The 71,333-nt window shown below is 47.0% G+C and overlaps 1 protein-coding gene, 1 long non-coding RNA gene and 1 other non-coding gene across 5 annotated transcripts in view; 2 read left to right on the forward strand and 1 right to left on the reverse strand.

Annotated features, from left to right (window-relative positions):
* ZNF281 (zinc finger protein 281) overlaps positions 1-1,101 on the forward strand; it is a 23,870-nt gene extending 22,769 nt beyond the window's left edge. The window contains exon 2 of the mRNA XM_089906295.1: positions 1-1,101. This exon is cut by the window's left edge and continues 21,887 nt beyond it. The gene's annotated coding sequence lies outside the window, so the exon portion shown is untranslated.
* A 17,996-nt stretch (positions 1,102-19,097) lies between these two features.
* LOC111168352 (uncharacterized) lies at positions 19,098-58,209 on the forward strand. Of its 3 annotated transcripts, XR_002643024.3 has the most exons (5): positions 19,098-19,526; positions 19,825-19,977; positions 21,170-21,238; positions 50,659-50,861; positions 54,874-58,209. It is a non-coding gene; the product is annotated as an uncharacterized LOC111168352 (long non-coding RNA). The 3 variants fall into 3 exon arrangements; XR_002643021.2 differs by lacking the exons at positions 19,098-19,526; positions 19,825-19,977 and having other exon boundaries at positions 19,990-21,238; positions 54,874-58,208; XR_002643022.3 differs by lacking the exons at positions 19,098-19,526; positions 19,825-19,977; positions 21,170-21,238 and adding an exon at positions 21,245-21,385 and having other exon boundaries at positions 54,874-58,208.
* On the reverse strand, positions 48,782-48,854 carry TRNAK-UUU (transfer RNA lysine (anticodon UUU)). The gene has a single exon. It is a non-coding gene; the product is annotated as a tRNA-Lys (tRNA).
* Positions 58,210-71,333: the final 13,124 nt, after the last annotated feature.

Consider the following 71,333-nt stretch of genomic DNA (forward strand, 5'->3'; position numbering starts at 1 on the left):
CCCTGGCAGTCCAGTGGTTAGAACTCGGCACTTTCACTGCTGTGGCCCAGGTTCAGTCCCTGGCATGGCACGACCAAAACAAATAAGGGAATTTATAAAAATGGAAAGATGCTCAATATTGATTCAGTGTAAAAAAAAAAGCTGTAAGATGTAGGATGCCTCCTATTTTCTTTTTATAAGAATAAATGCATGGGGAAAAGTCTAGAATGGTTAACAATGTGTTATGTCTGGGTGATGGGATTGTGGGTGGTTTATTCCCTAAGTCTTTGCTTATCTGTGTATTCTAATTTGTCTACACTGGTACACATACGTGTAAAAATTAAAGCTCTGCAAAAGACAAAAACGAGGTGGCCTAAATTTCATAAAGTGTCAGTGTTATCCAAAACAAAAAGCACACTTGACACAGAGTTATAGAGTATATTGATACATGGTTGCTTTAGTTGGAATATTATTATGTGTTTTAAAATAAGCTAATGCAAAGTGTCTTTAAACTTACTCTCATCATTTAATTGAAATACTATTTGCTCCATCTTGAATTAATGTGAAATATAAATTCACCTTCATGATTTTCGGTAGATCTTTGTTAAAATGCTAATATGACAACTTCTGGCCCTACTCTGACTTGCGTTGTCAGTTGGCCGAGATGCTGCCTTTCCCGTGCAGAGAAGACACCTTAATCCAGTGTCCTTAAGATGTGTTCAGAGTTTTTCTAAAGTCTAGAATGGTTCTAGGATGGTTCTGTGTTTGGCAAATAAATCCTATACCTTTTTGAAGCAAAATGAATTATAAAGAGAGACTGAACCGGGTTTTCTCTCTCTCTCTCTTTCTTTTTTACAATTTCTTTTAAACTTTTAATTTTATATTGGAGTATGGTTGATTAACCATGTTGTGAGGACTTCCCTGGCAGTGCAGTGGTTAAGAATCCTCCTGCCAGTTCAGGGGACACGGGTTCAAGCCCTGGCCCAGAAGATCCCACATGCCGCGGAGCAACTAAGCCCGTGTGCCACAACTACTGAGCCTGTGCTCTAGAGCCCAAGAGCCACAACTACTGAGCCCACGTGCCACAACTACTGAAGCCCAAGCGCCTACAGCCGGTGCTCCGCAACAAGAGAAGCCACCGCAATGAGAAGCCCACGCACCGCAATGAAGAGTAGCCCCCGCTCGCCACAACTAGAGAAAGCCCGCGTGCAGCAACGAAGACCCAATGCAGCCAAAAATAAATAAATAAATAAATAAAAATTTAAAAAAAAAGCAACAATGTTGTGATAGTTTGAGGTGTACAGCAAAGTAATTGAGTTATACATATACATGTTTCTATTCTTTTTCAAATTCTTTTCCCATTTAGGTTGCTACATGATATTGAGCGGGTTTCTCTTTAACCACATAAATATTAAGGACTGTGACGGAAACTCATTCTAGTTGTTTATAACCTGTGTCTTTAACAGAGGTGATCTGTTACATTCTTTAACTCTCCCGGCTGTGCTCTTGTCCTCCGTGGTGAGGAGTTTCGCTCTAGTTTTTGTCACCACCGGAGCTGCGGCATCCCATTTCTTTTCCCCTCGCGCAGCTATTAGCATCGGTTAGTTACCAGGAGCCACGTGGGTAGCGCGAATGTGGAGACTGCAGCGTGGCTGGAGACAGGGGGCCCCGAACCTGGTGATGAGTGACTGGGCAGGGTTGTCCATGGAGTTGAGAAAAGTGTGGAGTCTGCTTACGTCCTGAAGAATGCTTCGGTAGGAACAGTTCTAGGAGATCTCAGTGCACTATTGTAAAGATGGCTTGTGCTGAACTCCACTACCGACCAACTTCTAGTAACTAGAAGTCACAAACAAATTGTAAGGCAATTGAATAAAGCTTTTTGTTTGTTGTGTAGCCTCTTCTTTGTTGGGCTTTCTTTTCCGCTCTCCCTTAGTTCTGATTCCCTGATGACCCTGCAGAGCTGCACATGGTAAGGTTTGCAGAAGGGGCCCTGCTGTTTCCCCCGGGATGTGTGGTTTGGTCTTTTTTATATATATGTATATTTATTGTTTGGTTGCGCCGGGTCTTAGTTGCGGCAGGCGGGCTCCTTGGTTGTGGCATGCGTACTCTTAGTTGCGACATGTGTGTGGGATCTAGATCCCTGGCCAGGGCTCGAACCTGGGCCCCCTGCATTGGGAGCACGGAGTCTTATCCACTGCGCCACCAGGGAAGCCCCTGGTTTGGTCTTTTCATTCTGTGATTCCTTCCCTCCATCTCCTTGAAAGAGGGCTACTTCTGATTGGCGCCATGGCTGTTTCTCACTTTTTTCTTCCTATTAAATTTGTATAATATCCTCATATAGAGATTGGTCCTTTAGGGAACAGAAAAATACAAGACGTTTAGCAGAGTGTGGCCATGTGTCAGGGTACTGGGCTGTGCGGGACACACCTTATCAAGTTGAGTGTGGCTAGAATGGCTGGACCTCAGAGAGGGGTTAGGATCTGAACCCGACCTTCCCTGAGAGGCTCACCTCTTCTGTTACCTTCCTTCCGTGATATGGATTCTGACCAAGAGATCTGTCAAATAACAGGTAGGTCAGTAAGTTCAGATTCCCTGAGTGGAAAAGAAAGAATTTTGCCCAACTTACACGTATGTAGTGAGTTCAGGCTTTGTTCAGTGTTCTTAGCATTGATGCAGCAGAGCCGGTGGACAAGTGGTGCGTAGTGCCTGCCTAGCACTGTTCGAGATCCTGGGGGTACAGCGATGAACAGAACAGGTAATGTCCCGGCCATCAGGGTGGATAGCCAGCATCTTTTAGCTGTTTTCTGAACAGAACGTGTATTTATTTGTTCATTCATTTATTTATTTATGGCCTCACTGCATGGCTTAGGGGATCTTTGTACCCCACCCAGGGATTGAGCCCGGGCCCTGGCAGTGAAAGCGCTGAGTCTTAACCACTGGACCACCAGGGAATTCCCTTCTAGAATGTGTATTTAGATAGTTTTATGCATAATTACTCCAAAATGGTGCTAAGGAAACCTAAGATGTTTTGGGTACACATCTCTTAAGCTGTCTCCGGAGACCGTGACTTCCCATAAACTCCTGGGCTGGATGGACCATTTCCTGGTATGACTTCTTTCCTGTTTCTCCACTGCTTTTCTTGACATAAACAAAAACCATAGTATTTTCATATTCATTCTGCGTTTCGCGGAACACCCAGATTACTCATGCTTCTTTCTGAGAACAGAATGAAATCTGGGTTGAAATGTATGTAAGCAAGATGTGAGATGTTCATAGTCTTTGACTTGGTAATCCCGGTCCAAGAATTTTGTTTAGAATCTAGTCAGATGTATCGGTGGTGTTATTTTTGATGGTCTCCCCTACACAAGAGCTATGTCCCACAGAAGGAGCATTAAAATATATATATATGGAACTTTATCAGGTGGAATATTTACCACTGAAAATTATAAATGTGAAGTGTCTGGCAACGTGGAAATAAATAAAGCAAAAAGGACAAAACCCCAAATAGCATGTATACTATGAATGCAATGTAAGATTATGTTCGCGTATGGATCAGGAATGATGTATTTGGTTGGGGGAATGGCAGTATTATGCCATCCATACTTTTTTTCTTCTTTTATACTGATTTTCCATTAATGTTGCCGTGCAAAAGTAAAACAGAGCCACATGAGTTCATACACCTATGCTATACCTGATTTAGGAATGATTATTGTTTTAGGCAAAAATCTTATCCATTATATCAAACCCAGTATATGGAGAAGGTGATGAAAGCAAAAGAAACAGCTGAAAGTGAATGTTCAATCTTCTTAATTTTTAGCTAGACTTTGAACTACCATGGTGATACCATGAAACGTCAGTGGGTGCCGTGTCTGAATGTACCGCGAGGTTGATCTGGTGTGCGTTCATCTAGGTTGTTGGGTCCCACGTTCGACGAGTTGTGTGGACCGTATCAATACAGCCTTTTATCCCCAAGATGACTCAAAGTAGACTCAGACCATGAGCCTAAGACACCCAAGGAACCTGACCATATTGTAAAATCAGTCAATAATTCAGGGAACACAAAGTGAATGCACTGCAATTAGTGACGCTAGAATTGAATGAGCAGTAAAGTTAGAGACAGGTCTAGATCCAACTTCATACCTCTGATCAGAAAAGGTCCCATTAAGTAACGTCTTTTCCTGAGAATCCAGATGTAATGAGAAACTAGAGTATCCTAAAGTTATTAGGTTAGGGCAAAATGAAGAAATTTGGGGTCTCTACAGATTCACGGTTGAGTTAGTGAATTGAGTATTTTTACTATACCGGTGATAATTAAGAAACGTGACAGGACATTTATAGTTGCTTGTTAAGTTGAATAGACTTGCAGGTGATGCTATAGCTGGAATCCTGCAGGTGTTAATATGTCAGTTAAAAAAATTTACTCTTAGGAACGTAGGCCATACCTTAAATTTGAGAGCAGTTTGAACCTTGAACTGTTAAGATCTTTCTTAGACTCTATCTGCAATGGGGAGGCTTGGATCGTTCATCCATGGAGAATAAAGTCAATTACTCAGAAAGCCTTTTACCAAATCTTACTTAAAAACAGAATTCTGTATTGTCCTATAGCAGCCTAGCGTAAGCAGTCTGAGGACATGTTTACAGGGCTCTTCCTGTGGTCACTGATAAGGTATTTACCTCGCCCTTGGATCTAGTATTCTTTTAGTCCTTCATTCATTCTTAAGAATTTGAATATCTACCAGGTACCAGGCACTGTGTCAGGTTCTGGAAGACACTGATAAGCTAGGACAGTGCAGGTTCTGCTCTCCTGGGAGTAGCATTCTAGTGGGAGCAACAGATGGAGAAGAGAAAACAAGATAACTGGATTTTGATAAGTGCTGCGCAGAAGGACCCGGGACCCCGAGCCAGGGTGGGGTGTGGATGGGGGTGCTTTAGACGGGACTCTAGAAAGTGAAGATGCATCTTGGGCAGTGGGTGTCTCATCCTAACAGTCCCAGCCTCTGAGCCCGTTAGTATGCAAAACTGAAATGGTGAATTAGTGGTGGAGGAGATTAAGGTGGGGTGGGGTTGAGGTGAGGTGCTCCAAACCTGCTAGGCAATTTCACCAAGAATCTCGTGGAACTCGAACATGACTGAGTCTACTGAGACAGCCTTTTTGGCCCCAATTTGGTTCAAATGTAGCCTCTGTACCTAAATTTTAGCACCCAATTTTTAAATACAGTATATATGTAGCCAACATCCATTTTTGGATAGAGCCTCTCCTCTGACTTGTGAAGGGAAGTACGTGTGCCTCTATAACTTCACGTTACAAACTGTGTTTCTATTTTGATGAGCTCTGTTTCTTTATTTGTGCATTTATGCATTTTTTATTCAACACATATTTATTTGAGAACCTACTAGGTCCTGGAGATACTGAAGTGAACAAATAAATAGCCTCTCGTTATGACACTTGATTCCTTTTCTTTTTCTTTCTGACTTTATACTAATATTCTGTGAATGTCACTGCTTCATGTCATATTCGGAAGGCAATCTTTATGTGACGTAAATAGATGTAGTTTACAGTATGCTCTGCCGCTCTTAACCCTTAAACATATTTAGGGAATCCCCTGGTGGTCCAGTGGTTAGGACTCCGAGCTTCCACTGCAGGGGGCCTGGGTTTGATCTCTGGTCAGGGAGCTAAGATCCCACATGCGTGGCGTGGCTAAAAAAACAAACAAACATTATTTGTATTGTCGGTGATTGTGTTCTTTGGGATGTGGGTAATTTAACTTTTATTAAGGTGATTTTGGTATGCTAGATACTCAACTCTTTTGGCCATCAGAGCGTTCTTCTTTGTTTGGGAGCATATAACCAGTTGTCCCTGACGGATTATGCGGTCCTGACATATCTGGAGGGAAGATCCAACTCCAAACACTGCGAGATAAATCATTTCCACATTCCTGCTTAAGTGGCCATTTTAGTGTGAGAAGCACATTTTCTGTTGAGCACCAGAGCCAGTGTCTCCTTGACCCAAGGTCACAGCAGTTTTTGAGCAACAGAGGCACAACGGTTTAGGAAAAGCTCCGCAGATAAGAACAAATCCTGTAGAGTTTAAAATTTTCCCTTTGAAGAACTATGGACAAAAGCATTCATTTGAAATACTGTTAGTCACATATATCAGTAATGACAACGGGGACTGTTTTCATTTCTTCTTGTTTACAGACGCACCAAGATGACTGTGTCTGAGTTTACTAAGCATTAGCTGAGCGAAAGCTCTGCTTCCCTAGGCAGATTCCTGAGTTCTTAGGAACATTTTGATCTCAAAACAATGAAACAAAACTGTAGAATTCAGTAGATTTTCCCCCATACACTTAATGCTTTTTATAACAGATACACTCTGTGTCTCCTTTCACGTGTAAACATCAAGGACCAGTATCTGTATGAACGGCTGTGTAGGCGGGGGTCCTCCCCTGCCCTGTCTGTGGGGATGATTAACCCCTTTTGGAAGCAGCCCCCAGCGCCAGGGGCAGCCCCCCGTCCCCTCCGTCTACCCGAGGAGAGCTGTAGATGTGTCCAGGAGGGCGCTGCTCCTCTCAGGGGGTGGACCCACAGCTTTTCACAAGCCATGTCCTCTCTGGAAGCAGGAGGGGCCTGGGATACAGATTCTCCGACCAAGGGCGTGAGTCAGGGGTCTTCCAGAGGCGGAGCCACGTGCCTGTATGATCTCACTGTGTCTGACAGTAATGCCGACCCTGGCATCGTCCCCATATCGTGACACTCTTCTTAATTCCTCTTAACGGCTGTGTAATATTTCACTAGGAAGGTGTACCGTACGTAATTAACATATTTCCTATCATCGGGCATTTAGGTTGCTTCAGATTTCGTCGTGTACATCTTTTTTTCTTTTGCGTCATCTCTGAAGATCAGTTTCCAGCAATAAGATTACTGTGTCAAGGGGAATTGACATCTTTATGACTCTTGAGCCACACTGTTAGATTGCTTTACAAAAGGTTTGACCTTTTTCTTTGCGCAACTTTAAATGTGAATCATCAGCCGTGAGCCAGTGCTTAGACTCTGGGGCAGTTAATTATTATTCCCACATCAGGCAGAGAGAGATGTGGGCACGTCCGAATTTCTTCTAATTGCTTTCATTACACAGAGCTGACTTGTTGAGAAAAATGTTCTGGCTGCAGGACATTCCAAACAACAGAGCCATCACTTTTGGAAAGTTTGGATCAATCCCAATTTTGTAATCGGTTCCCAGAGTCGTTCATATTTCTCTTGGCAGGGATCACCTGTCGCTGTGGTCAAAGGCAGCTGAGTGGTTGAAGTCCCGGGGTGAGTGGGTCAAGGTGCCTATTTTAGCATTAGGTTGGCAGCCTGGGGCCAGGTGTCTGGGTATTTTGAGGGAAGTAGTTTTGAAAAGTAATTTTCAATTCATAACTGCGAATAGCATCAAAGAGTCATATGCAGCCCTTCCGTGGAACTTCTCTCTCTCTCTTTGTCTCTCTCTCTCTCTCCCTCCCTCCCCCCCATACCAGTTGGAATGTAATCATTAGGTTTCAGTGAAAACACATGGATTGCACGGAAGTCAAGATGCCTGCATGCATCACAGCGCCTGTGTTTTGCAGCAAACTGCTTGACCTGGGTTTCCGCCTCTGACAAGCAAGCATGTTGGAAACATGTGGAAACATCCAGAGTCCTTAAGAAGTTTTAGGATTTCTGTCCAGTGGGTGACACCAGTCGTGTCTGCATTTCTGTAGCCAAAGATGTAATTTCCCCATTCACTGGTGCTGCCGTCAGGCAACAGCAGAGAAGAACAGGACGTGAGACGGAAACCTGTGTTTACAGTTTTCCATTTCCATTTCCGAGGCTTCACGGCCCATAGCATTAGGACTAATAGCGAAAACTGTTTTAACTCCCTGTGGCTTGAATATACTTAGGTCATCCCTGCTCCACATTAATATGTTAAACATAAAACCCAGGGAGAAAGAAAAAAAAAGAGCGTTCACTCCTGTCCAGCGGGTTGACGGGAAGTTGACCCAGTCTGTGGGACTGGTCCGGAATTTACTGGCCATGACTTTGTTTGCTGACTGCAAACATTTTTAGCATAAAAAATAGCAATCTCAACAGCAACATCTTCAGACGTGAAGACCGATCATATTTTATTTAGCAGAGCATTTTGAAAAGCTAAAGACAATTTGATAAGAGAGGCTTGGGCCATTTAGGGGAGGGATAAAGGGTGAAAGTGGGTTCGCTCAGGATTCACTTCCTGTTAGCAATACTGAATTATTTTTCATTTGGTCTGTTATGAAAGTAATTATGCTCATTTCCTCCTTCCAAGAAGGCATAGAGTAAGAAGAGAGGTTTAAGCATGAGGCTGTGTGGTCACTGGAACACGTTTGTCTCTGTAGCCGCCCACAGAAGGATTTTCTGTTGATTATGGAAACGCCACCTGGAGAGGCAAGGTGAGGCTCGCGTCCGCTGAACCTGAGCAGCCTACCTCACCTCTCTGGTTCTGCTTGTTGTGTGGATTAGAACCAATGCAGTTAAAGCACCCAGCTGCCCTCTCGCCAGTGAGGATACTATATTTAGAGAGGAACCCAGTTCTCAGCTCTCCCCAGGGAATAGCTGCAGGAGGGTGGCCTAAAGGACGGAGACAGTTGGAAGTAGTTTTTAGCATCGTAAAGCCATCCACGTTCTTTCCTCAAATTCAGCTTTTTTTTTTTTTTTTTTTGAGTGTCAGGCACTGTTTCAGGTAATAGGAATACTGCTGTGAACAAAACAGACAGAGGCCCTGCCCTGCTGGGGGAGAGAGACAATAAACAAGTAAACAAACATGATTTATTTATCAGATGGAGATAAGATCTCTAAAGAAAAGGCCTGGAGACAGGGAGTGGAAGAGCGCAGGGTGGGTTTGGGGCAGGGCCTTCAGGTCAAATAAGGTTGGATCAGATCCTCTCACGGTAAGACACCGGGGCCTGTCCTGCAGGAAGTGCGGGGGCTCTGAACTGGCGACGAGAATATTGGGGGAAGACGTCCCAGAGAGAGAAGAGAAGAGCGTGAGCAAAGGCCCTGAGGCAGCTGCAGCAGGAGCAGTGTCCTTGGTACCGTCACCTGCAGAGGCCAGTGTTGTTTGTGGCTGGAGCAGACCAGGAGGAGAATGGGTGGGGATTGACCAGGGAGGGTGTGGGGTGGCCAGGCCTCAGAGAGCCCCTAGGTTAAGATAAGGACATTCTTTGGCTTTTATTTTGAGTCAGAAGGGAAGCCATAGAGACTTTGAGCAGAGGCGTGGCGCGTTGCCTGATTTCAAGGGGGCTTTTATGGTGTGATGTAGAGTCAGGGAAGGGGGACCAGGTGGAAGGGGGAGATCACATAGAGCTGTGTTCTCCAATATGGTAGCCACAGGTGACTATTTTAATGAAAGTTAATTAAGTTTGTTTTTAATTAAAAATTTAGGGACTTCTCTGGTGGTCCTTTGGTGAAGACTCCATGCTCCCACTGCAGGGGGGCCGGGGTTCGATCCTGGGTCGGGGAACTAAGATCCTGCATGCCGCACAGAGGGACCAAAAAAAAAAAAAAAAAATTAATATCCTCAGGAATTCCCCAGTGGTCCAGTGGTTAGGACTCAGCGAGGGCGTGGGTTCAGTCCCTGATGGGGAACTGATATCCTGCAAGCCGTGCAGCTCGGGCACCCCCCCCCACCCCCCAAAGTTATATCCTCAATTGTAACACCCACGTTTCCGGGGCTCACTTCCCACACGTAGCATCGCTGGTGGCTACTGCGTTGACAGTGGGCTATAGATCATTTCCATGACCACAGAAGGTTCTATTGGGCAGTGCTGAGAGAGTCTTACAGGCCTTGGTAGGGACTTTGGGTTTGCTCTGGGTAAATGGAAAGGTTTACCCACTGGAAGGTGTCAGGCAGAGGATCAACACGCTCCAAGTTACGATCACCGGGGCCGCCGTGTTGAGAAGAGACTGTAACAGGGCAGTGGTGAAAGCTGGGGGCTGTTAATCGTCTGGATGAGACACGATTGAGTCTTGGATGAGATGGTCCTGCTGGTGATGATGAGAAATGGCTGGTTCGAATATATTTTGAAGGCAGAGCCAATAGGCTTTTAGGATGGAATTGATGTGTGATTTGAGATGAAGTGCCATGGGTGATGGTGCGGAGAGAAAGCGAAGCCCGGGCGGAGGGGTTCCCAGGCATCTTGAACCAGGAGGTAAGGCAGGGCCGTGGCTGGAAGGAGGCCTGCGAGCCCTCCCCACTAGAAGAGGTGAGGGGCAAGACAGGTGTGTTGGAAGTTTAAGGACGGTGGTGATTGAGCTGAAGGGAGAAGCAGAATACAGGTGCTGGGCAGTGCTGGGGCCCATTTGAACTTGGTGGCCATGAACCCCCCTTCCTTTGGAGGTTCTCCAGCAGAGTTTGAACTGCTCACCTGCAGGTAAAGGGAAAGGAGATGCCCACCTTCCTCCAGGGCTGATGGCTTCCTGGATGGATTTGCATGAAATACAAAGGGGCAGGGAGTTCACGGGGTTGGCGAGAAGGATGTGATAACAGATTGCGGAATCTAAACTGAAGAAGGAGGAAAGTGAAAGAAGCAGGGGGCTGGTGAATGGGGAGAAAGTAGGCTGGGGGCTCCATCATTCCTGAGAACAGGTGGCGCTGGAGGTCAGGCAGATTGGAAGGAGAGATGCTTATCAAAGAGCTGGATGTCCAACTCAGTGGTGGTGATGGGTCGGGCCTTTGAAATCTAGGCAGATACATCTTCATCCCAGGCTGACTTGCCAAGTCCTGGAATCCATATACTAGACTCTCCCAAAGTCCTAGGATCCTACCCAAGCAGGTTTGGTAACCAAAATCCAAAGAGCATGGGATCGGGAGTCCAGAGACCTACCCCAATTTTCCCAGCCCGGCGCAAACTGGCTGCATAACTAAGGGCCTTGAGGAAATGAACTTGCGTGTCCCTCTCGTCTCTAATCTGTGACTCTGTGGCCTCATCATGATTGTAGTCTTTTCCCAAACACTGACCTTCAACGTGGACCCTGAGGCATTTGCCTGTTAAAATGTGCAATTTTGCAAATATTTATCTGCCAATACCTCTCAGAAGAGTAAACTCTTGGAAAGCTGCCTTCCGGATCACGTGACCATGCGGTCATCTGAGGGGGTGTGACGGGAATGGTATACCAGCAGCATCTGGGTTAAATGTCCTTCAGGTCCTGGGATGGCTGGGTCTTTACCTGATTTCTCTAACTGCTTCCACCTAACACGGATTTTTCTTTTCACCTTGTTCCCGCTCTATAGGAGCGCTCCTTCAGCAGAACGGACAGAGGCTGTTCCTCTCAGATTCAGATGCGATACTGTGACCTGTGAGTTCCTATAGGAGCATCTGAACATCTCATTGATATTTATTGAGGGGGGATTCCAGGAAGGCAGAGCTGGGCCCTGCCGCCTCCCCCTCCCCCCTCTGCCCCTCCATCACGCTTCCTTCTCTGAGGCAGATTTAGCTAAAATAACCGCTTTGTTTGCACGTTTCCTCCTTTGAGTTTTCTAGGGTCATTAGAATGATCTAACTGCCTTACCTGTTATTTGAATGGGGTGAGCCTCTGGAGGGCCAGGAAACAAAAGAAGGGCGTTGAAATGCAAATAGACCGCTCTGGGTTCCAGTCCCTGGCTGCAAAATAAAGCCAAGGCTGACATCAACGTCCCCACAGAGGTCTGTGGAAAAGGCTCTAGAAAAATCTCACAAGATGTATTTCTTTTCGCGCGCTGGAGTCCCAAGGTAGGTAAGAAAAACAAAAACAAAATCAAAACAAACAAAGGATTTCATACTTGGAATTTGCTCAGTGCCAGTTGAATAGCTAATTGTTTCTTGTTTTCATGCCCTCCCCCCCTTTTTTTCTGCCTGAATAGATAATCCTTACAAAACATCTATTCATTCTACAAGTGAAAATTTCAGGAATACTCGATACTGACCTTGGCGAGACTAATGGACCGAGGTTGAGTGATGGATCTGTGTGTGTTGTGGCTGATGTGCATTTTGGTGCTTTGTACGCCAGTTTGAGAATATTTTGGCAAAAGGAAAGGAAGATTTGTGGTGTTTTAACTAATGAATACGATGAAGGCTTGATAATCCCTTAAGTCCTTTTATACGCAGCCCCTAACTGTTGGCTTTATAAGGTCAGTCCCAGCTGACCAGCCTCCAGGCTGTGAGGAGCTCATCACGTCCAAGATAGCACCAACTCCGGCAAAGGCACGACATGGAGAGTTCTAACAGTACCCCTGATTTGAATGTGACCCAGTCTGAACAGAGTACTCTTAAAAAAAAACTCACCAGCAATGTTACATGAATTAAGGAGATTGTTAGGTTGTATCGGTGAAGTTTAGTTACGCCTTATTAAAAAGCAAAGGTTGAACGGTGGAATCCCTTCCGTTCAGGTGTTCTTAAATGATTAAGGACTCCAACCTGCAGGCCAGCTCTTATTTCTGACTGCTGACTGCTTTTCAAGGAGAAAGTTTTGGAAACTAACATTCCAGTCCCCGAGGCCTCCAAGAAGCCTAGTCCCGTGAAGGCGAAGATTCTATGGGGTTAGCGGAAGCCAGTGGATTTAGGAACTGGGAATGCCAGGCTCCAGGCTCCTGTGTTCCAATATTGACTCTGCCCGTGAGTCATCCTGACCACTGTCTTGTGTGTCCCTCTTTACAGAAGAGCTGAGACTATTGACTTTTTCAGGGGTTGCAAAACACATTACAAAAGGGTAGAAAGTCACTATGCAAACGTGTAAATATAAAACATTGGAGGGGGCACCCTTGAATGAAGATAAATGCATTCTGGGGGCTTCCCTGGTGGCACAGTGGTTGAGGATCTGCCTGCTAATGCAGGGGACACGGGTTCGAGCCCTGGTCTGGGAGGATCCCACATGCCGCGGAGCAACTAGGCCCGTGAGCCACAACTACTGAGCCTGCGCGTCTGGAGCCTGTGCTCCGCAACAAGAGAGGCCGCCATAGTGAGAGGCCCGCGCATCGCGATGAAGAGTGGCCCCTGCTTGCCACAACTAGAGAAAGCCCTCGCACAGAAACGGAGACCCAACACAGCAAAAATAAATTAATTAACTAATAAACTCCTACCCTCAACATAAAAAAAAAAAAGATAAATGCATTCTTTGGATAAGTGGAAGTTTATCTTTATGAAAGACTAAGGAGTTTGGTTTCAAAAAGAGTTTTATGTTTGAAATTTTTTATTTAAACAGTGTGAGTTTGGGTCCTTATTTGCTCTAGTAATTGTGTTGTTTACTGAAAGGAAACTGTTGCCAAGTTGCCTTACTAGAATAGTTAATTGATTAGCAGAGATCAGACCCCCAGGCGTTTTAGAAAAGTACATTAAAATTTAGGAACCTGACTTTCCAAGAGGGAGACTAACATTGGTTGAGTACAGGGCAAGGTCCTTGGGTTTCTCTAGGGACCTTACAGAATTGTCTGTGTGTGTGTGTGTGTGTGTGTGTGTGTGTGTGTGTGTGTGTGTGAGAGAGAGAGTGTGTGTTAAGGAAAGCGATGCAGGCAACCATTTTATTTCTCACTTTCCCTGGACAACTGTTAGTACAGCTTGGGTTTTTGAATTCTGACTTTTTGTTGGACATCACCTGGATATCTCATTAATAGAGCAAACCTTTCTAATATGGAGCTTAATGTTTTTTAGTTCTTTTAATGGTGCAGCCAGCCTCTCATCACTAAAAAAAAAAAAAAAAGTATAATATTTAACCCCCCTTCTTTCAGCCTTCTTTCTACTCTACTGATCCAGCTACTCCTGAAATCCTTTTAGTTTTTCCATCTGTGTCCAGCATCTCTCTTCTTATTCCCAGTAAAAACTGTACTATATTCCCATCATCCATAACTAACAACTGTTATCTTTTTTGTTACATTTGTTTCGGTTCTTTAAATGAATGAAGTGTTGGAGATAAGGTCAAGTTCCCTTTAAATACTAATCCCATTCCCTCCTCTGTCCTCACCTCACGGAGCCCATGTTCAGTTTGATATGTGCTTTTAAAATATCTTATATATATTTACATGTACTCACAATTAGTACGTTGCGTTGTTTCATGAGTGTATATATATATTTATATACATGGGTCCATACCTACCTATTGTTCTGTGATTTGCTTACTTTCACTGCACATTGTTTTTGAGATCTATCTATCTATCTCTATATATACACATATATTGTACATACACACTTGTTTTTAATTGCCATCTGGTATTTTGTGATATGCATAATATCACATTTTATTAATTATTTCATTAGCGGATATGCAGATTGTTAAAATTTTTTCACTAATATAAATAATGGTTGGGACTTCGCTGGTGGTCCAGTGGTTAGGACTCCGAGTTTCCAATGCAAGGGGCACGGGTTTGATTCCCGGTCGGGGAACTAAGATCCCGCATGCTGCGTGGCACTGCCAAAAAAAAAAAAAAAAAAGTAATAATAATAATGCTTGTATTACTTTTCCCTAAGTCAGATATAGGGAATAGTTTCCTTAGGTTTGATGTCTACATCTAGAATTGCTACCTTGTGAATATGCCCAATTTCACTTTTAAGAGATAGTACCAAATTGATGTGCAGCTCTTTCCCCAATGTTCTCCAATGCTGGTCGAATTATTTTTATTTATTAAAACAAAGTTTTTTTCTTGTAATGAGAACTTTCAAGATCTAATCTCTTAGCAACTTTCAAACATGCAGGACAGTACTGTCAATGCTGTGCTGTACGTGGCATCCCTGGCAGACTTCTTAATTGTTGCTGATTTTAGGGGGGGGGACGTGGTTTTCTCTTGGGTTTTCTAGCTTCACTTCCATCCACTCTATTCCAAGGTGCTCCTGGTCAAACTCTGTCGGGGGCCCTGCACTCCTTCCAGGTCCAAGGGCAGCCAGGCCCCTGGGCAGCTGCTCCAGAGCGAGCCGCTCACCACGTTCCCAGTCTCAGCTTTTCCTTTTCTACCTCTGCAACTTGATCATGCGCTTCTGCGTTTCTTTATTGATTCAATAAATACTTATTGAGTCCGTTGCTTCCTGCCAGGTGCTGGGGGTATAAGGGCGAACAAGAAAGACAATATTTAGGCTGTGATGGAGCAGAGGGTGGGGAGGGGCAGAAAAGAAACCAGTAAAAATACGAACAAGATAACTTTTCATAGTTTTAAGTGCGTGAAGAAAGCAAAATGGAAGAAGGTCAGTGTGATTTTGTATGGTGTGTGTGTTGGGGGCGTGCTGTCGGGGGTCGCGGCCATACCAACCCAGGTGGGAGCCTTAGAAGGGCAGGTACTCAGGGAGGCGCTGTTCCTCCTAAGATGTGGCGTGAGCCTCACTCACGGGCCCAGGTGCACGGAAGCCCAGGGCTGCCCTCGGGGCTGGGTGCCTGGACAGGCTAGGAGGGTGGCAGCTGCCCGGGAGAGGCAGCGCCCTTTCACGCGGTGATCCAACCCTCTGCATAGCCATCCCTGAGTGTGCTGGCCCAGAGGATCTTTCTGGATGTCCACAGCCCAGGATGGTGCCTCTCACGGCACTTTGCAAACTGCTTTGGGATCTTGGTGTCCGTTCTTCCCAAGAGCTAATGTGTGCTTTCATTTTGCTGTTTTGTGTCTACCTAGAATGAGTAGGTAGAGGGGGAAGAGGTACAATGAAGAGGAAGCCTGTCCTTTCTGATTTTCTGATGGAGTCACTTTGTGTTTTTTCTTTTCCTTTTTGGCCGCATCATGCGGCATGTGGGATTTCTGTTCCCTGACCAGGGATGGAAACTGCGCCCCCTGCAGTGGAAGTGCAGAGTCTTAACCACTGGACCACCAGGGCAGTCCCTGCAGTCACTTTGGAATGAACTGAGTTTCAGTGAAACCAACTTTCCTTTGGTGGGTCCAAGCTGACGTTCAAATAAAGTGATAAATAAAAGAAATTTAATTTTCCTTAATAATTGGTAAGACCAGTTGTAGGTCTCGACGGGACTTTTCCCACCCCCCCCCAGGGTTGCTCTCAGAATGACAATTAGTGATTTATACTTAACAGTAATCAACAATCTTGTTTTCAATGCTGTGTCCACTCTGAGGTTTAGCCTGTTATGAAGAAGTGATGGTGTGTTAACTGTAGTGGGGACCTTTCTCCAGCATCACCAGCTATGAAGATAACGTTGTGTAGAGAGAATGAAATACATTTTCCTACGAGTTAAGTCCCTCTATCTTCAGGACTATCTTTGAGTTGTGTGTTAGATTTCTCTTACAGATGAAAAAACTGAGCTTCACAGAGGTCGTTACTTGTCCCCAGGTTACAGAATTAGTGAACAAGTAAGCCTGCCTTTAAATTTGGGGCTTCTGACCCAAATGGCTCTGTAAAGCGGCCATGCTTTAAATACTAACATAGCAAACACCAACCGCTACTATTCCTAGACACAGCCTTTGTGCTCTTGACCACTGAGATACACTGCGGGTCGCTTCTTCCTTCTCGAACTCTCCTTTTCTCTGACCGTTTGTCAGACAGGGAGAGACAATTTATGCGGAAGGTGAGAGCATGGGCTCTGTCTGGAGCTCGACTGCCTGGTCCAGGGTCTTCCGTACCAGCTCACTGGCTGTGTGGGCAGGTTACTCATCACGTCTGTGGTTGGGTTTCCTTATTTTTAAGGTGGGGATAATAACAGTACCGACGTCCTTGGGTTCTTATGAGGATTAAAGGGGATAATACACAAAAGGCCTAGAAGGAGCCTTGAATCTGGGGAGCTCTCAGGCGATGTTTGCGTATCTCAGGTCTCAGCTCACACATCCAGGCTTCTCCTGGTGCAGGAGCCTCCCCCGGGCACCGGACACCCCTGCCCTCCGCCTGCACCCCACCTTCCTGCCACTTGGAGGTCCCCCCACCCCTGCACCTGGGGCTTGTCTGCTCCTTTGGGCCTTGGGCTCCAGGGCAGCACCTGGCTTGCAGCTGGCCCTCAGTGCGTGCTTGTTGAGTGGCTCTCTGTTTGCTGTGTTGGTTTCCCGTCCATAGGCCCTAGGAAATCCTGGTCCCTGAAACTCCACTCCCAAAGCTCCAGATATGATCCCGAATGACTCGTGAGTCTCCTCTGCTAGCCCTGACCCCTCTTTCCCCCTGTCTTTCCAGCTAACCATTAATAAAGCAAAATCCTGTAGGCCTCCCCAGCTCAGCCTGTTCTAAACCAAGCACCGCCCCCCCCACCCCGCCCCGCCCCGCCCCGTCTTCTGTTTCAGGACATCCCCAGCCTGGCTGACCACGTGGGTCTTCACCCACCCGTGGAGAAGCCTGGGAGAAAACCTGGACTCTTCCCCTCTCTGTCAGCCACGCAGGTGTGCCCGGGATGCAGGCTGGAGGTCTGGAGCCAGCTTTTGGCCGGCCTCCTGACTCCTGAGCTCACGCCCTGACCTCAGACATTCTTCTCCAGCCTCAGGGTCACGACCCCCAGTTTGGCCCCAGTAGCCGCAACAAACTTCCACCTGATGTCTCAGACCCTGTGCCTCTCACGCGGCCCCTTCTCCTCCACCCTGTGACAAGTCTTCAGTATCTTACTGACATACAACTTTAGTCCTATGACTCCGCTCTTAGAAACCATGGTTGGTTCCCTTTGCATCTTTTAGTCCAAACTCCGCACGTCGCGTGAAGCCCCTCCTCAGTCTTTTCCTTCTCTCCCCTCTCCTGCCCGGCTGCACCTCTGCCCCCAGGTCTCCTGCTAGACCAGGTGAAGAGGCGGGCATAGCACAGGCCACGCAGGGCCTATACAGCACCCTCCCTCCCCTTTGCCTACTGACATCTTTTCGTCCTTCAACATTCAGCTCACAGGCCACATCCTCTGCGAAGCCTTTCAAAGAGGGCTCCCAGCAGCCCGTCTCACCAAGGCGCCGGGGGCCCATCATCTGGGGGAACCCGTTTCTCAATCAGAAGGGCAGTTCCCACAGCCCCCGGAGACAGAAGGTTGGACCAGGCCCAGGAGAACCACAGGACATCGTTCCCTTTTGCCCCTCTCCGCCCCGTGAAGGGGCCGGGAAGGCCCTTCCCAGGCAGGGAGTTGTCGGCCTTCTCCCGGTCTGCCCAGGCTGGCCCGATGCCCAACGCAACCAGTGTTTGCCAAATGTATAAGGATGACACCAGACCAGAGAGCCTAAGATTTGAATGGATCCAACTCTCAGGTGTAAATTCCTCCAAACAACCAACCAACCAACAGACCAGTAGAAGCCCTTGGTTGAAATCTTGGCTTTATCACTAGAACAATTTGCTTCTCTTAGCCTCCACTTCCTCGTCTGTAAAATGGGGATAAAACCTCCAGGCGTGGCTGAGAAGATTATAGGAGCTAATGGAAGGATATTAGCCAGCGTGGGGCCTGGCTAAGGAGTCTTTGTTTCGGACAAAGATAATGTGTAGCTCATCACTCTAAACAGGACCTGGGAGACAAGATCATGTCCTAAAATAACTTTTTAAAGTGAGAATTTCATTGGGAATTTTAAAAGTTAAGACAATTAAGAATGTCACTAATATTTACAACAGCTTTCCCCTAAGAAGATGCATTCAACTACATCTTAAAGTACTCTTTGACTTTTCACCATACAATTAGCAGTTGGGCTGGGGGTGGCGGGTGTGATCCACCGCTTGCTTTGCTGCACTTTTGTGTTTTATCAGCTCTGTTTGATCGCAGACCCAGGCGGGCATAGGGGTCACTTGGGCGAGTGTTTTAGAGATTCCTGGGCCCTACCCCACACCTACTGAATCACAACAGGGAGCCGGAAGGGGACCGTAAATCTATATTTATAAAAACCTCCTTTGTGGTTTTGGTCATCTGCAAGGTTTGGGAACCGCTAACACATACGCCACTAGAAAAGCCCAGGGTTCAACGTTCTCGGCTCTATAGTCTGTGTAATTAAAAAAAAAAACAAAACTAGTTCATTTGCCTTTTCGTAAACAAGATTCGATCTCTCCAGGCCTGTTTTATCTTAACTGTTTATCCTGCTGGTGGAAAAAACTGGCTCCACTTCAACAATAGGAGAAGGAAAGGTGCAAACCTCACCGTCTTCCCAACATTTTTAGCACCAGGGGGCTATCCCCCCCCCCCCCCCCCCCCCCCCGCGTCCTACTGGGGCAATTTAAATGCTAATGCAGTTAAGTCCAACAATCGTTTTAGCAATCAGATTAGAATTGTTTTTTATGAAAATCTTATTTCTCTTTTCTCTGTTCTATATTTATTTTATTCTATTCTATTTTTTTTGCTAGAGAGGCGTATGTTTCGATTCTTTGACATTTCAAACCTTAAATAAAAAACAAAAGATCCCACCCTGATATCTTCTCAGCAGTATTTGCAAGAGGACAGGAAGGGATCCACCCTGTAAACCTGAGGACTGCAGTTTGAATGTGCTGAGTCACCTGGTCTTTGCTGAGTCAAATGTTTTGCACCCAGGAAAAGTACTGCAGACAAACTGTGAGCTGGTATGTGGCTAATTTAAATGCCAGTAAGAAAACTGGAAAGGGCTAATGCATCGATACAGAGTAACTTAGTATTAACTTTAAAACTTGTCTTTGGAGATTTCTAACAGCCTGGTAAGTGCTCTTTCTGGTTGGTAATGTGTTGGTGAAATTCTTTAAATACTTCTTCCCGTTCTTAGAAAGGGAAAACAAATATAAATGGTATAGCAGTTGTCTTGTGTGGTTTAGAGAACAGGAGAAAATTCGTCTTGGCCATTATTCTGAAGTTTTGCATAATTAAGCTTCTTGAATTAGTTTGAAATAAGTAATAACAAACAAACAAAATATAGTAGTGAACCAGATATTATTGATAGTTGATGTCTAACTGTAGTTGAGCTTTTCGGAAGTCTGTTTTCCTATTTTGATCATGTAGTTGGAGAGCCCGTGAGCAGGTATGACTACAAATGTACTAACAGCGGAAGTGGCAGGAAGCTGCATTTTCCTTCGAACCAGAAGGAAAGTTTATAGAGCTCCTGATGGAAACGTGGACTACAGATGGAGATAAAAGTCGGAATAATTTGTATTTGTAAGTGCTATTTTATTTTCACACTCTAAAGGTGGTTCCTTTAAAGTTAGTATCTGGGACTAAAGAGAGTGCAAACATTCCAGGAAGTCAGAAATGTCTGTTCACCGGTATTAGCCAACACCCTAAAGTCATTTCACAAGGTGGAAATTTACTATGGGGCCAGTTTACGTGGTCATCCTCCAGCGTGTTTGCGTCATGAGTGGGGAGCGGCCGCTGGTCTCTGCGTGGCTGAGCCCTGGTGACCAGTGTCCCTGAACCCATCTGTGAAGTGACACAGGCACCGCCCTGTGTGCCTGCTTCTTACGCCGGCCACGGTGCCAGGTGCCTCCACTGCCTTCTCCATCCCGGCCTCAGTCACCTACAGAGGTGCAACTTGTACATTTTTTTCCTGTTTTTTTTTTTTTTTTTTTTTTTGGCTGCACCCTGTGGCGTGTGGGATCTCAGTTCCCCAACCAGGGATCGAACCCTTGCACCCTGCATTGGGAGCGTGGAGTCTTAACCACTGGACCACCAGGGAAGTCCCGAGCAGCTTGTACTTTTAACACCTTCAAGCCGAGTGTATGAAAACTCAGAGACTAAATCTACCACGTCGCCGTGGTAGAGTGAGAGTTTGCACCCAGGCAGGACCCTAAGCCCTGAGGTCCCCGTGGAGAGCGCCTCTAGCTCGTAAACGTGACTACTCACCGGCCAGTAACGTTAAAATATGGGAAGAACGTCCTCAGTGGGTTGGAATCCTCGCTTTCTCTCAGTGAGCAATTTAGGGGGAAACGGCAGAAGAGCTGCAAATAACCACCCAGGAGGCCGGAGGGGCTCAGAGAAAGATTCTAACGTAGTGAGTTTTCTGCTCAGAGCTAGTGTGTAATTCACAGGGCTGAAGACGTGAACTGGATTGAAAATCTGCTGCGTTTTTTTCCCAGCTTAGGTTGATGGCCATAATACAATGACTTGGCATTAAGAGAACAAACAGACAAAAACCCTAGGCTACCTGCCTTTCATTTGACTCCGTCTGGAACCGGAGGCAAGCAGATACTGCCACGGGCAGGGCAAGGACGCGGAGTGCCAGCGGTCAGCCGGGCCTGACCCGGTGCAGACGGGCGTCAGGCAGACACGGCTCTGAGTCTCAGTGGTTAGGAGCCTGGTGAGCTGGGACAGTTGATTTGACGCCTGTGAAATTTGGATGGTTTCTTCACAGGTCCTAGCGTGGGCTGGAGGAGACACGCAGCAAGGTGGATGTTCTCCTCTCACATCCTCAGAGGCCCAGGTATGACCAGTCCTGAGACAGAGCATCCCGGGAGAGCCTTGGAGGAGAGGGATGCTCTGAGGCAGGTGCCTGTATCTCAGTCCGTGGTCAGCTCAGGGCGGAGCTCCTTGAGAAGATGAGATGTGAGCAAAGAGCTGAAGTCGTGGAGTGAGTTACCCGTGCGGGGGTCTCAGTGGGAGAGGTTTCCAGGCAGAGGAAACAGCTGAGGCAAAACAGGAAATTGCCTACTGGCAAGATTTAAGAAGAACAAGGGACGCAGTGTGGCTGGAACAGAGTGAGAGAGGCGGAAAGTAGTAGAGGGTGAGGTCAGAGAGGCCAGGCGGTCAGCCTGTTCAGCACCCTCTCCAGGACTGTTACTACGAGGGCAGTACGGAGTCTCTGCTGGGCTTTGAGCTGAGGAGGTGATGAGGTTTTCAAAAGATCACTCTGATGGCTTGTGCTGAGAATCAAGCCTGAAGCAGGGAGGCCCGTTAGGAGAGGAGCCGGGGCAGTAATCCTGGCAGGAGAGGGGGAGGGATCTGACCGGGGCTCGTGACAGCAGAGGGGGTGAGAAGTGATCAGGTCCTGGGTATGTTTTGAAGGTAGAGCCAGCGGGATTTCTCAGCGGCTAGACATGGGATGTTTCAGGCATGAGCATCTGTGGGGCTGGAGTGTGCCAACACGTGGAATGGGGAAGGAGATGTAGATGCAGGTCTGGGGGGAGACCAGGACTTCGTCTGTGTCCACGTTGAGATGCCCCCTGGGCATCCAGGTGGGAAGGGAGGGGTCTGTCTGGTGACACACATTTGGAAATTATCAACATATAAATGTTTAAAGCCTGGAGACTTGACAGAGACTGCTAAGGGGGTGTGGATAGAGAAGAGAAGGGGTCAAAGGGCTGGGCTTTGGGGCATGCCAACCCTGAGGGTCCTGGAAGAACAGTGGGGTCAGCAGAGGAGACTTGAGACGGGGCTCCCAGAGAGCTCGTGGGCAAGAGGAGGCGGGGAGACTGGACGTGAGGCTGGAGGACAGGCGTCCCCAACTTGCAGTGGATGTGGACGCTCAATGTAAGACTTTGGTTGTTTCTTTCAAGGTGATGGCGGCTGGGTGTACTGAGACCTTGCTCTCATTTGCCATGTGTGGGGCACTTTGCTAAGCACATGACATACCTTTAATCACTTAATCTTTATACATGCCCTGTAAGAAAGGGAGTGTCCTTATCTTCTGTAGTTGAGGGAACTGGCTCCGAGGGGTCAGAGATGTCACTCAAGGTTATCTTCCAGTAACTGCCCAGGTGGTCCTATTCCAGGGTCCCTCCTTTTAACCACTAGCCTGTCTTCTCCTGGGTCTGGCCCTTCTCAGCCAGGGGTCAGAGGGTCAGAAGCTGAGGCTTGCGTCCTTTGCCTGGAGACACCTAGCTTCACTCTGTCCCCCAGGGGAGGTGCTTTACAGGCAGAGGAAAGGGTGTCTAGGTGGACGGTGGCTTGATGGGATTTGCTTTGATGTACCGGTGCTGGCGGCAGCAGCGTGGGGAGAGGGGATGAGGATGCTTGGGAGCTGGGGAGGGAGATAGATTTGGGGCAGGTCAGCTCAGCTCTTGAGGGACCTGAGGGCTGACAGAGCCGTGCAGCAGTCGGTGAAGGAAATGGGGTCGGCGGTCCGGGCGAGGGAAGCAATTCCAGATGTTCATCACCCACGTATATACACTTTTCTGAAATGGATCCCCTGAGAACAAGTCCGTCTCCCACTTTGTAGGAAAAGGGCACATCTCTTTGCCTGGCGTGTTCTGGGGAGTGTGTAAAAACACCCCTGGGCTCCAGACAAAGGGGTGACGCATGAGGGCCTGGAGATGCTTCCTTGCAAGTCAGGTGGTTTGGGCTGCTTGCTTTTACCACGTTGTGGGGACTGAAATGTGATTTTTTTTTTTTTTGGCTGCACCGCGCAGCCTGTGGGATCTTATTTCCCAGGGATCGAACCCGTGGCCCCTGCAGTGGAAGCACAGAGTCTTACCACTGGACTGCCAGGGAATTCCCTAAATGTGATTTTTGAGTAGAGATGACAAAGTGATTCTGGGGCTGTGACTTACACAGATTTCAAAGATATGACTAACACTGATCTGAGTAGAATACTTCATTATTTCACTTATTATTATTATTTTGGCCGCACCATGTGGCTTGCGGGATCTTAGTTTCCCAACCAGGGACTGAACCGGAGCCCCGGCAGTGAAAACGCAGCGTCCTAACCACTGGACCGCCAGGGAATTCCTGCTTCACTTACTTATTTGAAAAGAGTTTCTCAGGGATCGTGTCTATAAAAAGAAAAGCAGTGATGCCAGGTTATGCCAAAATGTTTCATTGTAATAATGAGGCATCCACAGACCCATGAGCTAATCATTGGAAAATAAACCCAGCTCCTCTCATTAAGAGATGTATTTCCAATAAGATCTTACCTTTTATGTTTAATAATTGTCAAAGTTTGCAATATACTTATGATGATTTGATTAATTGGAATTTACTGCTACTCAATCCAGAAGAATTTTTTGTGTGTACTTAATGAATTACGGTCACAGAAACTTTTTATTTATTTATTTTTAAAATATTTATTTATTTATTTTTGGCTGCGTTGGGTCTTGGTTGCTGCGTGCAGGCTTTCTCTAGTTGCGGCGAGCGGGGGCTACTCTTCGTTGTGGTGCATGGGTTTCTCATTGCGGTGGCTTCTCTTGTTGCGGGGCACGGGCTCTAGGCGCGCGGGCTTCAGTAGTTGTGGCGCGTGGGCTCAGTAGTTGTGGCGCGTGGGCTCAGTAGTTGTGGCGCTCGTAAATTTTAGTTTTGAATTGTGTACACAGTTTGTGGATGAGATCCATGAAAAGGCTATCGATAAAAGATGTTGAAGCATAAAAATAAATTTGGTTTAAAATCTGTGAGTAACACAAAACCTTGTAGAAGAATGTCTGTAGCAGCATTATTCATAATAGCCAAAACATAGAAACAAGCCAAATGTCCACCAACTGATGAATGACTAAACAAAATGTGGTCTATCTGTCTAGTAGAATATTATTGGAAAATAAAAAGGGATAAGCATGGGGCTTCCCTGGTGGCACAGTGGTTGAGAGTCTGCCTGCCAATGCAGGGGACACGGGTTCGTGCCCCGGTCCGGGAGGATCCCACATGCCGCGGAGCGGCTGGGCCCGTGAGCCGTGAGCCATGGCCGCTGAGCCTGCGCGTCCAGAGCCTGTGCTCCGCGATGGGAGAGGCCACAACAGTGAGAGGCCCGTGTACCACCAAAAAAAAAAAAAAAAAAAAAGGAATAAGCATGGATCATGCTACAACAAGGATGAGTCTTGGAAACATTATGCTACATGAAAGAAGCCAGTCACAAAAGACCACATATTGTATAATCGCATGTGTATGAAATGTCCAGAGTAAGCAAACCTATAGACAGAAAATAGATTAGTGGTTGCTCAGGACTGTGGCAGGGACCGAGGAATGGGGAGTGACTGCCAATGGGGACGGGATTTCTTTGGGGGTAATGAAAGTGTTTTAAAAGTGACTGTGGTGATAGATGCACAACTCTGATTATGCTAACAACCATGCAATTGTACACTTCAAATGGATAATTGTATAATATGTGACTTATCTGTCAATAAAACTGTTAAAAAAAACCTGTGGGGTAAGTGGAGTGGAAATGGAAGTTAAAACAGGAAAAAAGAATGATGTGCCATTTCTAGCTTTACTAAAAAGATTTGTGCATGTGCAAAACACAATTAACAAGATGCTTTGCAGCCATTTAAACTTGGGTTAAAACAATGTGATGTCAAAAGTAGACATCGCCTAGGGGCGTGCAGTTTGTATTTTAGGGGATTCACGAGGGAAGGAGCTTGAAGCCCAATGGATTAGATCTCCTAAAGACAGTGGCTAGATTGAGTGAGACCAAAGACTGAAGAAGGAGAATTAGAAACACCAGCCTTGGGAATTCCCTGGCGGTCCAGCTGTTAGGACTCGGTGCTTTCACTACTGGAGCCAGGGTTCAATACCTGCTCGGGGAACTAAGATCCCACAAACGACGCATGCAGGAGAAACTAAGAGGGGGGAGCAGAGTGGGGGGGCAGTTTCCAGGTGGAGGGGGTGTCAGACATCCCTTGGGATTATTCTGGCCAAAGATGCAAAGCCATCCTCGGGGACCAGTCGGCAATGAGGTCATCGACCTGGCCCCATGTGTTTTAATAAACTAGTTGCAGTCCAGTGCACAGCTGGTGGCTGGAAGCAGAGTTTAGGGAGGTCAGAGGAGGTAGAAAGATGGAGGAAGTGAAGACTTCGACCTCGGACCTCGCTCTTCAGAAGTTGGAACAGATAATGAGGCAGAAATTTGGTAACTGGGGAGAAGTGGGGTAAAGGTAGTTGCTGCTACTCTAAGGATGCAATCAATTTGAGCATGTTTGCGGATGGACGGTGAGAAGCTGGTGAGAGAGAGTGAAGTGGAGGAGAGATGTTCATCCCCGCAATGTGCAGGGCGTCCTGCCGATCAGCCAGGTGGAGAGGACGCCTCCCGTGACCGCAGAGCTCCCAGCAGCTGGGGCGCCATGGCTCTAAGGGAGTCCCGTGGGAATCTCCCTGTTCTCCGCTACTTCAGACACCCCACTTCCCAAATGGCCTATCTCCACACAGCCCACGTTCAATGGGCGGGTGTTTAGGCTACGACAGGATGCGGATGGGGCGCGAGGAGTGATACGCTTGCTCGGCAGTCCTGAATTTGACTGCGGGTAAGAGCTGTTCCTCAGTATCTTGGGTTGGAGGGAACAGAAGTGCTCAGGTGAGCACTTCTACTCACTTAGCTCATTTGAATGATGCTGGAAGTTAGAAGCGGATCCACCTCCAGTGCTAAAGGCAATGGTCCAAGGGTGGAGGCATGGGAGCTGCCCTCGTCCAAGCTCGCCCCCCATCCCCCAACCCTCTGGCCACATGAATCATGGTCCAGTGTGCAGCCCGAGACTAGGCGTCCTGTGAAGACACCCAGGGCCCCCCCGCGGTGCTGCTTTGTCCCTCCAGTTCACTTGACCCCCTTGCAGCATTTTTACACTCTTAGAAAATGCTCTCGACAATAACTGCCCCAACAAGAGAGAAGAAGGAGGTGTTTGTTTAGTAACAGGAAGAGAGAGGCGCGGTCGGGATGAAGCATCTCGCTTTAGTATCCGCGGCAGCGCGAGGAAAGAGACCGAGCAAAGGGAGTCTCTTGTCACTCACGTATCTGGAGCCGCACCGCCCATTCGAAGGTCACATTGCACATGGCAAGGTCATGGCAAGGAAACTGATGTCCTCCCCCTATGTCCCCTGAATCTTCTCTATTCTCTTTGCATGGTTTTGTGTTAATGCTTGGAGAATTGAAGACTGCGTTGTAAGGTGGCCAGGGAATGATGTGGTTCCAGGCAGATGTATTTGAAGCCCCTTGGCAGTCCGTGAACAGTCTTCCAGGCTCTACTTGGGTGTAAGCATGCTAGTAGTAATGGTAACAATTATTAGCAGGAGAAATTATTTATCTTTGGTTTTTTGTTTGGTTTTTTTAAATATTTATTTATTTATTTATTTGTTTGTGTCAGATCTTAGTTGAGGCACGTGGGATCTTTAGTTGCGGCGTGTGGGCTTCTCTCCAGTTGTGGCGTGTGGGCTCTAGGACCCACCGGCTTAGTTGCCCTGCGGCATGTGGGATCTTAGTTTCCCTACCAGGGATTGAACCTGCGTCCCCTGCATTTGGAAGGCAGATTCTTAACCACTGGACCACCAGGGAAGTCCCTTATCTTTGTTTTTGAATTTATACTTAGTATTGTCATTGTTATTGTTACAGTGTTTTGTCGCTGGATATTAAGTTCCCTCTGTGTGTTAGGAGCCTTGAGAACACAAAGATAAATTGCACACGGCCTCTCTAAACAGCAGTCCTTATCCAGGCGGCCATGGATCCTTGTCCCTGGTTGGAATTCAGGGGCTTTGTGAACTTGGATGGAGAAAAGATTACATGTTCAGTAACGTCCAGCTGCGATGTCATAGTTCCTTCAGAGATGAATGGTGATGGAAAACCACAGTAGTGTCAGCTGTCCCTGTGACTGTCACCGGGAAATTACACGTATTTTCATGTCGCATTAGAGCTGTTTGCAGTTCTCTTGAAATATTGTTCATACGTATCACTACTTTGAAATAATGGTAGTTATCTGACCTACCACTAGACCTTGGCATTGAATAAAAAGGCACATATGTTATGTATTACATCAAATATGTATTTTAATGTTTTGATAACTAGTTCGTAATCAACTTTCTGCATATGCCTGTGTATTTTACCTGATTCTTTTTTTTTTTTCTTTTTCTGGCCGAACCGTGAGGCTTGTGGGACGTCAGTTCCCCGACCAGGGATTGAACCCAGGCCCTTGGCAGTGAGAGTGACGAGTCCTAACCACTCGAGCACCAGGGAACTCCCTTTACTTGATTCTGAAGAGGTTCCACAAGGCTGCCGAGGGAAACCAGGGCACAGAAAAGGTTAACAACCCCTTTAGGTGTACAGCCTGGGGCGGCGGCTAGGGGGACCAGAAGCCTGAACAGATAAAGTCGTAAGAAGCGGTGAGTGGCTGGCGGTGAGAAAAATACCCAGGAGTCACGGGGACCCGAGGAGGGACTTTGCTCAGCCTCAGGGGCCCCTTCTGGAGAGCTCTGAGCTGCACCTGGAAGGAGGAGTTAAGAGGAGAGAGACACAGGAGGTCGTTTCCAGGGAGGGAGCAGATTGGGTACGGGGGCTCTGGAGAAGCGAGGAGTACTGGGGCTAAGTGCTGAGTACTGTGCTGAGTCCCGGAGGCTACGGAATGACTCAGAGACAGCCGAGGGGGTCGGTAAGCTCACTTTTTAAAACAAATTAATTAATTAATTAATTTATTTATTTTTGGCTGCTTTGGGTCTTCGTTGCGGTGCATGGGCTTCTCATTGCAGTGGCTTCTCTTGTTGCGGAGCACGGGCTCTAGTTGCGCGGGCTTCAGTAGTTGTGGCTCGCGGGCTCAGTAGTTGTGGCATGTGGGCTCCAGAACGCAGGCTCAGTAGTCGTGGCTCACGAGCTTAGTTGCTCTGCGGCATGTGGGATCTTCCCGGACCAGGGCTCGAACCCGTGTCCCCTGCATTGGCAGGCGGATTCTTAACCATGGCTCCACCAGGGAAGTCCTAAGCTCATTTTTAGAACCATTTTTAATGGGGCAGGGTGGACAGCGTTCACTTTTCTTGGAGAAATTCAATGGCATAATAACATTTTTCAGAACAGCATCACTGACGTGTAATTCACGTGCAATCAATGCACATATGTGGTAAGCTGTATCCACGTGAAAACATCACAGTCAAGGTAAGGAATGCCTCCATCATGCCTCCCCCCACAGAGTGTCCTGCAGCCCCTCCGGCCTCCCATCCCCAGCACTTGCTCATCCACTTGTGTCATGGAGACCTGTCTGCTTTTCTAGAGTTTTATGTGATGGACTCATAACCCACATCCTCTTTCTGGCCTGGCTTCTTGCACTCTGTGTAACACGTTTGAGATTCAGCCAGGCTGTTATAAATCACCAGTTCATTCCTTCTTGCCGCCGAGTAATTTGTGTGCTTTAAAAAGGGGAAAAACCGGGGCTTCCCTGGTGGCACAGTGGTTGGGAGTCCGCCTGCCGATGCAGGGGACGCGGGTTCTGTGCCCCGGTCCGGGAAGATCCCACATGCCGCGGCGCGGCTGGGCCCGTGAGCCATGGCCGCTGATCCTGCGCGTCCGGAGCCTGTGCTCCGCAACGGGAGAGGCCACAGCAGTGAAAGGACCGCAAAAAAACGAACAAACAAACAAAAAAACCCAAACCCTGGTTTTCATAACAAAATGTAAAAAGGGAGCAAGTTTCCTAACCCTTATCAAATGGGAACGTGGGTTTAAGATTATTGAGAAACGCCACACTGGAGTGTGGCCAGAGTGCATTTCAGCCCTGGGTTCTCTTACCACCATTGCTAAATTTGAGCACATTTGGAAATATTTTAGACCTGCAAGCAGGCAGCCCCGCAGGACGTGGAAACAAGCACTCAGCTGTCTCTGCAACCACAGGCTCTCTGATGAGAGGATTAGTGAAGAAAGTGCCTGATGGAGTGTCTAAGAAGCATTCCGTGTGTCTTCTGCTGTCCTCACACCCCCCTCATTCGGTAGATAAGGGGCAAGAGCTATATTCCATGTTGCACAAATAGGAAATGAGGTTCAGTGAGCGCGTGGGGATTGTTACTCAAGACAGAAGCGAGTTAGGGGCTGACTGGGCTGCCTGCTCCCCAATCCCAGCCTTGCTGGAGCCTCGGCTTGGCTGACGTTGGAAAGAAAAGTGCAATCATTTCACTTTCACTTTTGTTCTTGTTGGAGCTGTGATGGGATCTTTAAACTGGACGAGTTAAGGTTTTCTTTTCCCCCTTTCTTCTTAAAACTTTCCCCTTTCCACTGGGTTAGGGCCGGCATGTGTCGAGGATTCCACAGCCCAGTGTCTGTGTGGAGTGAGGCTCTTTTCCAAACATCAGGGGGATGCCGCTCTGGGTAAATCCTGGAGGTTTCCCTGGAGTGAGTAGGACGGAAGGACCAAATGAGAATCAAACGGTGTGTCTTACCCTCTTCTGGGTCATGGAAGATTTGAGAATCTGGTGAAATCGTGGGTCCTCTTTCCCAGAAAAATGCACAGATGTGCACACACATGATTTTGCAATGATTTCAGTGTTTAGACTCCCAAGAGCTGGTCTGTAGGAATGACCTCGGGGTGAGTAGTTTTGGCCTGAAGCGAAATAGTCATGCCTTCAGGGAAACACAAAGCCGTAGTCACTGATGAGACAGCGATTACAGATAAAGGCTGGGTGGGACTGGTGGGTTGGGTAGTGTTTGGATAGACAGTCCTCTCTATCAAATAGGACTAATACCCACCCCCACCCCCAACTAATACCCAGTTGGGGTGGGGCGTTAGTCTCTGGGAGGCACGATTCCAGGCAGAGGGGGACGTCTGGGGGTGGGTGGGTGGGGGACAGTGGAAGTAGGAAAGCTCCAGGGAGCCGACATGCCCAGTTTGACTGGAGGAAGACTATGGAATTGTCAGAAACAACAATAGAAAAGGAGGGAGAGGTCATATTGTGGGTGAACTTGAAAGCAAGGTGAGTACTTCTCCCCCCTCCCCCGACTCCCCGTAAAATATTCTGCAATTCCTTTTATTTATTTATTTATTTAACGTCTTCATTGGAGTATAATTGCTTTACCATGTCTTTTATTTATTTATTTATTTTTCAGGTGGAGGTTTGGGGTGTATATAGGTGCATAATACATATTTATTGTCACAAATTAAGGATGTTGACAAAAATCAGAAATTCTCGTATACTATAATCTGATCTCTATTAATAGCTGACGTAGTTTGTTCTAGTCTGCGAACATTCTTATCCCTCTCCCAGCTCCGAGCCGCCACCCCAGATAGAAAATAAATCCTGTGAATTTACCACAATTTACATAACTCGTCTGTTGGTGTTCTTCACGTTTATTTAAGGCTCAACATTATATCCAAGGATTTTTCTTTTTTTGTGTGTGTGTGATACGCAGGCCTCTCACTATTGTGGCCTCTCCCGTTGCGGAGCACAGGCTCCGGACGCGCAGGCTCAGCGGCCATGGCTCACGGGCCCAGCCGCTCCGCAGCACGTGGGATCCTTCCAGACCGGGGCACGAACCCGTGTCCCCTGCATCGGCAGGCGGACTCTCAACCACTGCGTCACCAGGGAAGCCCCCAGATATTTCTTAAGTTTTAAAACATTTACTATTTCTTAGGATAGATGCTTAGAGGGGGAATTATTGGGTCAGTGTATATAAACTTCTGTAGAAGCCTGAGTCAGAAGCTTTTTGGAGGGTTGGCCACCTGCTATCGGATTTTGTTCTGTTTATTTTGCTTATTTACTTTTTTCCTCTTGGTGTCCTGTGTCTGCTCCTTAGCCCATTTCTTAAATACTGGAGCCCCCCAGACCCCCGCCGCTCCTGGGCCTTTACACTGATCCATTCTCTTCCTGATTTTCCTTGATGATCAGGCAGCCTGTGTTGAGTGCCTGTCATGCACCAAGCATTGTGTTGAACAATATTACACATAATTTTCAACACACCCCTGTTGCATAAGGATTCGTATATTCCTTTCACAGATGTGGACTCAAAGCCGAAAGCTGCTTTCCCAAGGGGACGTCTCTGGGTCCGTCTCCCCAGGTCCGCATCTGTAGCTTCCCTCTCTCTACCCAGCTCCAGGGCAGCCATCGCGTCACCAGCACAGATTCCACTTGGGGTTTCCATGGACACCAAACTGAGCCTGTCCACACTCACCTAACAACTCTGACCACCAGCCTGCCCCCATGACGTCACTGAGCCCATAGGTCACCCTTGATGATGTCTTTACTCTCCTGATTCACCCCACCCGGCGTTGTGCCTAAGTTTGGTGTTGGTCCCCATCCTCCAGCCTTGAGGAGATACCCCTATCTGAAGGCATCCCCCGCCTGGTCTGTCAGTGTGGGATCCCAGCTAGGTCTCTCTGCTTCTCTGTCCTGTAAACTCTCACCCCAGTTTCTCGGCTAACTCCGGGGTGTCAGGACCGGGAGGTCTTAGTCTCTTCTCTTCCCCTCTCTCCCCACCACCTCCAGTGATGACCAGATTGTATTCTCATCTGATTTCTATTTGCTTTCCCATTTCCCCCGAGTAAGGATTTTGAGGGCGGAGCCTGACCCGCTCAATAGTCTTCGTGTTCCTGTGGACTTGACAGGTGGTTGGGAAACGCGGTGTTGTCCCCGAGCTTCCGTGTGTTTAGTAGGATCGCTGCTCTGTCTGCCACGCGGAGCAAGTGGGCTTGAGACTTTGTATCTCTGACGTTATAAGAATGTACCGCGTTAAGTCCGTTAGTTAGAATTCGTTTCAATATAGTGTTCTGAATTGTCAAACTGTTGCCCCATTGTAATCAGATAGCTTTTGCTAGGAACACAATCTCACCCCCTTTTCCCCAGTTTAGTGGCTTCAAACAACCAAGTCTCTAGCTTGTGATTCTGAGGTCAGACTGTTCTGGTCTGGGCAACTCAGCTGATTTCTTCAGGGCGGGCGGCTGATCTAGAGCCAGCAGTGGGTTAGATGGTGGCCAGATAACCCAGGAGGGCCCTGCTGATGTGCCTGGCAATAGGCACGTGTCTCTCCTCCAGCAGGCTAGCTTGGGCTCATTCACATGGTGGTGTTAGGGCCCCAGGTGCAGTAACCACCTGCCCCCCAGGAGTGGAGGGGATTAAAGCCACTGCTTGCATCACATTTGCTTCAAAAGTCACAGGACTAACAGAGATGCTAAGGGATGGGGAAAGAGACTCTGCCTTTTGATGGGAAGGACCTTGCTATGATTGCAAGAATATGGATGTAGGGAAAAGAATTTGTGGTCATTTTAACAAACTACATCATTGGTAATGGAATTCCGCAGTATCTGATAGATATTAGGCACTTACCAGAAATCTGGATTTTTGGATAAATTATTGGCCACTTATACACATGTATACGTATTATATTTATTTTGCAAATAGGGTCAAAGCACGCGTAGAAAAAAACTGACCTTCTCTTTCCAGGTCATCTTATTTTTGGATCTTTGATATTAGTGTTATGTAGAGCTCAGCTACTGCAGAGCTGTTAATAAAATGTCAACATCAGTACCTCAAATGCATTTTTGGAAAAGGGAGTTCTTGAAGAATACTGAATTCAATGTCGAACTGAATTAATTAAAACAGATGACCAAAGCCTGGGGTGCATAAAAAGCTACAGAGGTTTGGTTTGCATTTTAAGAATACCTCATGCACGAAGCCTCTCCATATCTTCATGCTTCATTGTCACTTCTAAGGAAAACATCTACCGACTAGAATTACTTCATTTTTCTGAAGTTGTTTGCTTTTCATTGGTGGGGTTACAATTCAAGCTGCCTAACTTGATTTTACAGATAAGCAGCTGGATTTGGATGACAAAGCAGTGGCTGAAATAAGGAGTCAGGTGGACGGTGTTTATCATTTTTGCATGCGAGTGTCCAGCTATCCCACTAACGCCGACACATCAGCCTGTATGACATGAAGATGAATCAGGCAAAGCTCCCACCTCCAGGAGCTCAGTTGGTGTCAGGGAGGGAGAGTCCTGAGGACGGTCCTGGAAACACGCACTGATGAAGTTTTGCAGGTTATGCAATGGAGCCTCGGTTTTTTTTTTTAAATCCCTTCCCCCGTTCCTCCCTCCCTCCCTCCCTCCCCTCCGCCTCCCCTCCCCTCCCCTCTCCCTCCCCTCCCCTCCCCTCTCCCTCCCCTCTCCCTCCCCTCTCCCTCCCCTCTCCTCCCCTCCTCTCCCCTCCCCTCTCCCTCCCCTCCCCTCCCCTCTCCCTCCCCTCCCCTCCCCTCCCCTCTCCCTTCCCTCTCCCTCCCCTCCCCTCCCCTCCCCTCTCCCTCCCCTCTCCCTCCCCTCCCCTCCCCTCCCCTCCCCTCTCCCTCCCCTCCCCCTCCCCTCCCCCTCCCCTCCCCCTCCCCTCCCCTCCCTCCCCCTCCCCTCTCCCTCCCCTCCCCCTCCCCTCCCCTCCCTCCCCCTCCCCTCCCCCTCCCCTCCCCCTCCCCTCCCCCTCCCCTCCCCCTCCCCTCCCCTCCCCCTCCCCTCCCCTCCCCCTCCCCTCCCCTCCCCCTCCCCTCCCCCTCCCCTCCCCTCCCCCTCCCCTCCCCCTCCCCTCCCCCTCCCCTCCCCTCCCCCTCCCCTCCCCTCCCGCTCCCCTCCCCTCCCCCTCCCCTCCCCCTCCCCTCCCCTCCCCCTCCCCTCCCCTCCCCCTCCCCTCCCCTCCCCCTCCCCTCCCCTCCCCCTCCCCTCCCCCTCCCCTCCCCTCCCCCTCCCCTCCCCCTCCCCTCCCCCTCCCCTCCCCCTCCCCTCCCCCTCCCCTCCCCTCCCCCTCCCCTCCCCCTCCCCTCCCCTCCCCCTCCCTCCCCTCCCCTCCCCCTCCCCTCCCCCTCCCCTCCCCCTCCCCCTCCCCTCCCCTCTCCCTCCCCTCCCCTCCCCCTCCTTCCTCCCTTCTCCCCTTCCCCCCTCTCTTCCTTCCCTCCTTCCTTTGGAGCCTAGATTTTTAACATGGGTTCTTTTTTTAAAAAAAATAAGTTTATTTATTTTATTTATTTTTGGCTGCTTTGGGTATTCGTTGCTGCACGCAGGCTTTCTCTAGTTGCGGTGAGCGGGGGCTACTCTTCGTTGTGGTGCATGGGCTTCTCATTGCAGTGGCTTCTCTAGTTGCAGAGCACAGGCTCTAGGCACACGGGCTCAGTAGTTGTGGCTCGCAGGCTCTAGAGTGCAGGCTCAGTAGTTGTGGCACACGGGCTTAGTTGCTCCGCGGCATGTGGGATCTTCCCAGAACAGGGCTTGAACCTGTGTCCCCTGCATTGGCAGGCGGATTCTTAACCACTGCGCCACCAGGGAAATCCTTAACATTGGTTCTTCATTCAGGAATGACACAGCAAGCAAGCAACACTGGTACTTTTATCCAGGACATATGCCCAGGTGTTTCCCTGAAGATTCTCACTCCTTAGGTCTTAGGTGGGGCCCAGACATTTGTATTTTGAAAAAGCACACGTGATCTGAGAGGTACCCCTGCTTTATAAAATGTTAGTGTTCATGTAGGTGCAATAATGTGTTTTAGTTAACTTGGGATGGCAGGAGTTGCTGCCTCTTTTACTTCTTAGGCTAGACGGGTGTGGTCTATGATTAGACATCATAATTACAAAAGCAATGCCTACTCTAGAAAATGTAGACAATACAGAAGATCAACTAGAAGCAAAGAAAATACCGACAATCTTCCCCGCCCAGAGGTGACTGCTGTTAACATTTTCATGAAAATCCTTTCACTTTTTTCTGGAAAACTCACCACAAATGATCATACTCTTGTATGAACTGCTTTTTTCATTTAATATACCCTGATCATATGTTCAAGTTATTGACTAATCTTCCATGTTTTTTAAAAATAAATTTATTTATTTTATTTATTTATTTTTGGCTGCATTGGGTCTTCGTTGCTGCTCACGGGCTTTCTCTAGTTGCGGTGAGCGGGGGCTAGTCTTGGTTGCAGTGAGTGGGCTTCTCACCGCGGTGGCTTCTCTTGTTGCGGAGCATGGGCTCTAGGCACGTGGGCTTCAGTAGTTATGGTGTGTGGGCTCAGTAGTTGTGGCACGCGGGCTCTAGAGCGCAGGCTCAGTAGTTGTGGCGCACGGGCTTCATTGCTCCGCGGCACGTGGGATCTTCCAGACCAGGGATCGAACCCGTGTCCCCTGCAGTGGCAGGCAGATTCTTAACCAGTGCGCCACCAGGGAAGCCCTTCCATGTTTTTTTAAACAGCTCAAGAGTATCTATTGTACATGCTTTATATTATTTGAGTAATATCCTATTCCTGGTGCAGGGATGTTGTTCTTTAGGAGTTGATTGTCTAGTACAAGAACACATGAGAAAAAGTATAATACAATTTAGGAATCACTATAAAGAGTACCTTGTTCAAGGGGACTTCCCTGGCGGTCCAGTGGTTAAGACTGCCCTTCCAATGCAGGGGACGTGGGTTCAATCTCTGGTCGGGGAACTAAGATCCCACATGCTGCGAGTTGTGTGCAAAAAAACCCCAAAAAACCTTGTTTAACACAATCAAGTGAGCTTGGCAAACATTGGCTCATCCAGGTTTATTCCGTGGCACTTCCTGGTGGACCTGCATTTCATAATTAATAACCACTAATACTAACACCATTTACTGAATTTCAGTTACTTAGCAGGTACTGTGCCAGGCACTTTATATAAATTATCTAAAGTTTACAAGCATGATGCAAGATAAGTTTATTTTAAAAATAAATTTTATTGAGACATAATTCACAACGACTGTAATTCACCCTTTGAAGGTGTACAACTCAGTGGTTTGTAGTATATTCACAGGACTGTGCGACCATCACCACAATCAATTTGAGAACACATTCATTACCCCACCAAGGAACTCTGGACCCACCCATCAGCAGCCTGTCTCCGTTCCTTCACAACTCACCCAACCCGAGGCAACCACTCGTGCCCATTCTGAACATTTCATATAAATGGGATCACACAGGACGTGGTCTTTTGTGACTGACATCTTTCACGTAACACAGTCTGAAGGTTCATCCGTGTCATAGCAAGTATCAGTACCCCATACTTTTTATGGCCAAATAATATTCAGTTGCACGTGTATAGCACATTTTATTTATCCATTCATCAGTGGATGGACATCTGAGTTGTTTCCACTTTAGGGCTGTTATAAATAATGCTTCTGTGAACATCTGTGTCCAGGTTTCTGTGTGATTGTGTGTTTTCACGTCTCTTGGATGGATCCCCAGGAAAGGAATTGCTGGGTCATACGTTAACTCTCTTCTTTTGAGGAACTCCCAGACTATTTTCCGAAGTGGCCACACCGTTTTACATTCCCATCAGCTGTCTAAGAGTTCTGATTTGTTCACATCCTCGCCAACACTTGTCAGTATATGTCATTCTGATTATCGCCAAAGATAGGTTCTGTTATCCCTACTTTTCCACTGAAGGTACCCAGGGCCTAAGTAGTTGCCAGACCATAGACAGGCACCTGGTACCCTCAGGCCCCAGAGCTCGTGTGCCTGCAACCCGCAGCTCTCTGACTCAACTTATCTTGTAATAATGGAAAGAGGAAAACATGGAAATTCATTTTTTTCTCAGATAGTTCAGTGTTTTTTTTTCCTGAATTAGTTGGCAATTGAATATTTTGTATGATGGATTTTTGTAAATGACTGGTATTCCTTCTATTAAATGTATATGTCTGATTTAATTCTACTACCTCTTACAACAAGATTTATGTCCAGGTTTGTATAGAGTACAGGTGATCAAGTGTGGTAAGGCAACCACAGAAATGTCCCTCAATTTTAGAATTTCTTAACTGTAAAATGGTAATTCTTAGCCAGAAAAAAAGTGGATAAACAGACAGAAACTCAGGTGGGGATGTTTGTTCTGGGGCTCACGTCATGACAGCTCTTCAGATTTATCTTTACATCTTTAAACATTTACATGCAGACACATTAGCCCAGCCCCAGACCAGGTAAGTTGGAATCTTCACCGTTGGCTCTGGGGTGTCTGCATTTCCAGAAGCTCCCAGGGTGATTCTGAGGCTCAGCTAAGGTTGAGAACCCATGGTTTATATGAACAAAATGATTTGCAGAACTGCAATGTTTTTGAGAAAAGTGACTGGCGGGCCCGGTTGGGCACATCCGGTGTGAACGTTCTCTGTGTTTCTGTTGCCGAGGGTGGGAAGGGTACTGGGGGTGGGGGGTATCAGGGTGGCTTTGGCAGCTGGGAGAGGGCAGCGTGGGTAAAGTGGAAAGGGGATCGAGTAAAACAGCATCTGTTTTCAAGTCATGGTGAAGCTCCCTGATAAGGAAATGGTATTCATGTGCTGTGACATCATGCCTCCCCCAACTTGTGACTTTTTTCTTGTATTTTGCAACAGAACACAGCCATGGTTTCATGTCTTCTAGCTTTGCGTGCGTTACATAGTGTATAGGCCAGGCCTGAAGCAGTCTCCCTTTTGTTTACCTACACCATGTAATTTTGTGCACAGAACAGAACTTAGAGCACACCTAGCGTGACTCCATCATTACGAATGTGAAGAAACCAAGGCCTGGAACACTAAGGTTCCGGGTCTCACATAGCAAGGCAAGGACTAGAAATGGCCGTCCTTGGCTAGAGGCTCTTCCATCTCCACCATAGTTTGTGGTCAGCCCACTGCTATATATGCAGACCCTTTACACCCATTTTCTCTTGTTATTACATGAAGCTCTGGCAAACAAGTCTTCCATCATTCAGATGTTTTTTCAAAAATTCTCTTTTTAGTTTGTTTCTGATATTTAAGAATGGCCCTGGGGTCATTTTTCTGATACCCTTCATTATCCCTCCCTCCGCCCCCAGTTTTATTGAGCTATAATTAACATATAACATTGTATTAGCTTAAGTTGTACCCCACTTGTTGTGAAAAATTTCAAATCTAGAGAAAAGTTGAATGAATAATACAATGAACGTCAGTGTTCTTTTTAGCTAGATAGAGCAATTGTTAACATTTTGGCACGTTACCTTTCTTTTTTTTGTAACTAATTTTTATTGGCGTAGAGTGGATTTACAATGTTGTGCTAGTTTCTGCTGTACAGCAAAGTGAATCAGTTCTACATATACATATGTCCACTCTTTTTTAGATCCTTTTCCCATATAGGTCATTACAGAGTACTGAGTAGAGTTCCCTGTGCTGTCTCTGAATGTCTCTTTTCTAAACCATTTGAAAGTAAGCTGCAGACATCATGACACTTACATTTTAGTAACTCCTAAAAATAAGCATAATTTTCCACATAACCATAATATAATCATCCCACTAAAGGATCTAACATTGATACAATACTATGATGGAGTATACAGTCTATATTCATTTCCCCCAGTTTTCCTGTTAATGCTCTTCATGGCTTAAAAAAAAAAATCCAGGGCTTCCCTGGTGGCGCAGTAGCTGAGAGTCTGCCTGCCGATGCAGGGGACGCGGGTTCGTGCCCCGGTCCGGGAAGATCCCACATGCCTCGGAGCGGCTGGGCCCGTGAGCCATGGCCGCTGAGCCTGCGCGTCCGGAGCCTGTGCTCCGCAACGGGAGAGGCCACAACAGTGAGAGGCCCGCATACCGCAAAAAAAAAAAAAAATCCAGGATGTAACTGAAGTTTAGGCATTGCATCTGGTTGCCATGCGTTTAGTCTCCTTTAATCAAGAACACCCCTCCCCTGCCTTTATTTTGGACCTCGGATATTGTCAGTTTTGAAAAATCCAGATCAGTTATTCTGCAGAATATGCCTTGATCTGGCTGCGGCCAGGTCCTCGTGGGTAGAGTCAGGGGGACAGTTGACATCCTACACGGGTGTTGTGGGTCCTCTCTGAGCAACACGTCAGGTGATGTCAGTGCAAGACCTGGTCACCTGGCCCAGAGGTGCCCACCAGGCTTCTTCGCTGGCCAGGGAGCGGCCTCCTTCGTAACTAATAAGTAATCTGTTGGATGATCCATAGAGTTTGTGTGATTATCCTTTCTTCCGGAGACCCTTCACCCCGTGGCTTTAGCATCTAAGCTGATCCTTGCCCGAGTCAATTGTTCCAGTGGTGGTTTTCCAATAGATCTACATTTATTTGTTGGTGACCCGTGACTGTATAACCAAGTAAAGATAATTCAGGAATTATCTGAACCTGGGACTGTTACCTTATTTGGAAAAATGGTCTTTGCTGATATAATTAAGTTAAGGGCCTTGAGATGAGATTATTCAGGTGGGCCTGAAATCCAATGACCAGTGTCCTTGGCAGAGGGAGATTTGAGACAGAGGAGAAGACACAGAGGAAGAGGTAGTGTGGCCACCAAGGGAGAAGAATTTTGTCACCTCTGTAGTTCCTCACCTACTCGGCTCTTGTGTTTCCTAAAGCAGGGGCTGGCGACTACAGCTCAAGGGTCGGATCCACCATCACCTGTTTTTATGGAGGCTGTGAACTGAAAGTGGTGTTTACATTTTTAAATGGTTGGAAAGAATTAAAAGAAGAATTCGTGACATGTGCAAATGACGCACACTTCCCATTTCTGCGTCCAGACAAGGCTTTATGGGAGGACAGCCACACGCACATGTACTCGTTGTCTCTGGCTGCTTTCCTGCAACATTGCAGACTCGACTCGTTGCAGGGAGCCCGTTTGGACAGCCAAGTCTAGAATATTCACTCTCTGGCTCTTTACAGGAAAAGTTTGCCCACCCCTGTCCTCCAGGATGGACAGAAGTTGCTTGGATATTGATAAGCCTCTCTGCTTCCTTACCCTCAGCTATTCATGTGCGCATTTGACTCCACTTCACTCAAACATTTATTTATTCAACAAATATTTATTGAGCATCTACTTCTTCCACCAAATAGGTCAAGGGGCTCAGCCCTGACTGTCCCCCTAAGCTGGTGGAGGAGTGTCCAGAGCATTGGGGACAAGGGGCCCCAGTGGCTGAACGGTCCCCTCAGCCCCACACCTCTCTGTCAAGGGGGGTGGTCGCTGTCGATAGGAAGAAGGCTCGTGCATCCATGGAGTTGACCCTACACCTTGGGCAGGATCGGCCCTGAAGCGGGTGGGCAGGCTCTGCTCCTGAGATGAGGATTTTCTAACCCTTCTCAGTTTGGGCTCACCTGTCACTGGACGAGGCTCAGAAGCCCTGCTCTCTGCCTGTGCCTCTCTGTCTCCATCTGGGGTTGTAAATACATCTGAAGGAGCCACAGAGGCCCCTTTTTCCTCTTCCGCCACGGTTTCCACTTCCTGTCCCCTGTCCCAGCTGTTAAAACTACATTAGCTAAGGAGGAGCTTGGAGGAACAAGAAATTATAGCAGTCAGCTAGGTGCCCAGGACAAACATCCTCTGCTTTTACAGGCACCGCCGTTTTTAATCTTTTCATTAAAATCTTTTCTTTAAATGGTAGGTACTTTTATTGTGCTCCTGTTTTCCAGGTGACAAAACTGAGGCTCAGAGAGGTGAAGGAATTGGCCCAAGGGAACGTGACTGTGAAGCAGGGAGCCTGGAATTTGAACACATGTGGTTTGATCTCGTGGGGACAGGCCGAGCATGTGGGCATATCCTGTGACCTGAAAGCTGTGTGGGTAGGAACTGTGGCTCTTTTTTCTGTAATGGCATTTTTGGTCACGCCCTCAGGTACGTGCCAAGGAGAAAATTGGTCGCTCAGGCTGACCATCATCTACCAAAGGGACTTGAAAGTCCTAGCAGGCCAGAAACTGGATGAAGGATGGAAGGACTGACAGACGTGCTTTCTGCTGGGGTGGGGTTGTCATCACTTTGTAAAGTTAAGACATCGCGACAACCCAGGATGTTTCTCGACTCGAACCCTGATTGTCCAGAATATCAGGGACCATACCTTTAGCAGAACCAACCAGCCCAGCAATGCCCGAGGTGTCTGTGGAATGTTAATCACATTTCCAGAAAAGGGGGAGTGGTCAGATAAGGATGGGGAATGTGGAGGCCGGCAAAGCCAGGCAGGATTCTTGACAGAGACGCCCATGGCCCTCAGGCAGGGACAGGGGATGCTGTACACAGCGATGACCAGACTCAGCCAGTCCCTGCCCACCTCAGGGGACAGGACAGGTGCTCCTGGGTAATGCTGCCTCGGGCCTCGTTCTTTCCACTTTAGTTTAAGCCCCAAACAGGGAGGAGGGATAAATTGGGAATTTGGGATCAACAGATCCACACCACTAAATGTAAAATAGATAAACAAGGACCTACTGTATAGCACAGGGAACTATAGTCAATATCTTGCAATAACATCATGCAAAAGAATCTGAAAAAGACTATATATAAAACTGAATCACTTTGCGGTACACCTGAAACATTGTCCATCAACCATACTTCATTTAAAACAAACAAACAAACGAATATAGGCCAGCCCTAGAAGGTTTTAGAAGAAAAATTAAATATTCTTTAATTTTTAAGAATTAGTAAAAGAAGATAATTTTATTTATTTATTTTTTATTGAAGTATAATAGATTGACAATGTTAATTTCTGCTGTACAGCAAAGTGACTCAGTTCTACACATATCTACGTTCTTCTTTAATAATTTGTTTTATTGAGTTTTTATTTTTATCTATTTTTATTCTTTTAACTTTTATTAATAATTTATTTTTTAAGATTAAATAAAACTATAGTATTCAGAAAAGAACAACAAAAAGAAGTCCCAAACACTTGAGTGACTTACAGAAAAGTCTGCGTCTCGGGTCAGTTCGCTGCTATTTCTAGGCTGGGAGGGGATGAGGGTAACACCATGTTTCCTGGCTCTGTAAACACTTTGTTAGGAAAGTTTTGTAGAAATTAATAAACAGACACGATATTAATAATACAGAATTAGTTTGGAGTTTCCTGAGAATTTTTCGGTTACAGTTACAGTGATGTCTCAGTAAAAATCAAAGTAAACTGGATCATATAAACCTTTCTCAAGTGTCAATGTTTTCTGTATTTTAGCTTGTCCAATCCTCTACATAGTGCTGAAAGTATCAGGACCCCAGAATATAAAGCATGCTTTGATTCAAATGATAGATTCAAAATACACATTTGTGCAACTCCGATGTGGGAATTGCAGCACCCGCACTGTGGCACACTCAACGTGGGAATATGTGGAATTTTCTTGTCATTTTCAGGAAATAAGGTGTCATTGTTAGGACGGTTTCCTGTGGTAAAAAAAATTCTCTAATTTGGTTTTAAAATAGCAGCCTTAGCTGTTGTTTTTGACTCAGAAATCCATAGGAAATCTAAAATTGTATCTTTTTTTTTTTTCTTTTTATGTGTGTGCCTGTGTGTGTGTGGAAGAGTTTTCCGTATTTTCCACAGACAAGAAATGAGCAGGTTCTATTCCTGGTAGCGAACAATGTGATTATGTTTGTATTTTCTACACGCACGTGTGCAGACGCCCTGGCATTAGAAGGAGGGAAACTCTGTGTTGATTTTGGTGACGGGTTACAGGTACAGAAGCCATCCTTCTTATTCTGTAAGCCCCAGTCCTGAGAGCTGGTCAGCCCAGCAGCTTTAAGGTTATAATCTGTGGCCGTCAAACGGTTTTTTAACTTGAAGCTTCTCTGGCTTGGACCTCAGGACAAGCTTGCACTTAAAAACAGAGCTAGCCATTTCTGGTTTGCTCGAGCCATGCCTTATTCTTTTAAGGAAGAGGTAGTCTGTCCTTAGTTTCTTTACATAAAGTGTCAGGAAAATAAATACTTTGCAAAAGTCTTTGCAGTGTCATTAGAGAAGTTAAATACTGAAGATTCAAAACCTAATCAGAGAGTTCTTAAAAAAAGAAAAAAAAAAAAAAGGCCAACCGGGGAGGAAGCACTGCTGTTTGTGGGACGGGGAGTGAGAGACCGCCGCTCTGGGGGAGGGGAGGTTGATGCTTTTTGCGGGGCGGGGGCGGGGGGGGGGCGAGAGGGAGGGCGGCAGGGGACGGGGGGGGGAGTTGATGCCAAGGCTCCCTCAGAGCTGTGGGCACCAGACCAGGTGTTCAGGACCTCACAACCCCGTGGTCTTCTCTTCCCCCTTTTTTTTTTTTTAAATTGTGGTACAGTATATATGACACAATTCACCAGTTTAACCGTTTTAAAGTGTTCCAATTCAGTGGCATCTAGCACGTTCACCATGTCGTGCGACCATCACCACGATCTAATTCCAGAGCATTTCCACCCCAGCAGGAGACCCACCCCATTAAGTCCTTCCCCATCTCTCCCTGCCCCACGCCCGCCTTCCATCTATGGATTCGGATTTGCCTCTTCTGGGCATTTCCCACAAGCGGAATCATGCAATATGTAGCTTTTCATCTGGCTTCTTTCACACAGCATGTGTTTCCTAGGTTCACCCCTGTTGTAGTGTGTGTCAGTACTTCATGCCTTTTTATGGCTGAATAATATTCAATTGTATGGATGGACCACATTCCATTCATCCATTCACCCGTTGAGGACATCTGGGTTGTTTCCACCTTTTGTCTGTTGTAAATAATGCTGCTATGAACATCCACGTGCAAGTTATTATTTGAAAGCCTGTTTTTAATTCTTTCAGGTACATGCCTAGAAGTGGAATTGCTGGATCATGTGGTAGTTCTATGTTTAACTTATTGAGAAACCACCAAACTGTCTTTTCTCTTGCCTTTTAATAGCTTATTTTTTTTTAATTTTATTTATTTATTTGATTGTGCTGGGTCTTAGTTGTGGCAAGCGGGCTTCTTAGTTGCGGCTCACTGGCTCCTTTCCTGCGGCACGTGGGCTCCTTAGTTGTGGCATGTGAACTCTTAGTTGCAGCATGCATGTGGGATCTAGTTCCCTGACCAGGGAACGAACCTGGGACCCCTGCATTGGCAGCGTGGAGTCTTAACCATTGCGCCACCAGGGAAGTCCTTCTCTTGCTTTTTAAATGCCCCTCTTAAAATAAAAATTTACCACACGATTGATATTACAAAATAAATTATGGGATGTGTTAAAGAATGGTTATATTTCTAGACTGACTATTAAAAGTCTAAGAGGTTTCTTTGGGGCCAAAATGCGCACAAAATAGTTTGCTAAATGAACAAGCAAACACAAACCACTTATATTTATTTACTTCCTGCCAGAGTTGGCTTTTTCCTACAATATTCAGCCTTTTGCAAAATCCAGCATCTCTTAAGAGGATGGTTATAAATCGATTATACTGTCACTGTCCACTTTGGTTTTATACTTTCTGGGTCAGATGGCAGCCCTCTAATCTCTTTCGTGATTTGGGTGGATACAGAGTAATCCCAGGGCAGGTCCGAGTTAGCACTCATCTTCCATTTTGTGTTGACTCTGCTTAAATGTCACGGTTCCCCGGTGCAGGTAGATGGGAAATAACATGATTACAGATAATACTGATGATCTCCCAACATCACATTGGCTGGCGACTTCCTGGTGTGGAAGTGGACATAGCGGAAGATTGGGGCGTGTGCCTGCCTGGGACATAGTGAGCTCACAGGAGGGGACTGGCCCATTCCTGTAGGGACAGCTCCCACCCCCCAGCTCCTCCCTGGTCCAGCCTCTCCAGCTCCCTGGATTTGGGGAAAGAGTTCGAGGGCGCTTTCCCACGAGGGGTCTGCTCTCACCCAAAGCACTCAATAATCAATATGGCGCAGGCATCAGCCAGTCGGCACAGAGCATGTGGGCCAGGGAAGGATGCAGAAGGTTCTGGAAGCCCCCCAGGGCTCAGACTCCATGCAGTAGTTGCTGGAACATGGGCTGGTCTCAGGATCCTAGGGTTCAGATGAAGAGGAGTGTCCCTGGGAGGGCGTGTTAGGGTGTTGACTATTTACCAACTGACATACAAGTATTTTAATATTTTAACAGCTAGCATGGCTGTCCTGCCAGGCTTGGAGGATTTATCACTAGAAACTATGCTGATACTGCCCCGCCCCAACCAGCCTTCCCCAGGAATCTTCAGGACCACGAGTCTGCTGTCTTACCCACTGTCTTTCCACAGGAAGTAGTTACCCATTTTCCTACTGGGGAGGGCGTTATTTTGCCTACTTACCTGAGGCTCTGACTGTGATGCCCATCCTACCCAGATCAGTCCAGGAGGGTCACTACCATGACTGGTGATTCCTTGTACTTGCAGGAATTCCCTACTCCATGTTTTATCACAGCCTTTTTTTTTTTTTTAATTAATTTATTTATATTTTTGGCTGCCTTGGGTCTTCGTTGCTGCACGCGGGCTTTCTCTAGTTGTGGTGAGCGGGGGCTACTCTTCATGGCGGTGAATGGGCTTCTCACTGCGGTGGCTTCTCTTGTTGTGGAGCACGTGCTCTAGGAGTGCAGGCTTCAGTAGTTGTGGCTCACGGGCTCAGTAGTTGTGGCACACGGGCTTAGTTGCCCTGCGGCATGTGGTCTCTTCCGGGACCAGGGCTCGAACCCGTGTCCCCTGCATTGGCAGGCAGATTCCTAACCACTGCACCACCAGGGAAGCCCCCCAGCTTCTTTTTTATTTACAATGTCTTTTCATACCTTCCTCCCTGCACACAGGATCATGTGTTCTCCCCAAAATATGCCCTGTCAGTCATCACCTCCATCTCACCATTGCCTCCGTGTCATCGTTGGTTAAAATCCTTTCATACTGGCTGAGTATTCTTTCAGGGTCACAGGCTGTCCTTCTTTGGAAGCTGGGGAGAGGGTGGGTGACCCAAGCTGTGCAGTCAGCCTTTTTCAGGGTTGATGTGGACCCCTGGAGAGGGACTCTGGGACCATCGACTCCAAGGCTGCCTGGCCATTCATTCCAGGACTTGGAAAAACGTACCTGAGGAACAACTTCGCACAGGAGGTGAAGGGTGGGAAGATGTGCCCTGGAGGTGCCAGCTGAGCCTTGGCCTCAGCCTGGTCTTCTCCACCACTGGAGATGGTCAAGTCCCTTTTTTGCTTCAATTATTTTGAATTAGATTTTTGTCACTTACGAGAAGGAGGTGGCATGTCTTTCAAGGCACAGGTCACGCACCAGCTCAGGTCATCACCTGCCTCCTTCCCCCCGGTTCTTTGTTTGCACTGGCACTGCGCTGGGATGTGCAGTTTGTGTACGAGCTTCATCCTGCAAGAGTCAGGGCCCCTGCAGGCCGGATCCTGGAGGGTCAAGGCCAGGCTGCATGGGTGGTGAGGCTCTGAGTACCGCTCGTTCTTTGGTGACGTTGGGCGAGGGGTAGGGTGCTGGGCTCAGGTGGCTCCAGAGGGCTCCAGAAGGCTCCAGAAGAAAAAAAACTCAGCCCCTGGGTGGCTGAGAGCATTTGCATTTACAGACAAAGGGGAGCCAGGGGAGAGGGAGGGACCAGCAAGAGGGCTGGGGTGAGGAGTGTGGAGAGTTACTCAGAGACACAAATGGGAGAAAAGAGAATGGATTAAGATATGGTGACATTTTAAAACGGAGAGGAAGGAATACACATGTCATGATTTTAATCTCTGCAAAGCAGCAAATCATCAATTTACCAGATGTGTTTTAATCTAAGACTATTTTCCTTAAAACTGCCTTGAGGGTCAAACAGCCACGTCTTTATTTTCCCTCTAAGAGGAGGTCGCCTCTCACCAACTCCTAAGGGGTTTCCTCGCCCGTGTTCTCTTCCCACGCCAAGTGACGCTCTGTCCGGTGTCCAGGACCAGAAAGTGCCAATCCTACCTCGTCACCTCTTTTCTTGTTCCCCTGCACAAGCTTCCCAGAGGTTCCAGAGTGAAGTCTCTAGTCCTCAGCTTGGCACACAAGGCCTTATGTTCTGTCCCAGCCCAGTACCTAGGGGGCTACATGACAGGTAGGCCCGGCCCACCTGTCCAGACCATCTTCCACCACTGCTCACCTGCCCTCCCCCTGCCCACCCCTCATCCCTACCTCACGCTTCATACCTGCGCAGCACTGATACTTGGTATTTTCTGACAAAACTTGTGCTCTTCTTTCTTTCTAAATCTTTCTACATATTTTTGTTTGTTTGTTTGTTTTGGTCATGCGGCATGCGGGATCTTAGTTCCCCGACCAGGGATCAAACCCGCAACCTCTGCAGTGCAAGCACAGAGTCCTAACCACTGGACCGCTGGAGAAACCCTCAATCTTTTTATATATTGTTCCCATTTAATTCAATGACACTGATTGAGCAGGAAAGAGGGGTCAACTCCTGCCCTTCTTCTCTGGGGAGATTTTCTGGGACCCGTTAGAGAGAGCTAAGAAGCACTGATTACATAGTAAGGATCAGATATGAATATAAATTAATTTTTTTAAAGATTTTTTTGATGTGGGCCTTTTTTAAAAATAAATTTATTTATTTATTTGTTTATTTTTTGGCTGCATTGGTCTTCGTTGCTGTGCGTGGGCTTTCTCTAGTTGTGGCGAGCGGGGGCTACTCTTCGTTGCGGTGCGTGGGCTTCTCATTGCGGTGGCTTCTCTTGAGGTGGAGCACAGGCTCTAGGTGCGCGGGCTTCAATAGTTGTGGCTCGCGGATTCAGTAGTTGTGGCTTGCGGGCTGTAGAGCACAGGCTCAGTAGTTGTGACACATGGGCTTAGCTGCTCCGCAGCATGTGGGATCTTCCCGGACCAGGGCTCGAACCCGTGTCCCCTGCATTGGCAGGCTTGAACCCGTGTCCCCTGCATTGGCAGGCGGATTCTTAACCACTGTGCCACCAGGGAAGCCCCAATGTGGACAGTTTTTAAAGTCTTTACTGAAGTTGTTACAATATTGCTTCTGTTTTATGATTTTTTTTTTGGCCACAAGGCATGTGGGATCTTAGCTCCCCGACCAGGGATCGAACCCGCACCCCCTGCACTGGAAGGGCAGAGTCTTAACCACTGGATCGCCAGAGAAGTACCAAATATAACTTAATTTACTAGTGCAAATTGACCTCTGCAGTTTTCCTACAATAGGAGCTCGGAGTGTGAGCTGACTCTCATCTAGTGGTCAGCTGTAAAGTATTTTGCATACTCTTTTTTACAGATCGGGCCTCACTGTTTCCATATGCATTATTGTATAGGATTGTATGTATCCGAATAGTGTTTTGTGTGTTATGGACCACGCATGGGACTTTCCACGGAGTAATTCTGAGTATATTTCAGTTTCACCGTCTTGCTGACTTTAGACCTTACACCTTCTTCAGATTAAGTTAAGGTATGAGGTGGAATTGCGTATATTATACTCGAAAACTCTTGAGAAGGTGGTGGGTTGGAGGGTGACGCCCAAGTCCAACAATGACACCTTTTGCTCCAGAGTTTGAGATGAACCTGGGAAGAAGCCGTGGCTTGCATTTGGAACCAGGCGGGAGTGTCTGGAAACATGAGACTCACGCTCCAGAGACATTTAGGGAAAGACATGCCGAGGGAACCAGAGTCACGGGTGCTCGTTTTGTGGAACATCTTTTGGGCTATTTATACTGTTTTCTCTTTTTCTGGCCGCGCCTTGGGCCCTGCAGGATCTTAGTTCCCCGACCAGGGATTGAACCCGGAGCCCCGGCAGCAAAAGCACCGAGTCCTAACCACTGGACCATCAGGGAAGTCCCCTCTATTGTTTTCCTCTCCTCTTATAAAAAGGACTGGCAGAAGAATCTAGTCTGGAGCTGTGTCTGAGGGATGACAGTTCACAGGTCAAGGGGAATGTGTGTCCAGAGTGAGAGCCGGAGACCTAGGCGTGCCCAGGTGGACACGGCTGCTTATGGGTCAGGAGGAGGAGAGTCCGGGAGGGAATCTGAAAGGGGCCAAGCCAAGGAAAATAGTGTCAGGGAAAAGAGAGTGGTGAAAAGGGGCTGATACCGTAGACAGAGGCCTCCCCGTCGTAATGAAGTCGGATGAGGCTGCAGGGCGTCCTCCGAGTTACCTTCTCCAGAGTGGACTTCTGCCAGCATGCACTGCGGGTAGAGGCCAGAGTGCAGGGAGGCGAGACTCACTTTTTCAATAATGTAGAGAGTTGGGAGAATGTGGAAGGTTGCTAGAAGGAGAGTGAGGGCTAAGAGAACGCCTTATTATTTAATTAAAAACAATTTTGGAGTGTAGTTGATTTACAATGTTGTGTTAGTTTCAGGTGTACGGCACAGTGATTCAGTTATACCTGTACATATATTCATTCTTTTTCAGATTCTTTTCTCGTATAGGTTATCACAGAATACTGACTAGAGTTCCCTGTGCTAGACAGTAGGTCCTCGTTGGTTATCTATCTTATATATAGTAGTGTGTGTATGAAAAGAATGCTTTGAAACTAAACAGAAGGAGAATTCTGCAGCCCGTGTTTAGGCTGGAGAGGCGGTTGAAAAGGAGAGATTAGGAACAGAAGTGCCTGCTGAGGGGATGCTTCATGGAAAAAGGCCCCGGGGGATTCAGGAGGGGATGCTCTGAGGCCAGATACAGGACCTCACCGTGGACAGAGGAGGGGCAGGCGGAGGCAAGCCCGTAGTGTGTCTTCCACGTGTCCTCACGGTGCAGTGGTGCCTGGCCCACAGAGGGTGAGGTCTTGGGGGGCAGGTGGGGAGATGCAGGTAGAGCCCCGAGAGCTGAGAGTTCTGGCTCTGTCTGTGTTCATAGGCAAGGAGGCAAGACCATGTACTGAAGATGCAGGAGGGAGGGGTGGGGGCTTGGAGAGGGAGCTGCAGGTGGGGTGGCAGGGGGACCACTGAGGGAGGTGGGAGAGGAGGATGGAGAAGCAGCCGCGCTGCACGGAAGGCCCTCCGAGGTTGGGGACCAGGAAAGCAGAGGCTACATCCATGGGATGGGGGTGCAGGGGCGCGTCTGCTCCAGGTGCAGCTGCCAGGATGGGAAGACTTGGCCACCCAGGGTGAGGGATCCAGGTGGCAAGAGGGTGGGGCTCCTCTCAGTTTGCAGCATTGGTTTTCCAGTCCCCCATGGGAAAGCTCAGCTCCTGCCCGGTCCTTAGACAAGAAGGGCAGAGTGCAGCCCCCTGGCCTCACCCCCAGGGGATGTGCACCCTGCAGGTGGTGGCCGTGTGCTCACCCTGGCAGGCAAACATTGAGCTCATAATAATAAAATAATAAAATCAGCATTATCACTATTTTGTTGATCTATTCTATAAAACACACTATACTAATTCCATGTAAAAACACCACTTCTGTAGAAGTTCCATGGAATCAGTCTCTTGTTTTCTTTTCTTCTTTTTGGCCGAGCCATGTGGCTTGTAGGATTTTAGTTCCCCAACCAGGGACTGAACCCGTGCCCTCGGCAGTGAAAGCTTGGAGTCGTAACTACTGGACCACCAGGGAATTCCCAAGTTGGTCTCATTAATTGTAGTCATTACATTCATGTTTGAAGATTCTTGGATAATGCCAGCTCTTTGCGGGTTGTTATCCCTAGAGATTTGCTGTTCATTGAATGTACTTCGAGCATCCCTGAGCACCAGCTCTGGAAGCCAGGTCCTCTGGATTTGAATACTGACCTTACCCTCGGTGCCTGACGTGCTTGGACCAGTTACCATGCCTCCGAGTTACGAGGTTAAATGCACTAATGCGTGTGACGTGACGGCACAACCCCTCGGACCTGGTCAGCTCTCAGTCAAGGTGAGCATATCCACTGCCAACAAATATTCTCCTACTATGTACCACGTAGTTTAGACATATTGCCTGATTTCATACAATGGACTAGACATTCCCTTCATTTTGTCGTCGAGAAAGCTGTGGCTCAGAGAGGACAGAGTTTGCCTTGTCGGCCGAGGGAGGGGCAGAAGGGTTTATGCTCCCAGTTGCCTGGCTTGACTCAATGCACCTGGCTGCCTGGTCTGTACCGTCGCTGTGTCCCCAGAGCGCTGTGTCCCCAGAGCCCAGGACGCTGCCTGGTGCATAGGCGGAGGGTGTGAGTGCTAGTCTCCTGACCCTGCCGGTTCCTTTGCTTGCTGGGCGCTGCAGCATTTGGCTTGCGTGGTACCACACCCCTCTCATCAGTACTAACCTTCTTGTTGTTAAGCCTTCGTTTGTGTGTTGCCAATCCCCACCCCCGGGGCTGGATGGATGTATTCACACATGCAGCAACGGAGGTCCAGCCTGTTAGAATCCAGGTAGCACTTTCCAGAAAGATTGTTCTGAACATCCAAGGATGAAGCGTCCTGACTTTCTTTGCTTTTAAAGATTCAGGTACCAAATGCACCCTTGGCTGGCTCACCGTCTTCTGCTATTGAAGTAGAGTTGATTTACAACGTTGTGTTAGTTTCTGGTGTACAGCAAAGTGATTCACTTATACACATACCTACATTCTTTTTCATATTCTTTGCCATTATGGTTTATCACAGGTTATTCAATATAGTTCCCTGTGCTCTACAGTAGGACCTTGTTGTCCATCCACGCTATAGGTAGTAGTTTGCACCCGCTGACCCCAACCTCCCGGTCTTTCCCTCCTCCAACCTCCCTCCTCCTTGGCAACCACAAGTCTGTTCTCTATGTCTCTGAGTCTGCTTTGATCCTTCTTAACTAGGATCAAATGTATGAAAGTGTTTTCACGTTGGCAGCTCACCTGGAAGTGAACATGCGGCCCGCTTCCAGGACTGTTGCTACTTTCGTTTTTGGAGGCTCGTAGCTCAGAGGACAGAGCACAGGATGTGGGTTTGAGACCCTGAGCTTCCCGGGCCTCTGCTGCCTCACTTATAAAGCTGGAGCGATGCTCTCCCCAAGGTCACGAGAGACGACCTGTCATAAGGGCATTATCATTGCAGAGGACCATGAAAATAAAAGGGGGCATCTGGAGAGTTTATTAGCAAAAAACAGGGGTTGGAGCAGAGCCCAAGGTGCCAATTCTAACACAGAGTTTCAAAAGAATATGCCCGAGATTCTACTTTTGTTATCTCTGAGTGATGAGCTTATGGGTAATTTCATCTCCTCGGTTTTGCCTATCTGCATTTCCTAGTTCTGCTATTTTGAACTTTTTTTTTTAACTTAGTTGAGTCATTAAAAAACAAGTCATTAAAGATATCCAAGAAGAAGGTTGTACTTACACTTTGATATTTAGTTGATACTTGAGGATCATTACTGTAATATCTGATACTATACAATAGATGTAGCTAGGTGATGGTATAACTAATATAAAATAACAGGATGGTTTCCATTGATTTTTTTTTGTTTTTGTTAAGGGTTGTGGTTTTCCTGCCACAGTCTGATAGGTGGTTTGGTGCCTCATCCGGCCTGGCTTCTAGTGTGTGGCTTGTTCATCAGGCCTACGAGAAGCTAAGGTCCCCGGGGCTCTACCCACTCGACTCCCAAGTTTGTATCCAGATGATTGTAGTGAAACGATTTTGCAAGTTCACTGTAAACATGGATAACTATGATACACTACAACAGAGCCACAGAAATTCCATGTCATCTGTGACCTTTTGGTCTTAACATTTCTGGGAAATTCTTCATGTTCTCCCGGACCTGGCCTTCTCAATTTATTTTTCAAAAGATGTCCCTTTGAAATTGTTGAAGAATAGTGCACACTCGTTGTTATTTCTGCTTCTTTTAAATTGCTCATTATTCAAAGTCTCCATGTTCCAATATGACGTTGCTCCTGCCTTTAGGATGGTCCGGCTACTCTTCAGATTCTGTGGGTCTGGGTCACCTGGCAGTTAAGGTTGACAGGGATGAGCCCCAGCCAAAGTCCCCTGGGGTCCCAGGCTTGGCCCACTTTCTTTCCGCTCACCCCACATTGGCCACGAATGTTTCTATTGAACTCAATGGTCTCGAAATGTGTTTGTCCATGTACTCCTCTAAGAATAATTTTGAAAAATTGTGTTCTCTGTTGCATAATTCCTAGTGAACATTTAACATTTTTCATCATAAGTTTAAATACTAAATTTTGAAATCGTGCAGTAAATGTTAGGTCCCTTGTTTAAGGATTCTCAACCAGAGACCGTTTTGCCTCCCAGGGAAGCATTTGGGCAACATCTGGAGGCATTTGTGGTGGTCACAACTCTGTGTGTGTGTGCGTATGCACATGTGTGCGTGCGTGCGTGTGTGTGCGCGTGTGCGTGCGTGTGTGTGCGTGCGTGCGTCTGTAGATCGGGGATGCTGCTCAACATCCTATAATGCAATGCGCAAGAAAGAATTATCAGGGCAAAATGTCGATGGTGCTGAGGTTTGAGAAACTTTGATTTGAATGTACCCTATGGAATATGAATATCATGGTGCTTTTATATTCAGCAGCATCCATTCAAAAAACATCATCCTCTTCTATAACATTGTTCTTTTTTCTTCCTGAAATTGTATTTCCATTCTTACTCCCCACAGAGTTTTATCCTGATGAAATATCTTTATGTTTGAAAGCCTTACTAGTTACCATGTAATTCTCTGCTACAAAACTCTGCATGTAAATTGAATTTGTTTTCAATTCCTACAACTGTGAGGCACTAAAGGTTAACACTTTCCTCCCATATTGAGGTAGCATTAGAAATCGATCAAATACCGTAAGTATATATTACAACCTTCGATAGATAGATAGAGTTTTATTTATTTTTAAAGTTTATTTGTTTTATGTATTTATTTTTGGCTGCGTTGGGTCTTGGTTGCTGCGCGCAGGCTTTCTCTAGTTGTGGCGAGCAGGGGTTACTCTTCGTTGCGGTGTGCGGGCTTCTCATTGCGGTGGCTTCTCTTGTTGCGGAGCATGGGTTCTAGGCGGGCGGGCTTCAGTGGTTGTGGCACGCGGGCTCAGTAGTTGTGGCTCTCGGGCTTAGTTGCTCCACGGCATGTGGGATCTTCCCGGACCGGGGCTTGAACCCCTGTCCCCTGCATTGGCAGGTTGATTCTTAACCACTGAGCCACCAGGGAAGTCCTGATAAATGAGTTTTAAACACAGAAACCTCTTGGTTGAAATTCATTTCTTCACAGGATAAATTGTGGAGGGATCTTCAGGGACCTGGTAGATAGTCTTTGGTGATGGAGATTTTCACCTTGGGGGCCGGGTAAGACTCCGGGGGTGGAGAGGGTGCCTTTGAAGTAAGGTTGGAGAATTGCAGTTGTGAATGGGGTAGAAAATTAGAATGTGTAGGATGTTTACTCAGGTAGACCAATTTTAGGAAAGAAAACATACTGACACTGAGGATTTCGAAATGGATTTTCTCAGAACTATCCATGCCCACACCCCCCCTGGAAAATCTTCATGTTATTTGTATATTGGTTGGATTTAACTCACTCGAGGTCTCCGAGTAACTTAGCAACTCTCTTCTTTTAATGATTCAGACTGTTTCTGCACACAGCTAAAGCATGTTAAAGAGACCTAAGCCAGTGTGTATTATAAATACTTTATAAGACCAGCAAGTGGAATTTCTCACAGGGAGCATCATTATAGCAGAGGTGGTCTAGCGCCGTAGTTGACTGTACTAGTTCCTGAATCAGACACAACATTTGTTCTATTCGCCATCATTACCAGCTGTGCAACCTGGGGGCAGATTTTTACCAGTTCTGGTCCACAGCTTTCTCACCTGTAAAGTGGGACTAAAAATAGATTTCTCATTGGGTTGTGAGATTTAAATGAGGTCATGCATGCAAATCACTCAGTGCATGCCCCATATATGCTAAGTACTGGGTAAATATTAATTGTCACCTTTAGATGTTACAGTGTTTGCCTCCAGGAAAGAGCTCTCTAAAGGAGATGGGATCATCATTTCAGCCTTATTTCTTCGATCGTGACTCTTCTGTGCACAAGTTACCGTACTGCCCACACTGATTTTATGGCCAGCTGTAGACCTTTGAGATTCCAATTGACCGTGAGGCTCTGGAGCCGCCCACAGCAGCAGGGTGCCCTCATTTTCCCATCAGCCTCTCAAGGACAAATGTAAACCCTCTAAGAACGCTTACCGAAGGGTGGCCCTCTGAATGCCTGAAGTCGTTTTTAATATTCTCAGAACACTGTCTAGGAGCTGTGTCAGGTGGATGGACAACATTCAGAGTCTCCTATGGGGTCATGTACACAAAACCCATGTAAAGGCACGGCTCCCAGTAACAATACAGGCACCTTAATCCTTGTATCGACAACTGTTCTTTTGGGTTACACAGTTTTCATCTCAGAGGAATGGTCTCGACATTAAACTGTCCAAACAGTATTTATATCTGTGGCTGCCCTGCAAGATCACTTAACCCCGCACAGCCGTTTAAAAGTAGTTAATGACAGAAGCGGCCTGACTTGCCCCAATGAATGATGGCCCAAGTTCGACCTGGGCTGTCACGGTTTTATGGAGGAAGACGGTTTGTCCATCGTCGGCTTCAAGCACAGCAGGTGATTTGAAATGAAATGAGACGGTTTCTACAAGCAGATTGATGTGGGAATCTTGCCTGCTCTTCCCTTTGACCCTTGACAAGTTGACACTGCAAAGATTGTGACTTTAAAAATGATTGGGCGCAAATGCATTTAGGTAGATGATTTACTGGGCGCTGAAGCAGGGACGGTGCCTGTGGAGTGATGCTGGGTGGGGAGGTAATTGTTAACTTTAACAACTCATGTTTTACGTTTCTGTATCTTATTAATTGTCCTGCCAGGAGAATCTGCTAGTGACCCTTGATCAAGTCATCTATATTCTTGGTAAGAGATCAGGGACCCAACTGCCTGGTCAGACACCAGGTAACCAACATCAAGATGAAGAGACTCAGGACTTCCCTGGTGGCACAGTGGTTGGGAATCTGTCTGCCAATGCAGGGGACATGGGTTCGAGCCCTGGTTCGGGAAGATCCCACATGCCACGGGGGCAACTAAGCCTGTGCGCCACAGCTACTGAGGCTACGCTCTAGAGCCCACGAGCCACAACTACTGAGCCCGCGTGCCACAACTACTGAAGCCCGTGCGGCTAGAGCCTGTACTCCGCAACAAGAGAAGCCACCGTAATGAGAAGCCCGCGCACCAAAACGAAGATTAGCCCCTGCTTGCCGCAACTAGAGAAAACCCGCACGCAGCAACGAAGACCCAATGCAGCCAAAAATAAATAAAATAAAATAAATTTATTAAAAAAACATGAAGAGGCTCTGTCTCTTATTTATGTCATAAATACTCTTACTTATGATAAACTTATCAAAAGGCACTGATTCAGTTGGTCATTTTGGTAGAAAACCCACAGCTTGCATAGGAGGACAAGAAATTGTGTTCACTTTCATGGATTCCCTTTTTTCTTTTTGGTAAATGTGGTTAATCAAATACGGGGGGAACACTGTGATTAGAAGGACGATAGATTCAATTTTTTCATCATCGAAGAGTTACCAGAGATACCAGGGGGAAAAAGAAAATCCTGCATTATGAAAACTTTTTTTCTAATCCTTTGTAATCACATTTATTTTCACAGCAGGTATTATGTAATACTTGATGTGTATGTAAAATATTATGTAATATTTCAATATGTAATAATTAAGAAAATATTTTTCGCATTATTTTGACTGTACCCTTCTGACGCAGTTTTTTCGCTTAGAAGCGCAGTTGCGTCATGAATAAATGCTATCTTACATCGAATTTAAAAATCAACCGTTTTCCAAAACAAGAATAAAAATGACAGTCAGGAAGACGATTTTTAAAAAGCGGTTATCTCAGCTCACGATTATGTAATATTTACACCTAGATTATTTTAAATGAACCTGGCAATAGAACTGTTGATCAATTAATGTTGGGATTTGCATCGAAGTAGCCACACTCTTGAACATTTGCCATAGAACCTGGGCCTTTCGTTGCAGCTTTTGTGTTTCTGTCTATTCTAACCACTTTGTTTGAAATATAATTTTGAAGATGCTAGTAAAAAGTATAACAAATTCCTTACTGGTCTCCATTTAAATTATTTACTACCCTTTGGAGCCATATCTTCATTGAACTATGTTTAAAGTATTTTGCTGGAATGTTTCTTTATGTTGTCCATCGGGTTTAATAGACGTGCCGTTTAATAAGTTCGCTACCTGTAAGGATAGACTATTTGACCTCCGTGCCCTACCACTGGTAGACGTAGTATAAGATTGCTTTGTGAAATAAAGCTGTCGGTAACATCAACAAAATAAAAAATGATCGTATTCCAATACTCTCCACTGAGTACTATGACAGCACTGAAATATGGAATAAAATTGAAAGTAGATTAGTTTGGGGTCTTAAGTCATGTTTTGACAAGAAATAAGAGAGGAGAACATATCTTTGAACTTTTAGTTTTAAAGTTTTTTAATGAAAATAAGGTTCCTTCTTTCTTTATCACACCATGGCTGTATAACCTGAAAACAATCCATTCTCTTATTGTGAGGGATATAAATACTGTTCTGTCTTTATATTAAATACCAGAAAGGAAGCTCACATGGGGCGAGATGGCTTGACACTTGTAAGTGAAGGAGTGTCATGCTAATAAAAAGGCTTATTGAAGAGGATGGAAGCTCAGTTCATTAATAAGTTACATACTTTTAGGGTATGTAAGGCATGTAAATGCTGTGGACAAGCAGGCCGCGCTTGCTGTAGTTTCTGTTCACCTTCTGGAATGGTTCGCATCTGAAGAGGAAGAATAAATATTTCCGGGGTGGGGAAGAAAGCCTGGCTGGTGATTGCTTTTGACCTGGAGGAATTTGAAAATTGAGGCGACTTGCAGATTGTGAAATGGTTTCTTTCACCTCCGTGGTTATTTATTAATCGGGTGAAACCACTGCCGATCTGTGGCGTTGACGGTCAGCAGAGGCTGTGGGCTGACGACCCTGACCCTCCCCTCCAGGGATTTGTAAACATTCTGTGTCGCCAAAGGTGGAGCTCTTGAAAATGCAGCGCCCACTTGCCCTTCGTTTCGTACACAGGGTGATTACCAAGGGGGCAGGTTAAGCAGCGCCCCCATTCATCTCAGAATGAACTTTTCTCTTTTCACATCTTTCCCTTTAAAACCAAGGATGCAGAGTCTCTGCACACATCCCGGCTGCCCTGCCGGCTCTCCAAGCTCAGCGGCCTTCCCTCTGTGCGGTCAGGGCAGGGCTCATGTCTGCGAACCTTCTCACCACGGCTTCTTAAAAAAAAGTCCAAATGGACTTTTTTCCCCATAATAAATGCGAATTACATGGTAGCATCGGGCTAACACTGGTCAGACTCTCATGGGATTCTGTAGTTAGTTATGAAAAAAGCAATCCTGTTGTCCTAATCTTAAATTGTCCATAGTCAGGGGTTTTAAAAGTAAGTTGAAAAAGTAAAGACTCTATGGGCTAAAAGTTCTGAAAAAAGTTTTCACGAGGGTTCCAACAATCTCTCCTGAGGTATTTTAAGGCTGTTACAGAGAAAAAAAATTTTAAATTTTAGATGAATATGAAATATAGCTATGCGTCTTAGTTGAGGTGGATGCCAAGTCTTGTGGAGGGTCCCGTAATACCACCCCTTAATTTGTTCCATTACGTGGCTTTAACCTTGACTTTGCTAAATGATATTTGTAAACAGGACAGTGAATCACTGTGGTCATTATGCTGGTGTCATTTGTCATCACTGGTCCGGGCTTGATTCCTGAGGGTGGAAGTTTGTTGAGTGATAACTATATAGTCACCAATGAACAAGACCAAGTTTACATGTGTTTTATTCATGTTTTTTTCTGTCAAATGTCAAAATCCAAGAGGATCTCTGAGCATCCTGGGAAGGGTCAGTAAGTGTGCTCAGATTCCCAGAGGGCTGGGAACGGTCACACCTGGTCACACCATGTCCCTAGTGGGTGGAGGTCACCTAGAAGAGAACAAGGCTGGGAAAGAGGGTGTCTGTGTGAGGTACCGAAACCCAGAGGTGAGGTCAATTTTAGCATTCTAGAAGATAAGTGAGAAGGGAAATATGGATAGAAAATTAACAGTAGCGAATGAAATAGTGCCATTTGCAGAGACATGGATAGACCTAGAGACTGTCATAAAGAGTGAAGTAAGTCAGAAAGAGAAAAACAAATATGTAATATCGCTTATATGTGGAATCTAGAAAAATGGTACGGATGAACTTATTTGCAAAGCGGAAACAGAGACACAGACATAGAAAACAAACTTATGGTTACCAAGGGAGAAAAGGGGGGATGGGATGAATTGGGAGATTGGGATTGACATATATACACTGATGATACTATATATAAAAGAGATAACTAATGAGAACCTGCTGTATAGCACAGGGAACTCTACTCAATGCTCTGTGGTGACCTAAATGGGAAGGAAATCTAAAAAAGAGGGGATATATGTATACGTATAACTGAATCACTTTGCTGTACAGCAGAAACTAACACAACATTGTAAAGCAACTATACTCCAATAAAAATGAATTTAAAATAAAGAAAATTAACAGTAGCTGTAGTGTATGACAGGAAAGGGATGTGGACGTCATTCCATAGTGAAGAGCTCCCTATTCAGGCAGATGAGGGGACGGTTTTCACAGGGCACCCATCCTGCTTTATGAAAAGCATGCACTTGTGTGTCAGCGCAGGGTTCAGGTATTAATTCTGCCAGCTGATATGTGTGGTACCTTTAGCATAAGATGTAAATCTTCTGAGCATCGAGTCTTTAATCTGTCGAATGAAGATGAGGCCACAGCGGCTGTGCTCACTGTGAATTAGATGCGGTAACTGCCCCAGAGGGCCCAGATTGGGGGCTGACACCTGCCCACTGCCCCCAGAACACCGTAGCCTCCCCTCCTTCTTCTCAGTTCTGAAATAAGGATGCCAACCGCTTCTTCCCCTAGGATTTCTTGAGCCCGACGAGGTCCATCCCATTCTTGTGAAGAAACGTGTTCTAGAAGTTTCTTCACCTTCCGTAAACCAAAAGTTCTTATTCCAATTCCATTTAACTCTGCTTGCTTAAGAAGTCCAGACTAAACCCTTAATGTCGTTGAATTTTAGAGATGATCTGTGTGGTAGCTTTGTAATCAAGCTGGAGTTAGCATTGTTTTAAAAATCATGGGCTGAAACAGATAACCAACAAGAACCTACTGTATAGCACAGGGAACTCTGCTCAATACTCTGTAATAAGCTAAATGGGTAGAGACTTTGAAAAAGAATAGATACATGTACACGTATAACTGAATCGCTGTGCTGTACGCCTGAAACTTACACGATATTGTAAATCAACTATACTTCAATAAAAAAAACTTTTTAAGAAATGGGCCACAGGGCTTCCCTGGTGGTGCAGTGGTTGAGAGTCTGCCTGCCGATGCAGGGGACACGGGTTCGTGCCCCGGTCCGGGAAGATCCCACATGCCGCGGAGCGGCTGGGCCCGTGAGCCATGGCCGCTGGGCCTGCGCGTCCGGAGCCTGTGCTCCGCAACGGGAGAGGCCCACGTACCGCAAAAAAAAAAAAATAAATAGGCCAGAGGGCTTCCCTGGTGGTGCAGTGGTTGAGAGTCTGCCTGCCGATGCAGAGGACACGGGTTCAAGCCCTGGTCTGGGAAGATCCCACATGCCGCAGAGCAACTAAGCCCGTGCGCCACAGCTACTGAGCCCACGTACTGCAACTACTGAAACCCGTGCGCCTAGAGCCCGCGCTCCACAATGAGAGAAACCACCGCAATGAGCAGCCTGTGCACCGCAATGCAGGGTAGTCCTTCCTCGCCGCAACTAGAGAAAACCCGCGCTCAGCAACGAAGACCCAACGCGGCCAAAATAAATAAATAAAATAAATTAATAAATAAAATACCTTATTAAAAACAAAACGAAAAGTAAAATGGGTTGGAAAGAGCAGGAGAGCTGCGGAGGCTGTTCTGAGTGCCTGTCCGGAGGGGTCCCCTGCAGGGCATGAGTGACAAGAGTGAGTCACGCCACCAACGATGGGACTGGCGGCGCCTGGGGTCGTGTTAATTCAGCTCTAGCCTATGGGACACTTGCTGAGCCAGGACTTACTTCTGAAGTGTCATCCAGACACGATTAACCTCTTCACGACCTGCAAGTGCAGAACCAGCAAGCGAGTTTAAAATTCTAGTAAGGAGAGGCAACGTAAAAGTGGAAAAAAGTTTTTTAAATGGTGAACAAGGACATGTGCTGTCCTTGGTCAAGGGACGGGTCCTCAGCTGGGTCATAAATTCAATTTGCCACAAGGGTCAGGATAAGAACTCCAGGGATTTAACATCATAATTTTTTTTTGGTGGAGGGCAGCACTGCGCGGGTTGTGGCATCTTAGTTCCCCAACGAGGGATCAAACCCGGGCCCCCAGCAGTGAAAGCTCAGAGTCCTAACCACTGGGCAGCCGGGGAATTCCCCATAATGGTTTTAGAGGTCTTTAGTTTTTTTAAGAATCTTCTTTATCACTGTTAAAGTCAGAGGTGACAACAACAATAATTATTATTATTACTTAATGATACATATACATGCTCCCTATGTGTCCAGCACAATTCAATGTGATCTGTACCTATTAACTTATCTAAACTCCATAACACTCCCATAAGGTAAGAATTATCATTTCTCCTATTTTATAGATGTGGAAAATGCCGTAGGTGGCAGAACTGGAATTCAAAACTGGGAAGTCTGGTGGCAGAGTCCATGACTCTTATAATGCCTGGCATGAGGCACTGTTTCGTGATTCACCCACTCATTCATTCACTCAATCATTCATGATCTACTATACGCTGGCTACTGAAGACACTGGGGACTAGAGAGGGGACCCCAAGAAGACATTGCCTATACAAAACGGAGAGATGGGAGAGATAGATATTAATCATAATAACGTTAGGAATCATAAAATCACAATACTGGGTAAATGTACAAGGTGCTAAGAAACTCACAGTCGGAGACTCTGACTTAGTAAGGGAAAACTTCCTTGAGCAAATGGAGCTTGAGCTAGGGATCTGAACGATGAGCACAGTTATCCAGGCAACTGAGGGCGGAACTAGTGCCTTGAAGCCCCTGTGATGCGTGGGCTGGAAGGTGGAAGTTGAGTTCGGAGTCCTTGTTATCAACACTTTTAGTGATGCAAAGAATATAGTCAAACGAAAATATCTTTGGATGAAATTTCGCAAGCACTGCTGCCATGTTCCACATCTATTGTTCTCCTGTAAAACTGAGCTTTTCCTGACCGTGTTCATTTTACTCCTTGTAGAGTACCATGTTATGTTTATGAACAAATGCATTTAAAATCATCTTTTGAAACAAAACCATTATTCAAGAGAGGACTGCTCTAGTATGAGTATAATTGCTTCTAAAATGTCTACTTGTAGACAGACTTGTATAAACCATCATTAATTCTTGTATAACTAATATATAAAATGCAGAGTTTCCATTAATGGAAAAGGAACCTCAAGCATCACACTGATAATATCAATAATATGCATTTGTAATTACATACTGTAGATAACTGTAAAAGCTACATTTTATTACATTAATAAAACTCCTGAAGCAGCCCGGCTCCGGGTAGAGGCAATATTATTAGGGCTCATGGCTCCATCAGCTAAGAGTCTGTCAAATCGCTGTTAGCTGCAGCCAACACGCAGCACGTTGGGAAAACGTTTCCCCCCATAAAATAATGATTTATTTTTCAAGGTAAAATACTGGATGTTGATGGAATTACACACTACCTGAGAGCTATGGGCATAACAAAGCAGAGATAAAAATCAAACTCAATGAGAGCAAACAGCGGATTGGGAGAACTTGTCCTTCAGGCAGACGGAGCAATCAGGTTCTGTCTCTGACGATGTTAAAAATAGCTTCCTTCCTCAGTAAACAGCAGGTACAAGGGGGATCTCATAAAGAGAGTGTTAATTTCACGGAGGCAATGTGTATAGGGTCCCAAATGTTCCTGGGTCAATACCTTGGTCACGCTGACAGGTAAAGTGACCAGGGTGCTGGACTGTCTGGGCCAGTCGATAGCTCTTTAGGTGTCTGCCAGTCGCCCATTAGGGAGGAAGACTGGGTGGATTAGTTCCAGCAGCTTCTCAGATGCTCTAAGGACGCGTCCCCGTCCCTAGGTAGAAATGGGAGGCAGTGGCTTCATTTCCATCTGGACCAGGGAGGCTTCCAGATCAGGAAAGAGCTGGGATATGTTCAAAACAATGTAGAGGCAGCTGAGGACTCTGTGCTACCTGGACTGCAAAAGTGTTGGTAGAAACAGACGACATTGCTGTAAACTAAGCCAATGAAGCGACTACAGGCTACAGGGCTTCCCCGGTGGCGCAGTGGTTAGGAATCTGCCTGCCGATGCAGGGGACATGGGTTCCAGCCCTGGTCCGGGAAGATCCCACATGCCGCGGAGCAACTAAGCCCGAGAACCACAACGACTGAGCCCACGTGCCACAACTATTGAGCCTGCGTGCCTAGAGCCCGTGCTCCACAACAAGAGAAGCCATCACAATGAGAAGCCCGTGCACCACAACGAAGGGTAGCCCCTGCTCGCCACAACTAGAGAAAGCCGGCGCGCAGCAATGAAGACCCAACGCACCCCCCACCCACCAAAAAAAAAAAAAGAGAGACTACAAGCTCCAGATCGTCATCTGACCCAAATTCAGCTCTGGGAGGATTTGAGGGGTTAACCAGGGAGGTGTCAAAGCATAATGTTTCTGTTGGAAATACCACCCTGAACTCCTAATGAGGTTTCCCATTGATTAACTTTGAAATGAAATCCGAACATTCTCGGCTGCAGGGAAAAGTTGATGGAGAGTTTTTTTTTCTTTCAGTACACAACCAGCTTTGAACTAAAAATCAAAGTTTCTTTCTGAATGTCACATTCTAATCGTCTTCCCAGAACTCTCACTTTCTTCCATTTTACAGAGTTTTGTGACATAGCACAAAAAATGAGATTGATCTGCTGCATGTGTGGTCTACACAGGGGTACGTGGACGGGCTTCAGAGTCAGAATTTTTGTGTGCCTGTGTTTTTCTTCCAGGAAGAGGGCCCAGGGCTTTCCTAATGTTCTCTCCAGAGGGTCTGTGAGCTCCCCTCCCCACATGTAAAAAGTATGAATACCACACGGACACAGCATGTAACACAGGTCTGCGGTCCTCTCCCTGGGATGTCTTTCCTTATAAGGCTCAGAGGTGGCAGCATAGACACCAGCATGCAGCTGCCCCATTTTCCTGACCTGAGAGAACTCTCAAGGGTAAACATAACGAGAGGAGATCCCATCAGTAACCTTGCTTTGGCTTGGATAGATTGTGGATATGGGTCCCATCAAACCTCCCTAAAATAGCCCTGGAGGAGGAGAACAAGACTGAAGGAGCAGTCCTGGACTTTAAGGTCACGAAAATTGAAAGACGATAGTTGGGTGTCCTTTTCTTAGGGCGCTGAGCACCATGCCAGGAAGGCACAGAGCTCAATCATTGCTTGAATCAAAAGCACTTACATTTACATAGTATAAAATCGAATATAATTTCCCAAGGTATGACTAATACTTGATTTTTCTACAAAGTATCATTATTTAAAGACTATATAAGCTGCCTTAGGAAGTTACTTCTTCCGAACAGAAAAAGACTTTAGTTTCTTTGAATCAACACCGAAAGATCTCTTTCAGTTCTTCCACTCCTTGGGGGATTAAAAATAACGGAAAAAGGGGAAGTTGTCTTACACATGTAGATTCAGAGGATTTTAGTTTTGCTAATTAAGTATCACTTTCATTTTCTGTGAAAGTATGAGAAATATGGATCCTTGCTCGCAGATTCTTAACCAGACGCACACTGGATAACTTTTTCTACTTTAAACATATCTAGCCAATATAAGCGTTTTAAGTAGCAAACGCTGGGTCTTCATATGGCTGAGTATGATGAAATTTCTCAAGATAAACTCATGTGTTTAATGGTATATGTAATGTGATACCTGTATTTCTTAGTGATGAAAATAAGCCTGTGCTTATGTCTTAAAAAGCAACCATTCAGTGGGCTTTAGATGAAATATATTTTGCCTATCATTTTCTTTCCTTTTAAAAGTTTCCATAAAATTAATAATTATTAGGTGACAGAAAGCAAATGTGCACAGTTCCAGGCTGTTCTATGTGGGAGAGGATGATGGATAGGAAGGGCTCGGTGGCATCTGACAAATGTCATCAGACATAATGCAAATTTTGTGGGTGGACTAAAATATGAAAAGTATCTGCCCGCCTGTTTTGGTTCATTTTTCACAGTTCAGTTTAAGCTGTGAGACTCCCTTGAAATAGAAAATAATCTCCTGAGTAAAACAGGAACAAAGTGTTTACAGTGTAAGTCCAGGTTCTCTCTGATAATAAGTAACTTTAGAAGGGCTATTAGTTGATCAATTAAGTAACCAATTGATTAGTATTTATAGAGCATCTATTTTTTGCTTAGTGTTTCTGCTAAGTGTTGAGAGGAACATGAGACACATTTGATGCATAATTTCTTAGTTATATTCATGTTACCTTTTGTGCCTTAATGTGTGTGTGCGTGGTGGGGGGTTTAGGGTGGAGGAGAAAGGGTCCTAGTGGGAGCCATGGATGGGAAGGGGTATCTGAAAGCAATTTGTTAAGTGTTTTAATGTAAACACTTCTCTCTCACTTTCTGAAGAATCTCTGATGCAAAAGGACTAAAAACAACTCCCTGCATCTGGCTGCCCCTCACTTCCTATGAGGCCAGGTGCTTGAGACACCTGGAGTTCCTTTTATAAAATGTTTTCATTCGGTCAAAGTTGGTCCAGATGGGCCAAGGTTTGAGCAGCCCTTAGGCTGCTAGTTTGACTTTTCTCGTTCTCAAGGGTGATGTTTGCATGTTTTTTTCCTCTGCCTTAAGGGAAAGAAGGTGTCAAAAAGACTTGACAACCATGCAGACCTTCTGGGAGCACACAGCCTGTTGGGGTGCAGGGTTGTCTTTTGGGACAAAGGTGGGACTCAAGCACTAGAGCAGCTTAGGACTGGGGGCCCTTCTCCTGAGCATTGCATTCACTTCCAAGAACACTGTAGGAGTCTATATAAAGGGGTTGAGTTTTAAATACTCCAGGTGAGATGGGGGCTGAGGAAGTCTGGCTCAACAAAGATGAAATCTACTACACTTTGGGTTGTAGTTCCCGCAGGAGAAAAAAGATATTTCTGGAAACTTCTTATTCTGTGTAGTTTCAGGGTTTTGACACAGTGTCTGTTTATATAGTTTATATATATACATTTAGTTTATAGTTTATATATATATTCTCCCAGTTTTATTGGGATGTAATTGACACACAGCACTGTATAAATTTAAGGTGTGCAGCATAATGATTTGACTTACATACATCACGAAAATATTACCACAGTACGTTTAGTGAACATCCATCATCACATATAGATACAAAATTAAAGAAATAGAAAAAAATTTATTTTTTTGTGATGAGCTCTCTTAGGATTTATTCTCAACCACTTTCATTTATAACGTACAGCAGTGTTAACTACATTTATCATAGTGTACATTACATCCCTAGTACTTATTTATCTTATAACTGGAAGATTGTACCTTTCTTTTTTTTCGGTAGGAATATAGGAGATATTTTATTCCTTTTTTTTTCACTGGCCTTTTGCTTTCAAATGATCTATAATAAATCAGATGACTTTCATAATAATTGATATATTTTAAAATGTTCTGTTTCCTCCAAATTCCAGAGATCTTTTCATTTATTTATTATTTTAAAAAGTGTATTTATTTATTTTAAATTTTATTTATTTATTTATTCTTGGCTGTGTTGGGTCTTTGTTGCCGCTCGCGGGCTTTCTCTAGTTGCGGAGAGCGGGGGCTACTCTTTGTTGTGGTGCACGGGCTTCTCATTGCAGTGGCTTCTCGTTGCGGAGCACAGGCTCTACGCGCACGGGCTTCAGTAGTTGTGGCATGTGGGCTCGGTAGTTGTGGCTCTCGGGCTTAGTTGCTCCGCGGCATGTGGGATCTTCCTGGACCAGGGCTCAAACCTGTGTCCCCTGCATTGGCAGGTGGCTTCTTAACCACTGCACCACCAGGGAAGTCCCTATTCATTTATTTTTAATTGAAGTAGAGTTGATATATAATGCTGTGTTAGTTTCAGGTGTACAACAAAGTATAACTATACATACATATCTATGTTTTTTCAGATTCTTTTATCGCTTATTACAAAATATTGAGTATAGTTCCCTGTACTATATGGTAGGTCCTTCTTGTGGAAGTTTGTATCTTTTGACCCCCTTCATCCAATCCCCCTTTTCCCACCCCCTGCCTCTGGTAACCACAAATCTGACCTCTTTTTCTATGAGTTTGTCTGTGTGTTTGTCTTTGAAGTATAATTGACCTACAACAGTATGTGAGTTCCTGTTACACAACATAGTGATTCAATATTTCTATACATTTCAAATCGATCACCATGATAACTCTAGTTCCTATCTGTCACTGTACAAAGATATTACATAGTTCTTGACTCTGTCCCCCACCCTGTACATTTCATCCCTGTGACTCATTTATTTTGCAGCTGGGATTTTGTACCTCTTCATCTCCCTCCCCTATTTCTCTCCTCTCCCTGCTCCCCTCCACTCTGGCAACCACTTGTTTGTTCTCTGTACCTGTAACTCTGTTTCTGTTTTGTTATGTTTATTTGTTCTGTTTTTAAGATTCCACATATAAGTGAAATCATACAGTATTTGTCTTTGTCTGATGTATTTCGCTTAGCATAATACCCTCTAGGTCCATCTATGTTGCTGCAAATGGCAATTTCATTCCTTTTTTTTTTTGCGGTACGCGGGCCTCTCACTGTTGTGGCCTCTCCCGTTGCGGAGCACAGGCTCCGGACGCGCAGGCTCAGTGGCCGTGGCTCACGGGCCCAGCCGCTCCGCGGCACGTGGGATCCTCCCGGACCGGGGCATGAACCCGTGTCCCCTGAATCAGCAGGCGGACTCTCAACCACTGCGCCACCAGGGAAGCCCTTCATTCCTTTTTATGGCTGAGTAATATTCCATTGTGTGTGTGTGTGTGTGTGTGTGTGTGTGTGTACATATATCTATGTCACATCTTCTTTATCCATTCATCTATTGATTGTTCACATAGATATTTAAAGCATTCTTTTTTTAACTCAGTGGATTTACAAAATTCACAAAAAATGGCAGTTAGGGTCCGCTTCCTCTTCATTCTCCGAAAAAAATTCTTATGCTGCATCTTGACTTACCCCAGTTTTAGGTGACCTATTCTGTATGTTAGATGGTTTAAATCACTAATTGCCAACATGTAATCCTAGAAATAAAAGTTCCACAGCATGTAAATGAGTCTTGTTTGGATCCAGGTTCCGCATGCCAATTTGAGAAATGCTGGGCTACACCAAGTTCTGCAGGTGTCTTGACTGAGAGCCGCAATGTGATCTGTAAACATCCCAAGGGGGCGAAGGAGCCGGGTTTCCCAGGTGCGCTGGCCAGTTTTCTTTCCACCGATGATCTTGCAGGACTGGCGTCCGAAGAACGCGTTTATGGAAACACGTGTTTATGGAGTTGTTCATGTTTGAAAAGACTTTATCAGAGGAAAAGTGAGGAAGGTCTACAGAAGAGTGGACCTAGGAAAGGCAAAACTGTAAAGGGGCTTAATTTGCAGGTGATGGGCATGAAAGGGTGCATCATTTTGGAAAACCTCTTTTAATTATATATTTTATCTTCCGTTCACCCCAAAATAACCTAAAACCAAAAAGGCAACAGGTCGGTCTAAGGTAGTGAATGAACATGGTCTAATAAAATGCATTTTACAACAATTTTTAGAAAGTGCCTTTAGGATTACAAATTGGTGAAAATATAAAGAGGCATCTAAAATAACGCACATTCTCCGGCACCGTTTAAAATAAGGATCTCATTAAGATTCATGTTCTGAAAACGTTGCATTTCTAAAGCAGGCTTGGTGGCCTTTTATGTATAATTTAACAACGGAAATCATAACAAAAATAATGTATGGATAGGACGAGTTTATCCTCTTGAATGAACAAATTAGGTCATCATCAAGTAATTTTATTTAATGGGAATCCCCGTGAGGTGCTTACTTAGAGAGAAATGGCCCTTCTCCTGGTAGAAAAGACTGCTGGAAAGGACGTTCCCCTCGGTTTCACCCAGCAATGGGAGCGTGCAGGGAAACTAGCAGCGTGCTCGTCCCCGACGTGGAGCAGGTGCGCGTGTGGGGACCAAGGCCCACCTACACGTCCCCACCCCGCAGCCTGGGAGGGGCCGGACTGTTGGAAGGAAGGCCACTTCCCCCTTGCTCCCTGCTCTGAGGCTCCCGCCGGAGGGGTCTGGGGGTCTCCAGCGGGCCTCTGATTTGGGGGCTTATTAATAGAAATCCATATGGGACCATCGATTAAAAAATAAAACCGAACTAATAACACCAAGTGTCTCCAAAATATAAGAATTTTAACCGATGAGGGTCACAGTACAGAGGACACTGAAGTTCTAACCCAGACCCCCCGCGGGCGAGGGGCGTCTGCCCGGGGCAGAAGGTGCTGGGAACCCCCTGGGGACCCACTCAAGCCCCTTTCTCTGCTCCGAGCCCGGGAGGCCGGGTGGACTCTGCCTTGAACCTCCTCTGGAGCAGGCACAACCTTTCTAACAGGTGCCATGGTCAGGATGGTCATTCTTGGAAGTTGTAAATGAAAATCGCCCTCAAAATAGCGCTGCCGCCGCGGCTGTGTACCTCGCGGCTCTTCGCTGGGTGAATGCAATTCTTCTCGGCGAGGGAGGCTCGGAGAAGCCTGTGCTCATTTTCGGTTTTGCTTTGGCGCAAGCTCCCCCCCACCCCGCCCCGTCCCCCGGGGAGCCCCGCGGCCCCGCGCGGCGGCCGGCCCTGCGCTCCGGGCTCGCTCCCCGCAACGCTGGCTGGGCTGCGGGCGGGGGCGCGCGGGGCTGTGGGCGGGGCCGGCGGGGCCGGGAGCGCGCGGAGCTGGCGCGGGCGCGGGGCCGGGAGCGCGCGGGGCTGTGGGCAGGGCTGCGGGCGGGGGAGCGGGGCGGGAGGGAGCGCGCGGACTGTGCGGGTGGCGTCGAACATCGTCGGCTTTACCCTCCGGCGGGGAAGCGGTTTCCCCCCCAGGCAGCTGTGGCCGCAGCGCGACGGCTGAGGCCTGGGGGCGCCCGCAGGAGACTCAACGGGCGGCGACGTGGGGAACCGGCCCAGGACGGCCGCGGGGCGTCGGGCGACAGGAGCCCGGCTGATCGCAGCGTCAGCGGCGACCTGCTGTGTGTCCGGTGCTGCGGGCTGTCACTCTGGTGGGAATCCTTCGTGGGGACAGTGTGTGGGGGGAGGGGGGCGGCCAGCGCAGAGGACGGGGCTTCTCGGCTCCCCTCGGCGATCCTTCCCCCGCGCCTTGCAGGCGTCCGCGCCCCTCGCAGGAAACCCTGATCAATGCTGACCACGTGGGTGCGAGGGAGGCCCTGGACTCGCAGTGGAGGGCCGACCCTGACGACCGTCGCCCCGACTCTCTTCCCGTGCCCCCCCCACCCCGTGGGCAGGGGTGTCGCCGCGGGGAGGTGGCGGCGGGGCGCCAGGCCCCGGTTGTGTGGCGCGGGCGCCGGGTCGTGGCCGTCGGGGCCCCGGAGCGGGTCCCGCGCGCGCGTGGGTGTGAGCGGCTCGGCCCGGGTCGGGGGCAAGGCCGGCTCTCCCGGGGGGCGGGGCGGGGCGGGATGCGCTCGCGGGGGGCCCGCATGGGCGCCGCGGGCGCGATGCCGAGGAGGGTCGGGAGCGCGCGGGCCGGGTCAAGGTCACTGGCCGGCCTGGGTTTCCCCGCGGGCGCAGCGCCACCTCCCCAGCGGTTCCAGCTCGCCGTTCCGAGGGCGCTGCCGACCGTCCCCACGACGCCCTCACGCCCGGCTCCACCGCGCCTCTCTTCGTGGGTCCCGATACTGTCCTGTGTGTCCCCGCCTCCCTGACCCCGGCGCTCACTCTCCGCCCAGTGCCTGCCTGAGCCCGCTGCTGCGTGTGTGTGTGTGTGTGTGTGTGTGATGCGCGTGTGTTGTATGTGTGTGGTGTGTATGATGTACGTGGTGTGTGTGTTGCTGTGCGTGTGCGTATAATGTGTGTGGCGTGTTGGTGTGTGTATGGTGTCTGTTTGGGGGAGCGCGGTGGGGCCTGAGGGGGGCTTGGCCGCGTGGACTCCCTCCCCGGGGCGTGGGTCTGAGAACGCCGCCAAGGGGAGAAGGGCCGTTGCCTGGGCCGAACTGTGGCTAGGAAGGGGTCTGGGAACCAGGCTGGAAGCCTGG

This window comes from Delphinapterus leucas, chromosome 1 (genome assembly GCF_059928025.1).
Source record: "Delphinapterus leucas isolate spDelLeu-1000000601 "Yukka" chromosome 1, BTC_Dleu_Yukka2, whole genome shotgun sequence".
Taxonomy (NCBI): Eukaryota; Metazoa; Chordata; class Mammalia; order Artiodactyla; family Monodontidae; genus Delphinapterus; species Delphinapterus leucas.